Source organism: Myripristis murdjan, chromosome 4 (assembly GCF_902150065.1).
Source record: "Myripristis murdjan chromosome 4, fMyrMur1.1, whole genome shotgun sequence".
In the NCBI taxonomy this organism is placed as follows: Eukaryota; Metazoa; Chordata; class Actinopteri; order Holocentriformes; family Holocentridae; genus Myripristis; species Myripristis murdjan.
The window spans coordinates 9,366,773-9,438,861 of record NC_043983.1 but is presented as its reverse complement, the minus strand read 5'-3'; the positions used below and the strand labels follow the sequence as shown (position 1 = coordinate 9,438,861).

The 72,089-nt window shown below is 42.1% G+C and overlaps 2 protein-coding genes, 1 long non-coding RNA gene and 1 pseudogene across 3 annotated transcripts in view; all 4 read right to left on the bottom strand.

The window, feature by feature from the left end:
* The window catches only part of LOC115357937 (cytochrome P450 2J2-like), a 23,191-nt gene extending 1,121 nt beyond the window's left edge, over positions 1 to 22,070 (bottom strand). The window contains exons 1-6 of the mRNA XM_030049696.1: positions 21,864 to 22,070; positions 14,608 to 14,770; positions 3,598 to 3,747; positions 3,354 to 3,514; positions 2,964 to 3,140; positions 346 to 487 (exon numbers count right to left, since the gene is read on the bottom strand). Coding sequence (XP_029905556.1) covers positions 346 to 487; positions 2,964 to 3,140; positions 3,354 to 3,514; positions 3,598 to 3,747; positions 14,608 to 14,770; positions 21,864 to 22,070 — 1,000 coding nt within the window. The remainder of the gene's footprint in view (positions 1 to 345; positions 488 to 2,963; positions 3,141 to 3,353; positions 3,515 to 3,597; positions 3,748 to 14,607; positions 14,771 to 21,863) is intronic.
* Positions 22,071 to 26,615: 4,545 nt separating this feature from the next.
* On the bottom strand, positions 26,616 to 47,037 carry LOC115357935 (cytochrome P450 2J2-like; annotated as a pseudogene).
* A 10,332-nt stretch (positions 47,038 to 57,369) lies between these two features.
* LOC115357641 (uncharacterized) lies at positions 57,370 to 58,284 on the bottom strand. Its single transcript, XR_003928127.1, has 3 exons — positions 58,212 to 58,284; positions 58,049 to 58,141; positions 57,370 to 57,963 (listed from the first exon to the last, which is right to left on the bottom strand). It is a non-coding gene; the product is annotated as an uncharacterized LOC115357641 (long non-coding RNA).
* Positions 58,285 to 62,029: 3,745 nt separating this feature from the next.
* Positions 62,030 to 71,106, bottom strand: LOC115357934 (cytochrome P450 2J2-like). Its single transcript, XM_030049694.1, has 9 exons — positions 70,900 to 71,106; positions 70,464 to 70,626; positions 64,452 to 64,601; positions 64,208 to 64,368; positions 63,817 to 63,993; positions 63,427 to 63,568; positions 62,725 to 62,912; positions 62,472 to 62,613; positions 62,030 to 62,211 (listed from the first exon to the last, which is right to left on the bottom strand). Exons 1-9 carry the CDS (start codon positions 71,104 to 71,106, stop codon positions 62,030 to 62,032), a joined length of 1,512 nt encoding a protein of 503 aa, XP_029905554.1.
* Positions 71,107 to 72,089: the final 983 nt, after the last annotated feature.

Sequence of the window (72,089 nt, the reverse complement as noted above, 5' to 3'; positions counted from 1 at the left end):
AGCACAGAATCCAAAAACTTTATATGATCTGTTGAAGTTTGTTTTTTCAGCCCGTCGCCAGAGTTCAATGCCTCAGTAATCCAAACACAGACTTTAAACACAAAAGAACTGAAGAAAGATTTTATCCTGTCCCAGTGCTGATCATCGGCTGAAGAATTTCTGAATAATTGCTCAATGATGCTGGACTGACATGGTTGTAGGGTGACTGACCAAAACTATCAACAATATTTAAACAAATGTGATGGGTGTAGATTTAAACACTGCAAACACTTGTTTTTGTTAATTAAATCAACAAAGACAAGTTTGCAATGCATGCCATCAAACAGGCCTGTTCAGTCTTCCCACCCTGAATCTCGGGGTACTTTGCCATGTAGAGGAAGGCCCAGCGCAGGGTCGTAGATGTGGTTTCGGAGCCAGCAACAAACAGATCCAAGGTACACATCACCAGGTTCTCCTCACTGAAAGTGGACTCAGCATCTCCCTTTTTCTGAGAATACACACAAATATATAAATCATCATAACATACTGGAAAAATACTTATGTGAGGACTGGCCTCTGTGCAGGGAGCACCGCTCCTAGTAGGCAGGGTTACAATGCCCATATAAGCCCAGGTGGAGACAATCAGGGCCTCTTTGTTTGAGGCCTGGTAGCTGCAGGGAGGATTGTTTGTGCAGGTAAGCTTGTGGGTGATTGTATGTTGGCAGTCATTTGTGGCTGTGGTGTAAATTTGTATCTTTGTATGTAGAGTTGTGGTGCAGCTGAAATCGCAGTGATCCGGTTGAGGCGTGCCGGTTAGGCACGAAAAGGTACTGAAAAGGTAGGCCGCAGCCCCTAAATTTGTTTTTTTGCACTCATAAGTAGTAGTGAGTGATCTGATTTTTTTCCTAGGAGCTGACACAGTGTGCTGTCCCCAGTGTGAGGTACAGGGCAGCCATTTATCTGTATTGGTGAAGGGTCCCCAAGGTGGAAAGGTACTAAAATTTAAGAGGTAAAGTAGGAGGGTTAGTCCCTCTGAGGTATTTTGGCCCATTATCACATATAACTGTCATTTTTCCCTTTAGCCTGGTTGCCAGACTGCTGCTTTGCTGAGGTTAAATCCAACAATGCTGCCTGGCCCATGTTGGAGGGTCTTCTCTTGGGTTTTCAGCAAGATTGTATGGAACTGTAAAACTGTGTACCTGCGACCCTCAAGTTTATACCAGGGCTGTGAATGTTGGGTCTTATATTGTATTGAATTTTAAGATGCCTTTTTAACCATATTGTACTACCAACTGACTCTTATTGCATAGTTTTGTTTTGTTGTGTTTTTCTAGGCAGTGTGGAGACCTGCGGAGAGTAGCTACTTGGGCCTCTCTCTCTTGCTTGCTGTGTGGTTTTGGTCTATGACTTGATCATAGTGGTCACTTGTGCTGTGTCTCAAATCGCGCACTTCCGCACTTCAGTGCACTGTCTGTAAGTACACTTAGCTGACAGTACACTTACCGGAACAGTGCGCGAATTTTGACAGAGAAGGGTGTCTCAATTGCCGCACTTCCCGTTGTGCACTTACCGGAAATTACGATCGCCACAGTCGGCATCAGGCGAGCCCCGCGGCACCGGCCGCTCACCTGTCAGATCCGGCAGACCTGACCGGGTGGGCGCGGTACCAGCCGGAGCTGCAGCCGGCCCGCCTGATGCCGACCGGAGCCGCGGCTGGTCCGCCTGATGCCGACCGGAGCTGCGGCCGGCTTTGGTTTTCGGTGGTAAAGTTATCCAGAAGTAGACGTGTATACATCCTATCTTCAAAATAAAAGCATCACCACTGCTTCTAATGTATTAGTTTTTTATTTTTGTAAACAACCGGAAGTGACTGTACTTTGCACAATCGCTAGCTTGAGAGTTATCCGAAAACGTCGAAGCAATTTTCAAAACAGACGTTATTTGGGCAAACTGACCACATATTTGGAATCTACGTAGTTACTTTCTCGCCTGAAAAAAAATTAAAACTTAATAAAGTGACATATTAACAGTCGTAAAACGAAAAGTAAACTCAGCTTTTTTAGCTAGCTACTTCTGGTCAGTGGTGCCGTTAGGGTGAGAAGTGTCCATCGTTCCACACTCAACTTTTTGACCGTTTTGAGTGTACATCCGGGTAATTTGCAGTGCACTGCATTTTGTTAGTATTTTCAGTGTGAACGCACTTATGCACTCAAAATACTAAGTGTAAGTGCAGAAGTGTGCGATTTGAGACACAGCATTGGTGTTGTCTGTTTTTTTTTTTTTTTTTTTTTTTCATTATTAGGACCGTGTGGCTTGCAGTGTGGTCATATGTGCATGGGTTGTTTCCTGGGCCGCAATCGAAACCTCCCTGCAGGAGATCCACTGCCCCTTTTCTTTCTCCTTTAGCTTCTAGGGCAGATACTTATACCTGACAGATTAATATTTGTTAAATAAACTTCCTTGACTGTTGCTTGTCCTTTTTATTTCACAGGCCCATTCAATCGAAGTTGTTTTTTTTTTTTTTTTTATAATAAACTTTTAATTGTGAACTGAATACACGTCTCTCCGCTCTCTCTGAACCCTAATTTGTTTGTGTCCACCCTCTGGGTGGGGTTACACTTAGATGTCAATACTACCCCAAATATATAGTCCAGCCAAGGCAGTAACAACATTGTTGATGGTAACTGTGGATTTACCTTTCAAATCAGTGTGAAAAACCTATTGATCATTACTTGAAAACTTTTTCATTAGTCCCCCCTGTGCCGCCCACCTGAAAATAATTTGGATCCGGCCCTGCATTGTTGATGGTAACTGTATTTGTTTTCAAGTCAGCGTTTTTAGAAAGTTTTTTAAATATGTTAATATTTTGCTTCAGTAAAAGATGGTGGGCAGAAACCCACTCAACAAAAGTTTATTTTCACTCATGCTGCATAAAAAGTTGAATTTTACATTGAGACAGTAACTTTCTTTCTGCTGTCACTCACCATTTGAATCTCTGTCAGGTAGCAGTCGATGTAGTCTCTCGGCTCTGCAGGGTTCCAGTCCTTTTTGTGTTCTTCAATCTCTGACCGTATCATGTCCTTCACTTCACTCCAAAACTGCTGGACTGTCTGATGTGGCCCTGGCAAACATCTCATCAGCAAAGGGAATGCGTTGTAGAGCTACAAAATTAGGTATTAAAAACATGATGATGAGAAATTTTAGCAAAAAAAAAAAAAAAGGATCAGTGTTCCTCATTTATTTGTGGTAACCTGCTTAACTGTCATTGACAATTGGTGGTGTAGGTCTATCCATCACTTCTCATGTATCGTGCACATTTCCAAATGTCAACACTGTCCAGTCATCTTGAGCTGGTTAAAGTGTGTTTTACTTGCCCGCGCCCAAAGAGAAGCTGCAATCTGAAGAGCGCTGTCAAATCTCTTTATAAGTTTTATGAACCTCTCGTCCTCATACTCAAAGCGATGACCAAAAACAAGGGAGCAGATGATGTTGGACACAGCATTGTTGATGATTACGTGGGGATTAAAGGGTTTGCCTGGACAGGTAAAACAAACAATTTTATGTAAATGGTGTATCTGTTAATTATTAAATGTGTCACTGTTTTTCCCCTTTATTTACCTTTCAGGTCACTGATGTTTTTACCAGAATATGTAAATTCATCCAGAATGGCATGTTCCAGGGATTTCCTGCCAACTCCAAAGTATTTGAGGGTCGAAAGTGCAAAGCGCCTTTGCTGCTTCCATAAATGTCCATTACTAGAAATTAAACCTGATGGGAAACATACAGGGATTGAACAAATTTGTCAAAAGTATAAAAAGAACTTCAGTATGGGAAAGATATAGGATAATTATTATGCATTTATTTGTCCCCTTGGGGAAATTTGATTTGCAGCAGAGAAATTCTCACGACATTACATAAAACAACAATTTAACACATCCACAGTCATACAAGCACAAGAGGTATACATAAGGAAAAGAAAAAATGAATAGTGTTTGTAAACACAAGTATCCTCAAATAGAAACACTTGGGCCAGACCAGCTGGACACCCTGTTACTTGGTTGTGTTTAAGAATCTGATGGCTTGTGGAATAAACGAGTGTTTGGACCGGTTTTTCGTGAACAGGGGGGCGCAGTAGCGTCGTGCAGATGGCAGAAGATTGAAACAGTTTGCAGGTGGATGTCTGTCATCACTCATGATTGAATTTGCCTTCCTCAAAACACGGTCTTTATAAGTGCCATCAAGGCTTGGAAGAGATGTACCTAAAAGTTTACTGGCTGTTGTTACAATCTTCCTTGTAGCATTTTTCTGGGCCTCAGAAGCATTTCCAAACCAGCAAATAATACAGAAGCACAGGACACTTTCAATAAAAGCACAATAAAACATGTGGAGTATTTTGGAGTTCACATTAAATGATAAAAGTTTCTTTAAGAAGTACATTCTTTGTTGCACTTTTGCACACAGGCAGTCAGACCAGCAGTCCCACTTGAGTTTGTGGTCAAGCACAACCCCAAGGTATTTGTACTCCGTAACGGACTGGATCGGTTCTCCATTTATGAGGGTGGGCTGAGATGAGCTGCACTTCCTGAAATCGACAGCCATCTTCGTTTTTGAGGTGTTGAGGATGAGGTTCGCACCCTCACACCATTTAAAGAAAAAGTCCAAGACGGGGCCATGCTCCTCCTCTCCATCCTGGAGGAGGTTTACCAATGCTGTGTCATCAGCATACTTTATAAAGTGCCTATTTGGGAAAGTGCTTGTGCATGAGTTTGTGTACAAAATAAATAACAGTGGAGATAAAACACAACCCTGTGGAGAGCCTGTGGAAGTGATGAGTTTATGTGAGAGTGATTTTCCTATTCTGACCTGCTGTGTTCTACTGCTAAGAAAATCCACAATCCATAAAATCAGGTTAGATGGGAGTGAAAATTCTTTTACCAATTTATCTGCTAAAATACTGGGTAGAATTGTGTTGAATGCAGAAGAAAAATCAACAAACAGAATCTTTGCATGTGTCTTTGGCTTCTCAAGATGTGAGTGTAACATGTGCAACAGAGTCAGTACAGCATCTTCCACCCCCCTAGAGGCTTGATAGGCGAATTGCAGGGGGTCAATAAGATGCTGTGTTTGGGAGATAATGTATCTCTTCACAAGGCGTTCGAAACACTTCATAACCAGTGATGTAAGAGCAACAGGTCTAAAATCTTTAGGGCCAGAAGGTCTCAGAGATTTGGGGACGGGTACAATTATGGATGCCTTCCAAATGTTTGGTATCCTATGACTGTTAAAAGAAGATCTAAAAATGTCAGTAAAAATTGGTGCCAGCTGTTCCGCACAGTGCTTGAGTACTCTCCCACAAACGTTGTCAGGGCCGGGGCTCTTCCTGGGATTGCGGTCTCTAAACAGCTGTTGGACTTCTGAGACTTTAATAAAGTCCGAGGGAAGATCAGGAGAGGTCAATGCCAGTTTGGAGAAGTCATTTCCTCTTCCGCTGTCAAAGCGACAGAAAAAGCTGTTGAACTGGTTGGCCATTTCCAAACCCTCAGTTCCATGACAGTCAAGGGAGACCTTGCCCCTGCCTTTATGCGGGACGTTTGTCATAGTTTTAATGCTTTGCCACGCCTCCCTAGGATTGCCCGATGTCAGGGTGCCCTCTAGCTTTTGTCCATAGTTGTACTTGTCCACCGTAATCTGTCTTTTAATTTGTCTCTGGAGATCCCTTCTGGCTGTTTCATCATGGTTCCTGTAAGTGTGTTTTTTCTGTCTGATAAGGTGTTTTAGTTTACTTGACACCCAGGGTTTGTCATTTGCGTAAACTTTGACCCTTTTGGTTGGGACCACCATGTCCACACAGAAATTTATATAATCAGACATATGCATGGTGTGTTTGTCAATATCATCGTTGTCAAAGACCTCCCACATAGTGCAGTCAAAGCACCCCTGCAAGGTTTTAGTACTGTCCTCAGACCACACCTTAACATGTCTTTGCAGATAAGTGTAATGTATGTGTGACAGGGCCGGAAATATTGCATGTGGTGTTTTATTGCATGTTGTTTTTTGATGTTTTACCTGAGTGCTGTGTTTTTTACTATGCATGTTGTGGGTGTGTCATTTTACTTAGTTTGCTGTGTTTTTTTCGTATTTATTTTAATTATTGGTTTGTTGAGTGTATTTATTTGTTTTTAAGTATGCTTGCTGCTTTTATTGTGAATGACCCCTGGGAAGCCCCACTCCCAATCAGAACTAATCACCAGACAAGCGACAGGTGTGGGACGCTGGAGACAAAGGAATGGACACGCTTTTATTGACAGAGTGAGCTGCGGGAAGGAGAGTTGACCACGGAGTGGTTCAGCTGAGGCAGGCCACCAGTGAGTGGATCGACAGCCAGTCCACAACGTGACGGAGCAGTTCCCCAACACGAAGGATGACCAAGCAGTGCCGTGGAAGGCGTGCAGTAGCCAAAGTCCGCCACTGCTAATTCACTCAGGCCTGGGCCGACAGTTAGCTAGCTGTTGCTCGGGATAACCATGAGTACAGCCGACATATTTTGTGGCGGACACGGGGGCTATAAGTGGGTCGTGTGTTTAGGAGTAGCCTAATTAGAGTCATTAGAGTCATTAGAGCACCACACTCGTCCAGTGTTCCTCTGTTTGGCAGGGAGTGATGGAGTGAGGGGGACCCGGCAGCTGGTGTGGGAGAGCTACGAGGACGTGGAGGAGCTGCAAGCACACAAGACAAGAGTTGTGGACTGGACTGGTCGTGGACTTAACTATCCCTAAGTGACGTTGTCGGTTTTTAGTATTTTTTTTCCTATTTATTTAGTTGTACTTTAAAGTGCGGCCTTTTGGCCCAGCCACATATGCACATCCCTTAGTGGGTGCTGGATTGAGGTAGGGATGGCGAAAATGGAAAATTTTCTTGGTCGACCACCGGGGCTCATTAATCGGTTTATTTCGGTTAACCGAGGATATTATTTGACTGTCTGTAAAGTTTACAGACAGTAAAGAACGCGACTGTGTCCGTTCTGTACCACGGATGTCCCCTCAGCAGGCCCAAAACCAATTCAGACATAAGATAATATGGAACACTATTCATCCCGAAGTCAAATATTGTACATAACCTACATGATATCCTACAAACATTATGTAATTTACGCATGCTGCTTACCATGCTGTAGAAGGAATCTCTGTCTCTCCTCGGGAAAAATATTGTCTCCAGATTCCTCGATGAGTCTGCTTGGTGGTTTTATGACTCTTGCAGACTTGCATGACATACTTTGTTCAAAACTATACGTGATCACCATGAGCTTGGCTCGTTTCTCCGGTCTGTCTCTACCGAGCTGAGCTCTGTGCGTGATGATGTAATCCAAGCCCGACAGAGTGTCCCGTCGCCATGTTTACCGTATTAAACTGTATGTGGGTTCATGAGCAACTTCTTAGCTTTCAGGAACAGTTGGATTTTTTTCGATAGAGCAAACTTTACGGAAGTTACGGTATTTACAATATGACATGCGCATTTGTGTCGGCAACGACACGTTCGGCCTTAAAATTAACCGACAAGATTATTCGGTTAAAGTTCAAACGGTCAACAACCGGTCAAACGGCCACCGGTTAGCATCCCTAGATTGAGGCAGAAAAAAGTTATGGAGGGAAGTCTGCATCATGTATTTTATTCACATTGTATTCACATACATTTCGATCCCAGCTTGGGATCTATGATAGTTTGCATTCTATGAAAGGGGAAAACACTCATTTATACTCTTGTTTTCTGTTTGAACACACCTGATCCATCACAGCAACAGCATAAACTGGCATTGTGGTAGCTATGGTTTGTTATCAGGTCGATGATTGAGGTGCACCACTGGCTTGGTGCATGTCAGGAGAATGCAAGTAGTAAGTAAGTGAATAAAATTTATTTAGTATAAGACCTTTCACAGATCAGATCGTGTCTCTGAAGGGGGGGTGTTCCACATTGTTGATGCCACAACGTCAAACGCCCAGTGATCTTTTGTTTTAAGTCATGAGTGAGGGACAACCAGTAAGCCCTGGTCACAAGACCTAAGTGACCTGCTAGTGATATCAGGATAGAGTAGGCAGGTGCTTGACAGCGCAGGGCTTTGTATGTGAAAACAAGGATTTTAAAATGAATCCTAAACTTGATAGGAAGCCAACGGGACAAACTTAAAATGTGTGTGATGTGACTCATTTGGACCTTGTCAACAGCTTTGCAGCTGCATCATCTGAAGACAGCCCACTGACGACTCACTGAGGCAGGTGAAAAGGGAATTACAGTAGTCTAGTCGGGATGATAAAAGGTGTAAATAATCATCTCTAACTCGTGTTGTGATACAAAAGATCTGAGTTTTGAAATGTTTCCTCATGTATTGGCCCACAATTTAATAGATCAAAGGGCATAGCATAATCAAAAATAATGCTAAGATTTCTAAGATTAAACTGTACAGCTGATGAAAGGGATTCAATACACTGAGATACCTTGGGAGTTGTACTGTCTGAAGCAACAATGAGACCTTCAGTCTTGTCTGTGTTTGGCTGTAAAAGGTTGTTAGACATCCAATCAGACAGTTGTGCAAGACAGTTTGTTGGTTTTATCAGGCTTGAATGAAACATACAGCTGAATGTCGTCAGCGCAATAGTGATAGGAATTACCTTTAAACTTGCCTATGATATGACCTAAGGTTGCCATATACAAAGCAAATAATCTAGGACCCAAGACTGAACCATGGGGTACACCACAAGAAAGACTGACAGTTTCAGACATGTAGGGGCCAAGAGACACAGAAAAAACTGAAACATAGGAATAGCAGTCCAGGGTGCTCCCAGAGACACCTACCCAATGCCTAAGCCTTTCAATCACGAGTATGTGATCTACAGTACCAATAATTGTGCTAACTTCCAGTGGCACTAAAACAGAGCATTCACCCACCTCAAAAGACATCATTATGGCTGTTATAAAAATTACATTTTAATCTTATAAAATTACATTATATTACCATTATTTCCATGACACTATATAGAAGTGTGTAGACAGTAGTTTTCCACTCTTCACCCAAGTGAGAGTGTAATATGACCTTGTATCCTTGTATTGTAGCTGGATTGTTGAATATTACCATATAAGGATTCATTTCCTGTTAGAATAGAATAGATAACTGTTGATGTGTGAACAAGTGCCTCAGTGAGAGGTCGCTGCCCAACGTGGTAAGCTACTCACTCCTTGCAAGTAAAAATTTACTACTCAACTGGGCGTTGTCTGTCTCCTTTGTCAGTAGGTGATCTCAGAATTTTAGTAACAATGGCAATTAGGGGTGGGTAAAAATATCGATTCATCAATGCATTGCAATATCTTTTTTCACAATTCAATATCGATTCACAAAAGCCTCTGAATCGATTCAACTCCTAACCAGTAGGGGGCGCGGTGAGCAACACCTCCGTGTGATTCACGTTGTACGGACGGAAGCCACACTGTACACAACAACAACATGAAAACAAGTAGCTGTAGCGTTAAGTCGGCACCTGTGACTTTAAAACCTGACGTTGGGCTCACTTTGGATTTAAATGTAACCCCGGAACACAGGTGACAGACGAGAGTCAAGTCGTGTGTAAACTGTGCCAGGCAGTATTAAGGTAGTGTAATAATACCGCGAACCTGCGCAGCCACCTTAGCTGACACCACGCGGATGTTATGCAGCAACCTGTGGCTAAACCAAACAGATGCAACTCGACACATCCTTTATCCTTTTAAGCATTATTACACGAGAGGGTGTGCTTGATGCTGACGGGCGCATCACTGAAGTGACAATAATGACGGTCAGGCACACCCTCTCGTGTAATAATGCGATTATACAACTATTACCAACAAAATTAAATGTATAATCAAGATGTATTCATACTGTGAGCATTTCACTCTCAAAATATCAATGTTTTTTGCCGGTATTCTCTCCGTTTCTGCGGAAATACATGTGATCTGACGTTAACTAGTCCTTGTCAGCCAGCCAGCTGCTCTGCTAGCTCAGTCATGTTGTAACTAGAATATCCACTGGAAAAAATATTTTTGTCATAGATAGATAGATAGATAGATAGAGTTTTATTGTCATTGCACAATCATATACGTATAATAATGCAACGAAATTAGGGCTCAGTCCTTTCGGTGCAGGGGAGAATAAAAAGCATCGTGCATTTTGCTAGTTGAATAGCCAAGTCCAGTAATAGATGGCTGCAGCCATGTCTCTGATATCAGAAAAAATTCAACAGTCATGGACTGATAGTTATACTTCTGCCGACTTCTCAGTCATTTTTAATCTAGCAGGTGCCGTGACAGCAACTCACCAACACAGCTGATTTTTTTTTTTTATCTACAACTAACTTATATTAACAGTTATATTTAAATATAGGCTACTGCTTTCCAGTGCCGGCGCCATAAAAACATCTGTCTTTTAATAAACTCACTGGCAGATGTTTTATTTCAGCTGGGGGTGTGTCACTCCAAGTTAACGTCAGCAGCAAAAATTATTTAAGCATTTCGACTTATTACAGAATCGATATCGAAGTGTTTAAATCAATATCGAATCGAAGTCGAATCGAATTGTTACCCAAAGAATCGAAATCGAAATCGAATCGAATCGTGAGGTTCTTAACAATACCCAGCCCTAATGGCAATGGAAACTCTGAAAAGAACTGTTTCAGTGGAATGCTTCTAACAAAAACATGGTTGGAATTTAGCTAAAATAATGCGTGCAGTTAAGACACAGTGAGCTGTTTGGCAACAAGTCTCTCTAAAACGTTTGAAATAAATGGCAGCTTAGAAATTGGCCTGAAATTTTTGGGCAAAAATAAGTGTGTACAAGGGAGTGAGGGAAAGGATAAGGAGAATGGAATTGGGAAGAAGGGTTTCATAAATTTGTGCATGTGGGTGTCACTATGGTTATGAGGTCATTAAAGTTCAAAGGGTTCATTGTCTGGGGAGAATGAGTGCACTCTCCAGATTTAACGGCAGTCTGCCCAAAAACATTTTGAGAAACCGAGAAACCTTGGCCTCAGGATGGTGCTACAAGAAAAGTTGTAGTCTCATCAAAATCAACAGTAATCTTACTTTGGGGAGTATGAATGCGCTTACCAAATATCATGGCAATCCACTGATTAGATTTAAGGCCCATTTCCACTGCAGGAACTTCGGGGTAATTTTACAGGGCTGGGGCTGTTGTTGCGTGTCTCCACCGCCGGATCCACCCCCGAAGGACAGAGTTCTGGAACTTTTACAGGGGCTAAACAAGCCCCTGCCTCGGGGTAGGTACTCTGAACGGCCCGAAAAACTCCTGGGTGGGGCTTGGGGTTTACTTGGTGCTAATTGGACATACTCACGGCGCGATATGGTGTCAACAGAAAGCGACAAAATAACCGGCATTTTTAGGGACACTAGCGTTACCTTGAGCTAACGTTAGCTAACGTTGGCGTCCCTAGCAACACGGCCAACACTACCAAGCTAACGCTAACATGCTAGCTAACATTAGCTAACAACACGCTTTTTAGCCAGCATTTTTAGGGACGCTAACGTTCACTTTCGGGAATGTCAAAATGGTCGCGCAATGATTACGTCACATCCAGAGCCCGGTAACTTTACAGGAACCTTCCTCCTCCCACAAAGTTAGCAAGTTGGGATCAAAATATTGTTCTTATGGAGCCTCTAAAAAGGGTGTAAATGGAACAGGTTGTGCTTTACTATGGGCATATTATTTTATATACCATTTTGTTTTTTTGTTTATCTTTTTCAGACAAACTGAAAAACTTTAATCATGTATATCAGTGTTTCTCAACCAGGGGTCCGCGGACCCCTAGTGGTCCGTGGTGTAATTGCAAGGGGTCCGTGAAAATAAAATCTTTTTAAAAAGATTCTATGACATTTATAGAAATAAGATTATTTTACTCAAATGTGACTGAGACCTTCATCTACCTAAACTAGAGAGGGTAAAAGGACTTTTTTTTTCTCTAATTCCATCTGTTTCACAAGTGTAAGGAGCGCCCAGGCACGTTTGCCCCTAAAATCCGGATTATTTGACTAGTGTGAGCGCTCCGTTCTGTGCTTGAATACAGTACACTTCCCCTCTGGCATGGTTGGAAGGGGTGTGCTTCAGCACGGTACGGGTGCATACACGAGCACATGCACGGTCACGCACGCAGCGCGCGAATGTTGATACGACGTAAATCATGCAACTTTCCTCCTACCGCTGCAAAATTGTTTAATGCGCGCGGTGCGATTACCGGCGAATGGCTGCGTTGCGCAATCAATAATCAACCATGTTGTCTGTGTCACTGTCTGTTGTGCTGCTGCAACCGCATATAAACAAAAGTCGGTTTATAATGAAAGTACAGCAGTCTGTGTGCGTGGAGATCCGGCAGACCTGATGCCGGACGGCACCGGCCGTGGCACCCAGTCAGGTTCTGCCGGTTCTGCCAGGTGCCGCTCCGGCTGTCAGTTGGACCTTTCTGAAGAAGGAGGAAGTTACCTCCGAAACTGTCAAGGTAAATAAACATCCCATGTTTTATTAAAAGGAACAAAAATGTCTTTTAGTTAAAAGGAAGACGTGGTAAATGTATTTGAACTATACTGATTTATGATGACGTCGGACCATACCTGTTGTCGTATTTCAACGTGATCATGTACGTACCGGGGGCAATCGCGCTTGGGCGCGTTTGGGCTTTAGGTAATGTGAGTGCAGGCCAGCCAGGGACTGGGGAGGGGGGCATTTTTGCTTTAGCAGGATACAGAACAAACGGCCCTAATGTGAGCAGGCCCTAATTAATTTTATTTTAATCAGAGATGCTAAAGTAACTGCATGACACTGTTAATATAAACTTAACATGATCTGCATCCTTTTCAAATTAAGAGCCCCCTAGCGTTTCAGTGGGCATACACCATTCATTTCTTAATAATGCTTTTATTGTGAAACATCTGCAGGAAAGTGTTGTGGGAAAAGAAAACTGGAAACACTGCAGTACTGCATAAGTTGTTTTGTTCTGGAAGTTACAACTGAAAGCTCTTATTTTCCTCAAAGAATAATTAAATGCCATAATGCAATTCTGCTGTTTCTAACAAATTGCACCTCTACCCCCCCCCCCCGATCGGGTTCCTCAGGGTCGATCAAAAATATGCAGGGGGTCCAGGACCCCAAAAAGGTTGAGAACCACTGATGTATATCATGGACATTCATGGACAACTTTTAGGCAGGGTGCGAAATAAGGGGGAGCTAAGGGGAGCACAGCTCCCCTAGTGGTGACATGAGCTCCCCTGGCTGGAAACATTGTGAAATTTTGGGGGAGCAGTGCCTGCTCGGTGCCAGCCAGCACCGCACAGAGTGCGTGGCCACCCGGTTAGGTCTGCTGGATCTGGTTGATTATTTTTATCAGCTGATTATTGATTGTGCAATGGCGCGATTCGCAGTTAATCGCGCTGCGCGCATTAAACAATTTTGTGGAAGCAGGAGGATGGCATGATTTACGTCGTATCCACGTTCGCGTGCTGTGTGCGTGACCATGCATGTGCTCGTGCTTGAGCGCCCATACCGTTCTGGAGCACACCTCGTCCAACTGTGCCAGAGTAATTTTAAGTTGATTTAATTAAACAGTCAAACGTTACTTTGGTGGTCTGTGGATTAATTTTTATCATATGGATTTAAGTTTGCGTTGCCTATATAAATGCTTGGGAAATCTGTTGTTCAAGTGAAATTAACCTGATCCATTGGGATAAATTTTGTCTTTATAGTAATCCTATGTCTCTTCTGTTGTAGGATATTAATGCAACGACCAGCAGTTATACAGCGTTAGTAAGAGGTGTAGGCTATTAATTCATGCATAGGACTGTGTGCAGTACTATTGTTAAGGTGTGCATATGAAGTGGTTCAAACTCCCTTGACCCCAGTAATTTAAACTCCCAGAAAATGGTTATATTTTATTTAAAAAACAATTATTACCCAAGTTTATGTGTCAAGTACTTGATGTGTCTTTTTGACAACCTAAATAGCCATTTAAACAAAACATAACCTCCTCCACTCACCTCCCTTTATACATCAAAGTTCTTGTGGGAATCATGATTCTCCCGCCCATATGTCACATTAACTATCAGTGGATCTCACACTACTACAATGTGGTTCTGTTAGGTGAGGACCCTAAAGCAGAGGGAAGTTTTTGCAAGATTATAAATACCATGTTTTTGTTCCTCAGTGTCACCCAAAACAACTAAAGCAAATGTGTGTAAAATGTTGATATTTTTTATGTTTTAAACAGATAAAAAAAGCCTGAGGTCAAACACACTCCAAAGAAACCCTGATGACTAAAACATGTGTCCAGGACATAGAAAACACATCATCGTGTTCATTTTATGTTTATCCACTTGTCCCCATTAAATTAGGAAAAGTCGTTACATATTAAGCAAAAAGTGATGTTAGTTAGGTATTTCCAGGCAGGAGGGTAACAGGACGGTTAGAAATTAAAACAACCACAAACTGTCATGCTGATTAGGAGACAGATCAGTGTAACATAGATTCACTCCTCAGTTTTCCTATAAATTGTATATTCAGTGTTAACCAACTGCAACAGCTACAAAATGATAAGCCTGTCTCACCCAGGTTGTGGAACATATCCATCTGAAGAGGAAGTACTGGACGGTCTGCCAGGCTGTCTCCCTGCGTTACCAGAGCCTCCTTCAGCATCTGGAAACCATTCAACACCACCATCCATGTCTGTCCCATTCTCAGGCTGTACACATCTCCATATGTTTCTGCCAACTGCAAAGAGGTTTGAGACAGGAGCAACAGCATGAGTCTCACCTGCTGAAGATGTGGGCATGTGAATGGAGAGGAAGCAAAAGTTCATGGTTAAAGTAGCTCAAAAGTAGATCAGACTTTAAGGTGCTTCTGTTAACTTACAAAATCTTAAATGGGTTTGCCCCATCATATCTTTAAGATCTCCTTAAACCTTACCTTCCATCTCAGGCTCTCCGCTCTCAAAATGCAGGGCTCCTATGCCTACCAAAAGTTAACAAGAAGTCAGCAGGTGGCCGGGCCATTTCCTATCGTGCCCCACTGCTATGGAATAACCTCCCTGTTGTCGTCAGGCAATCAGAATCTGTTGATTCCTTTAAATCTAGACTCAAAACTCATCTCTTAAGCTTAACTTATGGTGAGACAATCAGTGGTACGGTGGGCTGGTTCTCGGTCTCGATGAAGTAACCCAAGAACTTGCCTGCCGACGAGATGATTGATTACTCAGATCCAATTATCGATCATTCTTGTTCTCTCTTATGACTAACGTCCCCCTTGTCTCTCTGTGTGTGTGAATGGTCAATGTGAGTCTTCCAAGTGCTTGTTAAGCACTCGGAAGATGTGCTCCAGTACATCTGGCAGCGCTCGGCATCCTCGTCTCATACGTCATACGCCAACCATTTACATTACTTCTTTTACATTATAATTTTTGATATACTGCTTCTGTGCGTGCACTGTGTTATCTGTGTTTTGTTTTCTGTGCTTACAATATCCATTGCACATCTGTCCGTCCTAGGGAGGGATCCCTCCTCTGTTGCTCCCCTGAGGTTTCTTCCTATTTTTCTCCCTGTTAAAGGGGTTTTTTAGGGAGTTGTTTCTCATCTGATGTGAGGGTCTAAGGACAGAGGATGTTGTATCTCCTGTAAAGCCCTTTGGGACAAATTTGTAATTTGTGATTCTGGGCTATATAAATAAATAAAATTGAATTGAATTGAATAGCTTCAGGTATACATGGTATAGCCAAAAAAAAAAAAAAAAAAGATTATCAAGAGACGGTCTAAGATGTATTATCTGTCTAAGATGGAACTATGTTCACATACAGTGCATTCAGAAAATATTCAGACCCCTTCACTTTTTTCACTTATGTTGCAACCTGATGCTACAATCATTTAAATTCATGTTTTCTCTCATTCATCTACACTCAGTATCCAATAATTACAAAGTGAAAACAGAATTGTAGAAATTTTTGCAACTTCATTAAAAAGGAAAATCTGAAATACCATAAGTGACATATTCAGACCAACCTGATCTCACAGAAATCCGTGAAATGAGCACAACCTCTTAACAACGCATTGCGTGCTCCTGGCACATAACCTGTTATAATTATGTGTGGCCACCACAGAAACAGCGTCCACTGAAAGTCAATTAGGATCCGTGTCGTATGGCCACCACGCAAACTCTGTCCACTGAAAGTCAATTTCATGTGGGTGGTAGTTCATAGATCCCGGAAGTGCAAATTTAATCAAAATAAAATAATAAAATAAAAAATAAAAAATCGCCAGTTTCCTAGACTAGGCCTACCATATTGACCCGCATAAAAGACGACCCTGATTTTAAGATGACCCCTCTTTTTCAAGACCATTTTTGGAAAATAGGCTACTTTTTATATGGACAAAATCTTGTTTGAATAAAAAAGCCACCGGCCTGCATCAGGCGGGTCGGCCGCGGCACCGGCTGGTACCGCGCCCACCCGGTCAGGTCTGCGGGATCTGACAGGTGAGCGGTCAGTGCCGCGGTCGGCCCGCCTGGTGCCATGGCCGGTAGGAGTAGTATCTAACATGGAAGGGCGCAAGCCAGTAATTTCGCCTAGGGCGGCACATAGGCAGAACCGCCACTGTATAGTTTATACTGTCATCATTTTCATATTTTTCTAGTCCACAAAAATCACATTTTAAGCCATTTTGAAATCAATGAACGAAATTTTATTTTAATCTGAAAAACACCGGCGTTACCAAGGCAACGCGCTTCATGCTACCTGGTGACTCCCGGCTTCTCGGCTTCAAAGACGTCACGCCGTGGGTGGTGGTTCATAGATCCCGGAAGTGCAAATTTAATCGGTATTCTGAAAAAAAAGGTCTGATTATTAGCCATAACGTTGTAACCACCCAAGGCAGACTTACCACGAGCTATGAGGATGTGTAACGATGGCATGTGTCCACAAGTCCCGTATAATATCAACTTTATTTTAAGAAAACACGTTTTATTTGCGATATCATATCACGGAGAAGCACTACATTACCCATAATCCTAGTGTTTATCAGCGACGTGTCTGAATTGACAGCTTTCATCAATAAAGTCAATAAAATCTAATAAAGTGCATGAAAGTTGATAATGTGCTGATATGTTACGCCATTGAACACAACCCTTTCAGTCAGCGAAACAGAGCGGGTGGACAAACCGTGGAAACACGTCAAAAATAGCACTAAAGATTTATATAGTCTATATAGCCTATATATTTTTTTTCATAACACATCTTTATTCGTGGTATAAACATAGGCTACATGTTACGGTTATGCTTTTGCTGTTGAAAAACTACCGTATGTATGGTTTTTAAACCTAAATTCACAATGTTTATCCTAACCCGGAAGAGGGGTACCAGAACTACAATTCGTGCAGAGTTGCAACACACAGAGCTGTCCGGCGCCATAGCTTTTGTAGTTCTAACATGTTATGTCTATTATATGAAGTGGTGATCACTAATTTTGCAATCTTAATCATAGTTTTTGGGTGTGGGGAGAACGCCTGAATGGTCAGATTTTAATTTTTTTTTTTCTTAAGATAGTGAAATCATGTTTTTTCCATGTTTTGACACTAGTCGGTGGCGCCCCCTATTGGTTTGCCATCGGACATGATAGTAGAGGTCAAGAGCTTTCCAAAAATGTTGACCCCATGTCTCTACCATATTTTGTTGCTGCACTGTAAGCCTTTAAAAGTGTCTCAGGTGCAAGGTTCAAAGGGCACTTGTGGGGAGCAGGAACTGCCCACTGGTCTCACACTGAGATATGTTACTCCATAGGTCAAGACCTTTCAAACGATGTCTTCATTGTTGTTCTGTGACAAAGTTTGATTTTCATCTTGCTCCAAGCCAAGGCTGTCTCAGGTGTACATCTGCAGACCTCTTTTAGGGCCAAGCTTGATAGAATCAGTCAAACTTCTTTAAGGGGGTATTTAATGGCCAAATTTATTTAGAATATTGATGTTAGTCATATACACAGTCATACTTTTCAATTTGGACCATTTCAAAGCTTTTTTTCCCCATAAAATACTCAATGTTTCATATTTCAGATTTTCCCATTAACTTAATATGGCCACCTGAGACACTTTTAAAGGCTTACAGTGCAGCAACAAAATATGGTAGAGACATGGGGTCAACATTTTTGGAAAGCTCTTGACCTCTACTATCATGTCCGATGGCAAACCAATAGGGGGCGCCACCGACTACTGTCAAAACATGGAAAAAACATGATTTCACTATCTTAAGAAAAAAAAATTTAAATCTGACCATTCAGGCGTTCTTCCCACACCCAAAAACTTTGATTAAGATTGCAAAATTAGTGATCACCACTTCATATAATAGACATAACATGTTAGAACTACAAAAGCTATGGCGCAGGACAGCTCTCTGTGTTGCAACTCTGCACGAATTGTAGTTCTGGTACCCCTCTTCCGGGTTAGGATAAACATTGTGAATTTAGGTTTAAAAACCATACATACGGTAGTTTTTCAACAGCAAAAGCATAACCTTAACATGTAGCCTATGTTTATACCACGAATAAAGATGTGTTATGAAAAAAAAAATATATATAGACTATATAAATCTTTAGTGCTATTTTTGACGTGTTTCCACGGTTTGTCCACCCGCTCTGTTTCGCTGACTGAAAGGGTTGTGTTCAATGGCGTAACATATCAGCACATTATCAACTTTCATGCACTTTATTAGATTTTATTGACTTTATTGATGAAAGCTGTCAATTCAGACACGTCGCTGATAAACACTAGGATTATGGGTAATGTGCTTCTCCGTGATATGACATCGCAAATAAAACGTGTTTTCTTAAAATAAAGTTGATATTATACGGGACTTGTGGACACATGCCATCGTTACACATCCTCATAGCTCGTGGTAAGTCTGCCTTGGGTGGTTACAACGTTATGGCTAATAATCAGACCTTTATTTCAGAATACCGATTAAATTTGCACTTCCGGGATCTATGAACCACCACCCACGGCGTGACGTCTTTGAAGCCGAGAAGCCGGGAGTCACCAGGTTGCATGAAGCGCGTTGCCTTGGTAACGCCGGTGTTTTTCAGATTAAAATAAAATTTCGTTCATTGATTTCAAAATGGCTTAAAATGTGATTTTTGTGGACTAGAAAAATATGAAAATGATGACATTATAAACTATACAGTGGCGGTTCTGCCTATGTGCCGCCCTAGGCGAAATTACTGGCTTGCGCCCTTCCATGTTAGATACTACTCCTACCGGCCATGGCACCAGGCGGGCCGACCGCGGCACTGACCGCTCACCTGTCAGATCCCGCAGACCTGACCGGGTGGGCGCGGTACCAGCCGGTGCCGCGGCCGACCCGCCTGATGCAGGCCGGTGGCTTTTTTATTCAAACAAGATTTTGTCCATATAAAAAGTAGCCTATTTTCCAAAAATGGTCTTGAAAAAGAGGGGTCATCTTAAAATCAGGGTCGTCTTTTATGCGGGTCAATATGGTAGGCCTAGTCTAGAAAACTGGCGATTTTTTATTTTTTATTTTATTATTTTATTTTGATTAAATTTGCACTTCCGGGATCTATGAACTACCACCCACATGAAATTGACTTTCAGTGGACAGCGTTTGCGTGGTGGCCATACGACACGGATCCTAATTGACTTTCAGTGGACGCTGTTTCTGTGGTGGCCACACATAATTATAACAGGTTATGTGCCAGGAGCACGCAATGCGTTGTTAAGAGGTTGTGCTCATTTCACGGATTTCTGTGAGATCAGGTTGATTCAGACCCTTTGCAACAACACTTGAAATTTAGCTCAGGTGTCTCCCATTTCTCTTGATCATTGCCGAGATGTTTCTACACCTTGATTAGTCCCACTTGTGGTAAATTAAATTGATTGGTCATGATTTGGAAAGGCACACACCTTTCTATAGATGGCCTCACAGCTAACAAGGCAGATCAGAGCAAAAACCAAGCCAAGATGTCAAAGGAACTGCCTGCAGAACTCAGAGACAGGATAGTTTCAAGGCACAGATCTGGAGAAGGCTACAATAAAATGTCTGCTGCACTGAAGGTTCCCAAGAGCACAGAGGCCTCCATAATTGTCAAATTGAAGAAGTTTGGCACAACCAGGACTCTTCCAAGAGCTGGTCGCCCGGCCAATTTCAGCAATGGTGAAAGAAGGGCCTTAGTAAGAAAGGTTACGAAGAACTTGATGGTCACTCTGACTGAACTCCAGAGATCCTGTGTGGAGATGGGACAAAGTTCCAGAAGGACAACCATCACTGCGGCTCTCCACCGATCTGGACTTTATGGCAGAGTGGCTAGACGGAAGCCTCTCCTCAGTGCAAAACACATGAAAGCCCGCTTGGAGTTTGCAAAAAAGCACCTGAAGGACACTCAGACTGTGAAGAACAAGATTCTATGGTCGACTGAAACTGAGATTGAACTGTTTGGGCTCAATTCCAAACGTTATGTCTGGAGGAAACCAGGCACCGCTCATCACCTGCCCAATGCCATCCCAACAGTGAAGTATGGTGGTGGCAGCATCATGCTGTGGGGGTGTTTTTCAGCAGCACTGACTGGGAGACTGGTCAGGGCTGAGGGAAAGCTGAATGGAGCAAACCACAGAGATAACCTCAATGAAAATATGCTCCACAGCGCTCAGGACCTCAGACTGGGCCGAAGGTTCACCTTCCAACAAGAAAGGGACCCTAAGCACACAGCCAAGACAACACAGGGGTGGCTTAGGGACAACTCTGTGAATGTCCTAGAGTGGCCCAGCCAGAGCCCTGACTTGAACCCTGTCCAACAGCTCTGGAGAGACCTGAAAATTGCTGTCTACCAACAGTCCCAGCCCAACCTGACAGAGCTTGAGAGAATTTGCAAAGAAGAATGGCAGAAAATCCCACAATCGAGGTTTGCAAAGCTTGTTGAGTCATACCCAAAAAGACTGGAGGCTGTAATTGCTGCCAAAGGTGCTTCAACTAAGTACTGAGTAAAGGGTCTGAATACTTAATCTACTGAGGTACTAGCTAGCACAGTACCTAACATTTACCCTGGGTCTTCCCTTTCCCTGCGTGATGCGAAAGACGTGAGGGTGTGACCTGGCCGTTCCTGGGTGAGTGTATCTTACCTAACCAGAAAAGGGGGTTGGTGGGCTTTGATGGATTCCTCACCCCAGCCAGGTTGCTAACTCTCAAAGGTCCGCATGTGGCATGTCCAGCTCAGTCTGCCGGCGTCCTTTTGCTGCCCGGCTATCTGCCTTGCCAGCCCGCGCTGCTTCCTTTTGGCATTCAGTTTTTAAAAGGTGTTAAAAATAAAGGTGCACCGTTTGTGGTGGTGTGGAAAAGGGGTGAAGAGTGGGTAGCGTCCGCCAACACTTCTGTCCTCCAGCGTCGGCGTTTCGTGGCGTCTCTTACTGTTTGGCGTCTGGCGTGTGCCCTCACTGCATGGCCCCCTGCACACCTGTGGCTCATCCGCTAATCAAGCCCGGCTGAGGCTACGTGCCAACCAAAACCACGCCCCTTAAATGTCTCAATCAGTGATCTCCCTAAGCACCTACTACCACACATTCCACCCCCAAAAGCCTATCTTAACAGTAGATTAATGATAGAAAAAATGAATTTAAACGATTGTACCATTAGGCTGCAATATGACAATAGTGAAAAAAGTGAAGGGGGTCTGAATACTTTCTGAATACACTGTATATAAGAGGATAGGATGGTTAACAAACAAAATCATGTGTCACATCAATCATTCAATCAATCAATCAATCAACAATCAACAGTTGCGACACAATTTGACAACTTTACATCTAGCCTGTGATGTTCTACCTGAGTCAGAGCCTCGTGGGCCCTGTTGAAGTCCACAGTAAATATGTTCCCCACAAACGGCAATGCCCAGGGTCCAGGAGGGAAGCTGCTGGGCCGACGGGTCTTGAGATAATCTGCTATGAGGAGGAAGAGCACAGTGAAGAGGAGCAGACTCTGGACGTCCACCCAGTGAGCAATGGATCCAAAGACAGAGGACACCAAATCCATTTTGTAAACAAGTTTTTGTAGCTCAGCTCCGTTGAATGAGAACTGTTTTTCAATCGTGTGTGACTTTTGATGTTGTCACTGTTCTTTTGGTATAACATTAACTGGACTTTGACCTCTTCAGTCATGGAAATCACATGCCTAAGACTTTGTTAATCAGTTGCCATTATTATAACGCAACAATTCAAGCTTAATTTTAGGGTATGTGGACATATTGTCCAAAGTCATCAGCAAAGAAAACAACTGAAATGTGTAGTGATTCAGGGCGCATCGGTTAAGAGCACGTACCATGTACCAGGGCTTAGTCCTAATCACAGAGACCGGGGTTCGAATCCGACCTCACGTCCTTTGCTGCATGTCATCCTGTCTCTAAAGCAGAAAATGCCCCCCCCCCAAAAAATCTTTAAAAAAAAAAAAAAAAAATTTTTTTAAAGATTTTTTTTTGATGATTCCAAAATGCAACTGTCCATTATGTCCTGACTGTCCTGACTGAATCAGACATAATAAAAAAATCCAAATAAGCTATTCTGCCACCTATCGCAGACTGTGTATTTTACTGTAGTCTTTCAGTCTGTCTGTCTATATCAGCTCCATGTATCAGTGCAACTGTAGACACAAAATGATGCATACATGAGTGCAGTCCTGTGACTGACCCCTCCCATTGTTCTGATCCTGGTGGTCATCACTTTGCTTTAGTGGCTTGTTACCCTGTGTCTCATCCAGTTCCTTCCTCATTTGTCTCAGACTACAGCCAATCTCAGCCTCAGTTGCCCTCTTCCTTGAAGCTTGCCCTCGCCTCGTCCCCAGTGGGCTACAGGTTACTGCTGGTCCTCCAGCAGCAGACTCTGGTCTTCAACAGGCGGTAGCCTACTGTAGCTACGTTTGATCAGATTCTGTCCATGAGTCCATGAGTCTGTTTTTCTTGCCACGAGACGGAGGCTTCACCCTCAGCCTGTTTGCTGTCTTAATTGGCAGAATTCTCAGTCTGCTTCTTGTATTAAGTCTTTCTCTCCTATTCTCTCCTCCACTATTCCTAATGAATATCTAAAAGAAATTCATGCTGAAATGTTTGAGGATATACACTCCTGATCAAAATCTTAAGACCAGTTGAGAAATTGCAAGAATTTACATTTTGCACTGTTGGATCTTAAGGTTCTAACTTGTGTTACATCCTCTTTTAAAGGCAACAACACAACAACCAATAATTTAATGAGTCAAAGCAGGAGTGAAGAGTATTAAAGTTATTTATTTACACTAGGTTTTGTTTATACAAAAAACAAACAAACAAACCAAAAAAAAAACACAAGGTTCTTTAAGTGGGGGGAGGATGGATGGGAAAGGTTGTGCCAAAGAAATGAAATTAAGATAACAAAACCAGGCCTGTCTAGACTAACTCATAAAAATCATAAGAAAGAAAAAGGCCTGACTGACATACCTATAAAACAAGAATGTCTCAAAACATACAAAAGTGGCACCAGCCGCTAATCCTGGTGTATATAGACAATTTTTCCTACGTGCATGAACAGTGTACAGGGTACCCTGACTTACCGGTACCTATGAACCAACCTCCCCACCAAATACTTATTCAACCTAGTTAACCCCACAAACAGTATGGTTGACAGCAGGACCACAATAGACAAAGAGAAAAAGAGAGCAACTCTTCTTCTTCTTGTAATTTCCGGCACGCTAGATGCCTCGCAGCACATTGCTGCCTCCCACAGGCCGAATCTAGAATGCACTCAGTCCATTATCACAAGTATAGTCTTGTGGCAGTGATGAACTCAAGGACTGCTTTCACAGCCCTTGGCTGGTCTTCAGTGGGGTTTAAAAGGCTTTTCAACGAGACAACACTTGTAGGCTGGTCTGCCACTGCTCCATACATCCTCTTTCTCTCTTCTGTGTACTGGCTGCACTCCATCAGGACATGCCTCACAGTTTGTTGTTTCTTACACTCTCCACAGAGTCCGTCTTGGTGTTTTCCAATCTTGAACAAATCCCAGGCCAGCCCACAGTGCCCCAGTCTCAGCCTCGTCACTATATGTGACGTCACTATATGTCTCCTCCCTGACCCCAGGTAAGAGAGCAACTCCTGCTGGAAGGCTCCTTTTATAGAGAGCTCCGGAGTTGTGGATTGGCCACAGCAGTCTAGATACCCAATGGGCTGCAAGGGCAGGGCATCACAGGTGGAAACCAATTCCCTCGTTGACACCTGGAGAAAGAGAACAGGGGAGGGAGAGAGCAACAAGAGGGGAAAAAAAACAGCAGGGGGAGCAAAAACCACACCAACTCTCCATGTGCCCAAACCTGGCACATAACAGTAGAGCTTCAAAAGGCAAAAAGAAGAAATGTGAGGGGAAAAATGAGTAAGCAATTCATTGCAAACAACCATTTAACTGAAATAGGCTGTTCTTCAGCTGATCAAAGTTTAAGACCACTGCCTTTAAAAGCCCAAATCTTCGAAAAAATGTGGATTCAGTGTCATTTTCTGTCAGGTATCCACACTGTCATGACCTCCTGATGGCAAAGGCAAAACAGCTTTCTTGGTAATCACCTCAAAATTTGTTTCGGCATGCTTGATGCTAGTGTTTCCAGGAGGCTAGAGGGAATGTTGCTCCAAGTGGTGAAGATGGCCTCACGGAGGGCATCCACTGTCTGGAACTGGTGTCCATTTCTGTAAACTTCCCTTGCCATCCAATCCTAAATGTTCTCAACTGGATTTAGATCAGGGGAACATGCAGGATGGTTCAAAAGAGTGATGCTATTTCTCAGGAAGAAGTCCTTTGTCAGGCGGGCATTGTGAACTGCAGCGCTGTCCTGTTGAAAAACCCAGTCATTACCACACAGACGATGGCCTTCAGTCATGAGGGATGCCCCCTGCAACATCTCCACATAGCCAGCTGCCGTTTGACGCCTCTGCACAACCTGAAGCTCCATTGTTCCATTGAAGGAAAAAGCCCCCCAGATCATGATGCTGCCCCCTCCACTGTGCCGTGTAGAAAACATCTCAGGTGGGATCTCTTTGTAATGCCAGTAACATTGGAAGCCATCAGGACTGTCAAGATAAATTTTTTTCTCATCAGAGAAATAAAACTTTCTTCCCCCTTTCAATGTCTCATGTTTGGTGCTCTCGTGCAAACTCCAAACGGGCAATTTTGTGCCGTTGAAGGAGACGAGGCCTTTGAAGACGTTTTTTGTTCTTAAAACCCTTCTCTCACAGATGCAGACTGATGGTTATGGGACTGCAGTTGGCACTAGTGACAAGCTTAATTTGGGCCAAGGATCGTTCCGTGTCTTGACGGACGGCCAATTGGATCCTCCGGCTCAGGGCTGGTGAAATTTTTTTGGGTCTACCACTTGACTTTTTTGTTCCATAACCCTCAGGATCTTTTAGGAAGTTAAAAATGACTGTCTTACTCTTACTTACTGCGTCCAACCTCAGCAGCAATGGTACGCTGTGAGGGCCTTGTTGTTGGGCCTTGCTTATGCAGCTCAACAATCTGACCGCGTTCAAAGAGAGAAAGCTTTTTTGCCTTTGCCATCAGGAGGTCATGACAGTGTGGATACCTGACAGAAAATGACACTGAATCCACATTTTTTCGAAGATTTGGGCTTTTAAAGGCAGTGGTCTTAAACTTTTGATCAGCTGATGAACAGCCTATTTCAGTTTAATGGTTATTTGCAATAAATTGCTTACTCAAATTTTTATGTCTTTTATGTCAAATTTTTATGTCTCGACTTGTCTAAGCTATGTTAACCATTTATATTTCAGATTCCACATGTTATTCTGAAATTGCAGAGAAAAGGAAATCTGCTTCAAAAATCTATTATTTCACATGGTACCACATTGCCATCCAGTCACAGTTTTGCTCTGAGACAGCAATGTACTGTTAGTACATTGCATATATTTAGGGTCATTTTCAGCTCTGAGACAGCAATGTACTGTTATTACATTGCATATATTTAGGGTCATTTTCAGCTGGCTTTAGACAGTATTTTCCCCCTCATTGCATTTTCATGTGTTTGTTTTGTTGACACCCAAATTCATTCATTCTGTTAGCAATCACTTCCTAACTTCCTTCATTTGTTCATTCAGTCATTCAACATTTATTCTAATTAATTTATACCATATTCATCATTTCAGCTTTTTGTAAGGTCAGGAAATATCCCACACCATCCAATACCCATTTAGAAATCAGTCTGACACAGACTGATTTCTTCTGAATTGTTTAAGGCAGGGAGACGATACATGTTTAATAGTAGGTGAACTCTGGGATGCATTACTGCTGTTACATAAAGATACTATTTACAAAATAATTACTGAGAAAATAGACAAAAGAATAAATGTGCAAAAAGAAACTGCATATATAAGAGCCCATTTCTTATAGCTGTGGTGAGCAATTGACTACATGACTAATATCTGATCTCACATTACAAAGCCAACCCAAGCCCAATTTATCAATTTAGCCCTAAACGTGATAGAGCCATGGGAAAGTTCTCTAAAACCCAACAAAAATCTGTATGGTCATTGCTTCTTGGATTCCTTTTCCACTACTCTCGACACAGGGTGGCACAGATTTCATAGGGAGCTCGTGCCAGAGTAAACCCAAAGCAGAAGTCAAGCACAAGCTTTGTGCCAGCAGGCACGGAGATGGTGAACCGCTGCATGAAGGAGGTGAAGAAGAGGAAAATCTCCATCCTAGCAAGGTTCTCCCCCAGACACACTCGTTTACCTGTGAAAGAAAAAAAATCTTTTTGAAATAAGAAATAAATCAAATGGTTCTTTGACACTATCACACTGATCAGTGATAAAACGGTGGTTGTAATTCTCATCAGGTGTGTACAGGATGAAAGAAACTGTTGTGGTAACTAGGGTTGGGTATCGGTTGGGTTTTATACCATACTGGTGCCTACTCGGTATTTTTTACGGTTCCGGTGGTTAAACGGTTCTCGAACCAGTACTTAAAAAAACGAAAACACACACACTTTGTCAAAAAACAATACCCTTTTATTTCCAGGGCCAAATTGAACACAATATTAACTTAAATATTTAAACAATATAAATACAAGTAACATATGGTACTAATAAACTCGTGCCATTTGTGCGCAACTGCGGGGGAGGGGGGGTTACATTCGGGCTGCACAACCTGGTCGGGAATGTCTCGCGGCCCCGTACCGGTCTGCAGACCGGTGGTTGGGGACCGCTGATGTAGATTATCAAACACGGTGCATTGTTCGGCTTTGAAATAAACTCCATGTGTGCCAGATATTTCATTAAATTCGACGTGTTACCTCCCTTGCATGACATTGCTTTAAGGCATCTGTTGCGTGGTGTTGAGTCTGCATCCTCCTTAGACGTGAAATGTAGCCAAACCTTGGAGCATTTTGCTTTCGGCATCTTTATTGATCCTCTCACTATCAGTTCTGATCAACAAGTGTGCGGAGTAGTGGCACTGACGTCATGTTCAACAACCGCAAGTTGACGCCGGAACACCAGCGTTACTACCGTTTACGTCGGAACCGGTGCCCTATTGGCACCGCGTTTTGGTACCAAACCCTAGTGATAACAAAAGCTGGCAAACCGCTGGCATCACCACTGTGCCAATTGCAATACCTTACACATGAACAATAAATAAAATGAATGAATGAGTGAATAATTTTGTTGCTCCTCACCAGCAGAGAAAGGGATGAAAGCAGCTCGCTTCACAAACTTGCCCTCCTCATTTAGAAAGTGTCCTGGGTTAAAGGTGTATGGTGTCTCCCATTCCCTCTTGTCGAACAGCACCGAGGTCAGATTGGGAATTATTACAACACCCTGATGATCAGATTTCAATCAACACTGATTCAAATACAAAATGGTATATGAAGTGTGGTATGCTAATCCTTAATCATGCATATGTCTATAGTACACTGCCTGAGTAGTGACCTTTGGGACGGTGTAGTCTCCCAGCTGGATGTCCCTGTTGGTGCTATGACGCAGGCTGAGGGGAACTATGTTGCCCATCCTCTGGATCTCATGGATGACAGCGTCAGTATAAGGAAGATTAGCACGGTCCATCATGGATGGCTTTCTGGACTGTCCAATCACTCTGTCTATCTCTGCCTGGACCTTTTCTATCAAACAGAACAAGAACAGATAAGACATGTTTCATCAAGAAGGTTTCAGGGTACATAACAGACTTGTAGAACAACTTTCTAGGACTGCATGAACTGTGTCTTGTTGGATTAACTGTTGATTTGTAGCATTCAAGTTGTTGTTGTTGTTTTTTTTAAATAAATGAAAAAAAAACTTTACATGATCTGTTGAAGTTTGTTTTGCCAGCCCATTGCTAGTGCTCAACGCCTCAGTAATCCAAACAGACTTTAAACACAACTAAGAGATTTTATCCTGTCCCAGTGCTCATCGTAGGCTGCAGAATTTGTGAACAATCGTTCAACGATGCTGGACTGACGTGGTGTAAAGTGACTGCCCAAAACTATCAACAAGATTTAAATTAATGTGATGAGTGTGGATTTAAACACTACAAAACTGTTTAGTTTTTCCATAGTGAGAATTAAATTAAGAAAAATTTGCTATGCATGCCATCAAACAGGCCTGTTCAGTCTCCCCACCCTGAATCTCAGGGTACTTTGCCATGTAGAGGAAGGCCCAGCGCAGGGTGGTGGATGTGGTTTCAGAGCCAGCAACAAACAGATCCAAGGCACAAATCACCAGGTTCTCCTCACTGAAAGTGGACTCAGCATCTCCCTTTCTCTGAGAATACACAAATATGTTCATCATAAAATACTGGAAAAATACTTACATATCAATACTGTCCCAAAAATGTAGTCAAGCCAATACAGTAACAGCATTGTTGATGGTACTGCGGATTTGTTTTCAGGTCAGCCTTTTTAGAAAGTTCTTTGAATATGTTAATATTGTGCTTCAGTAAAAGCTGGTGGGCAGAAGGTCTTACAAGTGCTGCCAGAGAGGACATTTCACATTTAAGCTTTGCACTTCGATCACCACCTATGGATGGCTACGTTTTAAAAAATAATAATAAATAATGAGAAAAAAAAAAAAAAACATGCCAGTGTAAAATTTTGGCAGCGTACAGTTCAGTCCTGCCTGTCAAAACAAGTACATTTTTTTAAAAAAAATTCTGATCATTGTAAGCAGATCAAACGCCACTCAACAAGTTTATTGTCACGGCTATGTACCGGACACAAAAGCAGCACGCAGACTCGTCTCTCAGTTTACATTTTATTATAAACAGTGATGGGAGTAACGGCGTTACCAAGTAACGGCGTTACTAACGGCGTTACTTTTATCAGTAACGAGTAATCAAAGAAATTACTGTTTCCCCCGTTGTAACGCCGTTACCGTTACTGACAATAAAATGCGCCGTTACTTGCCGTTAATTACTACTAATACTTATTATTATTATTTTACTATCCTGTTCGAAAAATGTGCGTCTTGTGGAGAAAAAGCGGTGTGTCAATTTTCAAACCGGTCGGACTTTGCAGTTTTTCGTAACTTATCAACATGCATGGAGAATGAGCACAAATTAGAAGAATCGTCTGTGTTCTCCGACAGCAGAGCGGATAGTTTCGCTGCCTGTTGTACAGAAGACCACGGGTTCAATTCCCCATCCAGACTAGCTGATATCACTACTTTAAACTATAATGTGTTACCTTTTCAAAGTAACATGGCCAACACTGACAGTAGCTGGGTTTCCATTAGAGTTCTCATATTCTGCCCGAACCCGACCCGACCCGACCCGACCCGACATTTTCGGGTCGGGTCGGGCCTAAAATTTACGTGAATTGGGCGGGTCGGGTCGGGCTTCGGGTTCTGTGGGGGATTTTTTTTTTTTTAATAAAAAAAATAGAATTATGTGTTGTGTTATTGATTATGACGTTTCATTTTTATGTGACTGGTGGAGAGAGTGAGAGACTGGATTGGATTTGGAGGCTAAACTTTCAGTGACAGACAGACAACCAGCTGTGCGAGCGCAACGCAAACAAGTGAGAGAGAGTTGCAGCAGTATCCCGCTGTGCTGGCAGACTCGGCAGCAGGGACGGTTTCTGCTATGGGCAGTGCAACTGCCCAGGGCGCAATCTACTTGGGGGCGCACGAGAAAAAAAAAATCTCCAGTTTTCTAGACTATAGTAGGCTATTGACCCGCACATGCCGCGGCACCATCAGTCGGCATCAGGCGGGCCGGCCGCGGCACCGTCCGATACCGCGCCCACCCGTCAGGTCTGCCGGATTTGACAGGTGAGCTGCCTGATGCTGGCCGGTGCCGCGGCCGGCCCGCCTGATACCGACTGATGGTGCCCCGGTGCCGCGGCCGACCGGCTCTGCTAAATAATGGCGAATTTGGCGATTTTTTTTTTTTTTTTTTTTTTTTTTTTTTCGGGCTTTATCGGGCTGTCGGGCCTAAAGTTCGGCTAATTAGTCAGGTCGGGTCGGGCCTCGGGCTGGCCCAGTCGCGCCTGGGTCGGGTCGGGTCTTAATTTTCAGGCCCGATGAGAACTCTAGTTTCCATCCACCTATATTTATTCGCATTTTCAGAAATTGCGAAAAAAAAAAAACTTGGATGGAAACGCCAGAAATTCGAAAAACGGCCGAAAATTCGCAAAAAAGTTTTTACGCTTGGAGGGGGTGGATTTCTCAGCGTATCGATAAAAGAAAATGTGACTTTTTGCTGTGGAAACAGGTTTTGCGAATAAACGATGACTGGACCGGATACCACGTCACACTTCTACGCTACAGTCTTATTATTAGTTATTGTTACTATTATTATTAGTCTCTTATTCCTTATTTAGGATGGTTCGGTACGAAGTTAGCGCTGCCAAAATAGTAAGCAGACTTCTCCCAAGAGCCGACAAGTTCAGCAGGAATCTGTCCCTGATCAGCTGTTGAGTGTCAGCTGTGTTTGTTGTTGTTCAGTCGACACACAGACGCTATCTTATAGCGTCATCTCACGGCGCACTCTCCTCTCAATAATCGCAAAACAAAACTAATGGAAACAGGCATAAATTCGCATTTTCTTTTGCGCATTTTGACAAAATTCGCTAAAAAATTTTGATATATTTGGATGGAAACCCAGCTAATGATAGATGAAATTTGACAGCAATGTCCACACTGCAACAGCAACGCAAAAATATGTGCATTAATAAAATGATTTAAGAAAAGAAAAAAGTAATTATAAAAATTACTTTCCCCAGTAATTGAATTACTCTTCTGCAGCAGTAATTGAGTAGTAATCAAAATTACTTTTTTACAGAAGTAATTAGTAATTGTAACTTATTAGTTTTGTGAGTAATTGGTCCCAACACTGATTATAAAGTTCTTGTTGTGAAGAGCAGGCACAGAGGAGGAGCTGATAATAGGAGGATCAGGAAGTAGGAGGACTTTTGAGGCAGTAGAGGTGATAAATTGCACTGAGCACAGGTGTGGGCCCTTTTCCCACTTTCTTGCAGCAGATCCCTGCAATCCACTGGCAGCAATTGTTTGTCTGCGTGACCATGCTTAAGTGAGTTAAATAGCTGGAATGTTTATGTTGCATTATAATGATAGAGGTATGCCTTGTATTGTTTATTCGGATAATGGATATTGATATTTGTGTTGCATATCGTTTCATGTAAGCTTATACATAGTTTCTGTTCTGTTTAGATAAACCAGCACGGATTGTTGTCAGCCTCCACTCCTCTGATGCGATTGTGATGAGTAGATTCTCCTCCCCAGTCTCTAGTTTAGCCACACCCTGCAATCACTGATTGTCTGCAGGTGAGCCCAATCACTCCGAGCTCTCAAAGGTGGCTGTGAGCAGCCAGCAGCAGGGTTTGCCTCACTGACTCCACAGTTGAGGGACACAGATTCCAACTGAGGTACACATTTGTGTGGCTTGTGTGATTGTGTTGTTGGGGGCTTGCCTTAATGCGTCCATCATCTATGCAGGTGGTTGCAGGAATGGGAGCTGCTTGAAAGCATAGGTGTGTGCCAGATCCCCCTTGGATAAATGGTTTGGTCATAAAACTTGCAGGCCCCAGGTATGTTTAAGTTATTTTTGTTATGTTTTGCTTAATACTTTTATTGATATTTTAACTATTACAGTTGTTTATTGGAACAGGGAAAGGATGCCGGCCATGATTTAGTTGTTGCTGTTTCAAAGGCGCGCTGGCCACTGCTGTTTTTGCCCCTCCACAGATTTTTGTGTATGGTTACTGTGTTTATTGTGGATTAATTTTTGATATTTGCTTCTGTCAATTTATTGATTTTGTTGTTTTTTTTGTTTTATAAAAAAAAACAACTCTGTGGGGTTTTGTTAGTGTCAGTACAGGTGGGCTGTTGTATGCTTGCAGTTAGTGGGTCACTGGGTGGAGGGTCTCTGTCTCCCTTTTTGGGGTCTTATTTGCATGTTTGAGTGTATTTTAATTCTTGTGTTCTTTTGTTTTGCAGTGAGTGTGTGATCTTCCCTCTCCCGTACCTGGTGGTGGTGGTGACTCCTCCTCTCCCTCACTCCCCACTCCTGTAGGCTCCTTGTTAATTCCCCCCCTTCCTGTACTGGTACTCCTTTACCTGTAGCTTTACCTTTTTAGCACAGTATAAATATATACATATATTTTTGATAATAAATTGTATATTTTTAAATAGGTTTAGTCTTGTGAATTCTTGAAATCTAAAAGTAGACTGGTGCATAAATAAAATTAAGGTCGAAACTGGAAACTCGTGTCTCTGCTTCCCTTTTTTTTCTTTGTACTATAAGAACCTGTGAAAGGGGGTATTCTCTAGGTGAAAGTCCTAGAGTGGCGTTGTCACCTTTGTCGTCAGGGCTTACAGTTGCCCTTGTTTACTTTGGTATTTATTACTTTGAGTTTGATGTTCACTTCGAGATTTCATATATTTGGATATTTATAACTTAGACTTAGCTGTTCAGTAAAGCAGTTGCTAATAAAGTCAAAGATTGCTCATTTCCAAAAGTGTTTCGTGTTTTTTCGTGGGGGGGGGGGGGGGGGGGCACCATCTGCACTCCTCCATGTTTAATCATTTTATTTCTTTATACAATCAATTAATCAATCAAGAGGGAACCACATTTTAATTTCATTATACAACCTGTTGTATAATGACCAATAAACTTCCTTGTATCCTTGTACCTCTCCACCTCCAGATCCTGTATGCTGAGAGCTGTGCAACCCTGACTGCAAGTGACCACTGCAGGCTAGCTGAACTGCTTCGGTCATACAGTGATGTCTTCTCTACAGGGCCCACCAACCTTGGCCGCACCAACCTCGTGCAACATGACATCCTAACTACTCCAGGGCCACCTGTGAAGCAGCAACCCCGCAGAATGGCCAAGGATAAGCAGATTGCAGCTGACCAGCAGGTACAACAGAGCCTGGAGGCAGGCATAGCCCAGCCCAGTAACAACAGCTGGGCTGCACTAATCGTCATGGTGCGTAAGAAAGATCGGAGCCCACGCCTCTGTGTGGATTACAGGCCCCTTAATGAGAGGATTGTTAAGGACCTCAGGGTACTGGCAGGTGGAAATGACCCCCAGGGCCAGCAAAGCTGCTGCTTTCTGCACCAGGAAGGGACTCTTTGAGTGGAACGTGATGCCGTTTGGGCTCTGTAATGTGCCAGCCACATTCCAAAGGCTCATGGATCGTGTCCTGATTGGGCTGCAGTGGGAGACGTGCTTAGTATACCTTGACGACATCATAATCCTGGGGTAGAACATCACTCAGATGTTGGAGCGGCTCGGCTCGGCCAACAGGCTGCGGGAAGCCAATTTAAAGTTGAAACCGTCCAAATGCTGCCTGTTTCGGGAGGAAGTCTCCTAACTGGGACACATCGTCTAAGCCAAAGGTGTTGCCACCGACCCCGAAGAGATCCAGAAGGTGAGCAAGTGGCCCACACCCTGCAACGTTTCTGAGGTGCGCCAGTTTGTCAGCCTGGCATCCTATTACCGACGTTTTGTGAGGGATTTCACCACCATTGCCAAGCCTCTTCACGAACAAAAAGTATGCACGCTTTAACTGGACAGCCGAGTGCCAGGAAGCATTAGAACAACTGAAACTCAGACTGACATCAGTGCCTGTTCTCGTTTACCCCCTCAACCATGGCGAACTCTTCCTGGACACTGATGCTAGTGACTGGGGGATTGGAGCCGTCCTCTGTCAGATACAGGGGGGCGAGGAAAGGGTCCCGGCCCTACAGGAGCAGGAGATTGTCGTGCACGGAGCAAAACTATTGCACCACCAGACGGGAGCTCCTGCAGGGTTTTCCCTGCCTTATAATTTCTTAGGCGCACCGCCTAGACGTTTTCACCGACCGCCTAGATCAAATAAACGAGGAAAGGGGGAAAAAACGCACATCGATATATTCAATCTGCGGCTCCTTTAGGAATCTGTTGTTGATGCTAGCTTGGATTGTCCGGGGGGAGTTAGGCGGGTACTGGGCCATACGTCATGAAATACTGACAACGGAATTAACCAGTCACTGCAGAGAATAGTTTCTGCTTGAACGCTGAGAGGATGGCTTTCAGCCGCAACACATCCGCTGTAGGCTAGGCGGTGGTGGAATGTATGAATCGCCTAGTGCGAAAAACACAAGCTCGCAAATACCAGTGATCCATTGGCCATTTGGGTGACTTGTGTGAAGCGTGCAGATTAGCCAAATAAAACGGAATCTATTTTTAACGCGGAATTTGGCATAACAGCTGCACCGGCACCGCACGAGCCAAAGGGCAGAGAAACTCTCCAGGCTACAGCAGCGCACTGACATAGATTGTGAAACAAAGTGAAGAGTTGCCACTCCGCTATATTTTCACTGGCTAACAGCAGCACACTGGCTTAGCTTGTCTATTCAGAAACAGAAACTGGCGGAGTATGATTTCCAGGTGCTCCACCGCCCATGAAAACACCACCAAAACGCCGATGCACTGTCCAAGAGACCCTGCCATAATTCCTGTCCTTGCACCGTGTTGGAGCCTGACCTTAGTGGTGACTGGTGTCAACATAAAGAAGTCCAGTGTAACCTGACCAACAGCCCAGCTGAAAAGATCCTTGTAATAACTCCCCTAGTGTGTCCTCCAGTGGGGGTAGTTAGGCGGGTCACCAGCTGTGAGCACAACCAAGCCACATCGTCTGAGCCATCTCCAGCTGCCGCCTGCAGCAACGCCAACTGCTACCATTCCCTGTCTCATCCGAGCATCAAAAGAGTGGATGAGTCATCACAGGTTGATCTCTTCAGTGGTTGGACACTGGACACTTAAAGCAGCGCAGATGACTGATCCAGACCTAGCACCTGTGTGTAAGTGGATTGAGGAGGGGAGCCAGCCAGCAGCCCCGCCACCAAAGCATATTGGGTGCAGTGGAAACGGCTGTATCAGAGAGATGGGATCATACTAAGAAGGTTTTACTGTGCTGAAGGAAGTGTGTTTTATCCCCAGATCCTGCTGCTGCGTGTGTACCGCACCTCTGTGATGGAACAGATGCATGATGGTCCACTCGTCGGCCATTTTGGAGTGGAAAGGACACTGACCCGCCTTAAGACCCGGTACTTTTGGCACAACATGAAAGATGATGTCACACTTTGGTGCCGCACCTGCACCAGTTATAGGGCCCGCCCTAAGAAGACTCCTCAGGTAGCCATGGGCACTGTGAAAGTGGGCGCTCGTATGGAAAAGATTGCTGTTGACATAGTGGGCCCTTTAAATGAGACTGAGAGACACAATCGCTTCATACTTGTGGTTCAAGACTACTTCATTAATAAGTGGGCTAAAGCAGTCCCCAATGAGCAAGCAACCACAGTGGCTGAGAAGATTGCCTCCGAGTGGGTGTGTAAATATGGAGCCCCAAACTCCCTGCATAGTGCTCAGGTCACAAATTTTGAGTCAGCTGTTTTCCAGGGAATGTGTGAACTGCTTGGAATTGAAAAGACACGTACCACTCCTTGGAGCAAGTCAAGTGGAGCGCTTTAACGCCACTCTCCAGAAAATCTTGGCGGCCACCGCTGAGCGTTGCCACTTGGATTGGGATGTGATGATTGATGATGATGGTTGGAGATGCAGTATGGCACTTGGTTAAGAATACCAAGAGAGTGAAAAACAAAGTACGGAAGTTTCTGCCTTCCTACAAGGGTCCTTTCTTCGTGGTTGGTGTGCTGGACAACCTGGTCTGCTGTATCCAGAAGAGCCAGAGAGCCAAGATCAAAGTAGTCCATCACAACAAGCTCAAGCCTTACCACTCCAGGACCCCGCTGGACAACGGCTGGGTTCTCCAGAGCGCTGACACCTGGGCACCAGTGGAAGTGCCACCCCCAGCATCGGACAAGAGCTCTGCCGACATCAGTCCCCTGAACTTATGGGACACTCCATCAGAGACTGAGGATGCTGCTGCAGGAGTCCCTCAGGTCCTCTCCTGTTAACCACCAGCTTCACCAAACATCGCCCAGCCTCCAGGCAGCTCCGCCTGGCCTCAACTGGATGAGGCTGGCAATCAAGATCCTGGAGGGGGACATGTTCAGCGTCCTCCTTTGTCATTCACGCCTCATCAGAGACCCCAGAAGGCCCGTAAGGCCCCAGACAGGTTTGGGTGACTGGCTTGGTCACTGAACTCTGTAAGAACACTACAAGACATTGACCTGAGATAGGATGTACACGATATTACCAAAAGTATTCGCTCACCCATTCAAATGATCAGAATCAGGTGTCCTAATCACTTGGCCTGGCCACAGGTGTATAAAATCAAGCACTCAGGCATGCAGACTGTGAAACAAGACATTTGTGAAAGAATGGGCCGCTCTCAGGAGCTCAGTGAATTCCAGCGTGGAACTGTCATAGGATGCCACCTGTGCAACAAATCCAGTCGTGAAATTTCCTCGCTCCTAAATATTCCACAGTCAACTGTCAGCTCTATTATAACAAAATGGAAGCGTTTGGGAACAACAGCAACTCAGCCACGAAGTGGTAGGCCACGTAAAGTGACGGAGAGGGGTCAGCGGATGCTGAAGCGCATAGTGCAAAGAGGTCGCCGACTTTCTGCACAGTCAATTGCTACAGAGCTACAAACTTCATGTGACCTTCAGATTAGCCCAAGTACAGTACGCAGAGAGCTTCATGGAATGGGTTTCCATGGCCGAGCAGCTGCAGCCAAGCCACACATCACCAAGTGCAATGCAAAGCGTCGGATGCAATGGTGTAAAGCACGCCGCCACTGGCCTCTAGAGCAGTGGAGACGCGTTCTCTGGAGTGATGAATCACGCTTTTCCATCTGGCAATCTGATGGACGAGTCTGGGTTTGGAGGTTTCCAGGAGAACGGTACATTTCAGACTGCATTGTGCCGACTGTGAAATTTGGTGGAGGAGGAATTATGGTGTGGGGTTGTTTTTCAGGAGCTGGGCTTGGCCCCTTAGTTCCAGTGAAAGGAACTTTGAATGCTTCAGGATACCAAAACATTTTGGACAATTCCATGCTCCCAACCTTGTGGGAACAGTTTGGAGCGGGCCCCTTCCTCTTCCAACATGACTGTGCACCAGTGCACAAAGCAAGGTCCATAAAGACATGGATGACAGACTCTGGTGTGGATGAACTTGACTGGCCTGCACAGAGTCCTGACCTGAACCCGATAGAACACCTTTGGGATGAATTAGAGTGGAGACTGAGAGCCAGGCCTTCTCGACCAACATCAGTGTGTGACCCACCAATGCGCTTTTGGAAGAATGGTCAAAAATTCCTATAAACACTCTCCTCAACCTTGTGGACAGTCTTCCCAGAAGAGTTGAAGCTGTAATAGCTGCAAAAGGTGGACCGACATCATATTGAACTCTATGGGTTAGGAATGGGATGGCACTTCAGTTCATAGTATGAGTAAAGGCAGGTGAGCGAATACTTTTGGTAATATAGTGTAGGTGGATCGCTGCCCTTCTCAGAGAGAAAATAAAAAAGGGAAACTGAACCAGGGTGTGGGCGGATCGCTATCCTGTTCAGTTAAGAAAAAAAAAAAGTTCAGAGTTGTATTGTTTATTGTTATATTGTTGTAAGTTATGACTTAACACTGTTTAGGTTTGTAAGTACACTGATAAATACACAGGCCTTGTCTTGATGCTGATGCGATATTGGGTAATGAGTAATGGTAAGCACTGTGGCTGCATTTTACCATTCCAACACCCTCCATATACATGTATTGTGATTATGGGAGTAAACAGGGAAAAAAAACATGAGGATTTAACTTGTTTCAAATGTCTAACACTAATATTTCTATTGCAGAATCAAATGTTGGAGAGTAAGTTGAGTCTGCATTCATGAACACTTTATAGACATTGCCCTTCTGTCTCTACTTGCCTTCCATTTGGGCGGGACCCATCCAGGGACTATGGTGAAAATGGTCTATATAAAATGTTCTGTGATTTCCTTCATTAATGTATGTGACATTGCTGGAGTGATGTTAAGGGTGTAATCATTATCCAGAGTGGGGGTAGTGTTATGAGCCAGGCTCTTATTTTGTATGTGCAACCTGTTTTGTGTGATGTGTCAGCATGGGGTGCTGGTCAGTCAGTGTGTGTGCATCCGAGGGGAATGGAGGTGTGTGATTTAGGAAGCCGCAGCCACAGTAAGAGTTAAGTTACACAGTGCCTTAAGTCTCTCAAGACTGTTTATTTTATGTTTTTTTCCGTGTACACAGTGGTTTTGGTGCCGAATAAAGTGTTGGTCGCCATGGCAGAGTTGACCCATTGTAGTTTTGTTGTTGCCACTGCGAGCCAGGCTAGTTTAAGTTATAGTTAGTTAACTAGCCATCCAGAGGATTCTTACTACGTTTCGGAACCGAGAAGCTGGAGAGGTAACACAGGGAAACAATCTGGCAATGAATGGAAGTGGGGCTGGAACTTATATAGCGGAGCTGATGAGGTGAGGAGCGTCAGGTGTATACCTAGGTGCGGCAGATCAGGCTGATGAGGAGGTGTGCTTGATGAGAAGGCAGCAGACCAGAGCTGGGACAGGGAGAAACCCCAGTGCAGACCATCCGGCCCGGCATGGACCCTGACATTTATTTTCACTCATGCTGCATAAAAAGTTTAATTTCACATTGAGACAGTAACTGAAGCTTTCTGTTATCACTCACCATTTGAATCTCCATCAGATAGCAGTCGATGTAGTCTCTCGGCTCTGCAGGGTTCCAGTCCTTTTTGTGTTGTTTAATCTCAGATCGTATCATGTCCTTCACTCCAAAACTGCTGGAGTGTCTGATGTGGCCCTGGCAAACGTTTCATCAGCAAAGGGAAGGCGTTGTAGAGCTACAAAATTAGGTATTAAAAACATGATGATGAGAAATTTCAGCAAAAAAAGGATCAAAGAGTTTCTCATTTATTTGTGGTAACCTGAACTGTCATTGACTATTGGTGGTGTTGGTCTACCCATCTATAAATCCCGTTTCATGCATCTTGCACATTTTCGAAATGTGTAATACTGTCCAGTCATCTTGAGCTGGTTAAAATGTATTTTACTTGCCTGTGCCCAAATAGAAGTTGCACTCTGAAGAGCGCTGTCAAATCTCTTAATGAGTTTTATGAACCTCTCGTCCTCATACTCAAAGCGATGACCAACAATAAGGGAGCAGATCATGTTGGACACAGCATTGTTGATGATTAAGTGGGGGTTAAAGGGTTTGCCTGGACAGGTAAAACAAACAATTTTATGTAAATGGTCTATCTGTTAATTATTAAATGTGTAACTGTTTATCCCCTTTATTTACCTTTCAAGTCAGCGATGCTTTTACCAGAATATGTAAATTCATCCAGAATGGCAAGTTCCAGGGATTTCCTGCCAACTCCAAAGTATTTGAGGGTCGAAAGTGAAAAGCGCCTTTGCTGCTTCCATAAATGTCCATTACTGAAAATTAAACCTAATGGGAAACATACAGGGATTGAACAAACTTGTTGAAAGTACATAAAAGCTTATAGGATAAGTGTAATGTATGCACATCCCTTAGTGGGTGCTGTATTGAGGCAGAAACAAAGTTATGGAGGAAAGTCTGCATAATATGTTTTATTCTTACATTTCGATCCCAGCTTGGGATCTATGACAGTTTACGTTATATGAAAGGAAAACACACTCATTTATACTCTTGTTTTCTGTTTGAACACACCTGATCCATCACAGCAACAGCATAAATTGGCTTTTTGGTAGCTATGGTTTGTTATCAGGTCGATGATTGAGGTGCACCACTGGCTTGGGGCATGTCAGGAGAATGCAAGTAGTAGGTAAGTAAGTCAATAAAAACTTTTTTTTGTATACAACCTTTCACTGAGCAAATGTCACCAAGTGCTTCACAAGAGTAAAATAAAAACTCAAAACACATACAATTACAAACCTGACACTTTGAGGCAATAGAAAAGCCTGTTTGAATAAGTGAGGTTTTTTTTTTTTTTTTTTTTTTTTTTTTTATTATTATTATTTTTAAAAGCTTCAACAGAGACAGCAGATTGTGTCTCTGAAGGAGGGGTGTCCCACATTGTTGGCACCACAACGTCAAATGCACAGTCATCTTTTGTTTTTAGTCATGAGTGAGGGACAACCAGTAAGCCCTGGTCACAAGACCTAAGTGACCTACTAGTGATATCAGGATGGAGCAGGCAGGTGCCTGACTGCAGGGCTTTTTATGTGATAACAAGGATATCTTAAAATGAATCCTAAACTTGATAGGAAGCCAAATGGACAAACATAAAATGTGTGTGATGTGACTCATCTGGACTTTGTCAACAGCCTTGCAGCGGCATCATCTGAAGACAGCCCACTGATGACTCACTGAGGCAGGTGAAAAGGGAATTACAGTAGTTGGGATGACAAAAGGTGTAAATAATCATCTCTAACTCATGTTGTGAAACAAAAGATCTGAGTTTTGAAATGTTTCCTCATGTACTGGCCAACAATTTAATAGATCCCTTTACGTACGAAAATGTATATGTCCGTTTCAAACGATGTTACCGTCACAGCCCACATACTTCCATGTGTCCTTTATGTTGGCATGGATGTTAACCAATATATCCACCAGGGGGCAGCCCAGAGTCAAAACTTTATGACAACATCAAACTCACATTTAATTCCCTTCCAATCTCCTCCCAGCTGTTCTGTATCATTTGTTTATTCCAGTGTCCAGGAGAAGTAGCATAATAGAGATGTTTATAGTTTCTAACCAACTCACACAGCCTTTCCTCAAAAAGTTCCGCCATTCTTATTTCTTGTGTCTCACTAGAGCTACATATCGGCAGTGTTGGGCAGTAGCGGCGTTACAAGTAGTGACGGTACAAGTTTAACTTCATTTCTCAGTAGCGTGTCCATAACGTCGCTGTTTTCTAAATCAAACAGCTTTTTAATAGCGAAACTTTTTTACTGATCAATTGGCAAAGTAGTGTCCACAGAAGCTACATTTTCCCAGGCATTTCTCAACCTTAAACACAGTGGAACTTTTGCTGCGGTTTGACATCTAACCGGGAGCAGCAGGTGACGTCACCGCCGCTCACGGACCTGCAAGTGTAGCCGACAGATGGTCTTCTTTGTGACGTCACATACCTGTGCTAACTGTCTGCTGCAGGTGATGACGATGACAGAGGAGAAGGAAGATGACGATGTTGTAAGACATCTCTCTCTCTCTCTCTCTCTCTCTCTCACTCACACACACACACACACACACACACACACACACACATCACATGCCATTTTTTTTTGCCAAACTGTTACTGTTGGTAGCAGGGTTTTTTCTTTTGCTCCTGTGGTTTGAATCAACTTATTGAGTTTTAAGGTCATTTACACTTTGTCCTCCAAATGGGCCCTAATTTTAGCAGACATGCAAACACAGGTGTGCACACATACATACAGACACACACACACACACACACACACACACACACACACTAACATATACAGTACAGGCCAAAAGTTTGGACACACCTTCTCATTCAATGTGTTTTCTTTATTTTCATTACTATTTACATTGTAAATTCTAACTGAAGGCATCAAAACTATGAATGAACACGTGGAGTTATGTACTTAACAAAAAAAGGTGAAATAACTGAAAACATGTTTTATATTCTAGTTTCTTCAAAATAGCCACCCTTTGCTCTGATTACTGCTTTGCACACTCTTGGCATTCTCTGGATGAGCTTCAAGAGGTAGTCACCTGAAATGGTTTTCCAACAGTCTTGAAGGAGTTCCCAGAGGTGTTTAGCAATTGTTGGCCCCTTTGCCTTCACTCTGCGGTCCAGCTCACCCCAAACCATCTCGATTGGGTTCAGGTCCGGTGACTGTGGAGGCCAGGTCATCTGCCGCAGCACTCCATCACTCTCCTTCTGGGTCAAATAGCCCTTACACAGCCTGGAGGTGTGTTTGGGGTCATTGTCCTGTTGAAAAATAAACGATCGTCCAACTAAACGCAAACCGGATGGGATGGCATGTCGCTGCAGGATGCTGTGGTAGCCATGCTGGTTCAGTGTGCCTTCAATTTTGAATAAATCCCCAACAGTGTCACCAGCAAAACACCCCCACACCATCACACCTCCTCCTCCATGCTTCACAGTGGGAACCAGGCATGTGGAATCCATCCGTTCACCTTTTCTGCGTCTCACAAAGACACGGCGGTTGGAACCAAAGATCTCAAATTTGGACTCATCAGACCAAAGCACAGATTTCCACTAGTCTAATGTCCATTCCTTGTGTTTCTTGGCCCAAACAAATCTCTTCTGCTTGTTGCCTCTCCTTAGCAGTGGTTTCCTAGCAGCTATTTGATCATGAAGGCCTGATTCGCGCAGTCTCCTCTTAACAGTTGTTCTAGAGATGGGTCTGCTGCTAGAACTCTGTGTGGCATTTATCTGGTCTCTGATCTGAGCTGCTGTTAACTTGCGATTTCTGAGGCTGGTGACTCGGATGAACTTGTCCTCAGAAGCAGAGGTGACTCTTGGTCTTCCTTTCCTGGGTCGGTCCTCATGTGTGCCAGTTTCGTTGTAGCGCTTGATGGTTTTTGCGACTCCACTTGGGGACACATTTAAAGTTTTTGCAATTTTCCGGACTGACTGACCTTCATTTCTTAAAGTAATGATGGCTACTCATTTTTCTTTAGTTAGCTGATTGGTTCTTGCCATAATATGAATTTTAACAGTTGTCCAATAGGGCTGTCGGCTGTGTAGTAACCTGACTTCTGCACAACACAACTGATGGTCCCAACCCCATTGATAAAGCAAGAAATTCCACTAATTAACCCTGATAAGGCACACCTGTGAAGTGAAAACCATTTCAGGTGACTACCTCTTGAAGCTCATTGAGAGAATGCCAAGAGTGTGCAAAGCAGTAATCAGAGCAAAGGGTGGCTATTTTGAAGAAACTAGAATATAAAACATGTTTTCAGTTATTTCACCTTTTTTTTTTTATTAAGTACATAACTCCACGTGTTCATTCATAGTTTTGATTCCTTCAGTGAGAATCTACACTGTAAATAGTAATGAAAATAAAGAAAACACATTGAATGAGAAGGTGTGTCCAAACTTTTGGCCTGTACTGTATGTACACTTTCCCCCACATTAGTATATCCACACCACCTGCTTTGTGTCATTATGTGAGGCATGTTATGTGTATTTGTTGCCAGGGTTTGTAGCACTAAAAGCAGAGAGAGCTCAGTTTCATCAGCTATTGAATTTGACATTTTTTTTGACTGACAGTTTTATTGATCACTAAGAGCAATGACTTGAAATGAAGTTAATTCAATGTTAAAAAAAAAAAAAAAAAGTAGCTTTGATGTAGTTCAGCTCCATGTTGTTATTGTATTGTAGCTTAGCTTGCTACATTTCTCTGGTGGGGAGCTTCAGTGTAGTGGACCTTCATTTAATGTACAGTAACTGGTAGCTTAGCTCACTACATTTTACAAGTAGCTTGCCCAACACTGCATATCGGGTAGTGACAGCAACACTGCCCCCACGGTTTCTCGTGGTACTGCTCCGTTTGGCCCATATCCATAAGCTTTATGGAAACGTGCAGAAATTGGACGAAATGAACGCGGAGCACAGACAGAAGGCTCCGTCCGTATCCGTATCCGCATTTAACGTTGAGCATAAATGAGCCTTAAGATTAGACTGTACAGCTGACGAAAGAGATTCAATACACTGACGCCTTGAGAGTTGTACTGTCTGAAGCAACAATGAGTCCTTCAGTCTTGTCTGTGTTTGGCTGTAAAAGGTTGTTAGACATCCAATCCAAAATGACAATCAGACAGTTGTGCAAGACAGACAGTTTGTTGGATTTATCAGGCTTGAATGAAACATACAGCTGAATGTCGTCAGCATAACAGGGATAGGAATTACCTTTAAACTTGCCTATGATATGACCTAAGGTTGCCATATGCAAAGCAAATAATCTAGAACCCATGACTGAGCCATGGGGCACACCACAGTTTCAGACATGTAGGGGCCAAGGGACACAGAAAAAAAACTGAAACATAGGGGAAAAAAGCACTCTAGGGTGCTCCCAGACACACCTACCCAATGCTGAAGCCGTTCAATCAGGATTATGTGATTTACAGGACCAATAACTGTGCGAAGATCCAGTGGCACTAAAACAGAGCATTCACCCACATCAGAAGACATCATTATGGCAATGGAGACTCTGAGAAGAGCTGTTTCAGTGAGATGTTTGGCAAAAGGTTTCTCCAAAATGTTTGAGATAAGTGGCAGCTTAGAAATTGGCTCAAAATTTTTGAGAGAAACACTGTTGGAGACTGATGTACAAGTTGGATAAGTGTGTACAAGGGAGTAAAAGAAGGGATCAGTTTAGCCCTAATGTCATTTACAAAGAAAGAGAGAGTAGGATTGAGAGAAAGGGTTTCATAAATTTGTGCCTGAGGGTGTCACTAAAGCATCACCAGAGTTATGAGCTCACCAAAGTTGAAATGGTTCATTGTCTGGGGAGAATGAGTGCACTCTCCAGATTTAACGGCAGTCTGCCCAAAACATTATGAGAAACCAAGAAACCTTGGCCTCAGGATGGTGCTACAGGAAAGGTTGTAGTTTCATCAGAATCAACAGGAATCTTACTTTGGAGAGTGTGAATGCACTTACCAAATATCATGGCAATCCACTGATTAGATTTAGAGGTATCTTGTAAGCAGACTTGACATTTGTCTGAGGGTGGTGCCTCAGGAAAAGACATGATGTCACCAGAGTTAACAAGCTTCATTTTCTAAGGACTATGAACATGTCATCCAAATTCCATGGTAATTGGCTCAATGTATTTTGGGATACTTTGTTTTGATATAAAGTACTGAACAGACCGATGGAAATGCCTGTCAGCAGGGCTTACATTTTTGACATAATCATAATGGTTTACCTTTATTGATGTGTATGCTGTTCATTACTGCTCTGGTTTAGATAACTTTGTTTTCTGTATTTTTCAAGAAGATGATTAAGACCACCAAGATTCCATGCCATTTTTTTTTTAAACTTGTTTTTTTATACTATTTTTTGTCATGTACCATGTTGTCTTATATTTTAATTGATATATGTATATTATTGTGATGGCCTATACCTTTAATGATGCGTCTGATGATTGGCCAATGATCAGTATTCTGTCTCTGCTGACTGTTGCTTTGATCGTTCAGTTGCATTCGGACAGAAAACATAGTATAGTATTTTTTACAGAATAAATGTATCTTTTATCCTTTCATATAATTTAACTTGACAAAGTTTGCAAATGATGTCGTCTGAAAAGGGTGTATGTGGAACAGGTTGTGCTTTACTGTGGGGATATTATTTTATGTAAAATTCATTTTGTTTTATCATTCATTGTTTTAAGCCAAACTGAAAAATAATTTTGCAATTCATGGACAACTTTAAGGTACTGAGTCAATAAAGGTTACTTGGAAGGTTTTGAAAATTGAAAATGCCCCCTGCTACCGTCACATTTACTAATATATTTAATCAACTGGGGTCTGTTTAACCCAGCAATTTAAACACCCGGAAAATGGTTATAATAATAATTATTACCCAAGTTTATGTGTCAAGTACTTGATGTGTCTTTTTGACAACCTAAATAGCCATAAAAAAAAAAAAAACATAACCTCCTCCACTCACCTCCCTTTATACATCAAAGTTCTTGTGGGAATCATGATTCTCCCTCCCAAATGTCACATTAACTATCAGTGGATATCACACTACTACATTGTGGTTCTGTTAGGTGAGGGCCCTAAAGCAGGGCCCTCAGTATTCCTATAGATTGTATATTCAGTGTTAAACAACCGCAACAGCTACAATATGATAAGCCTGTCTCACCCAGGTTGAGGAACATATCCACCTGAAAAGGAAGTATTGGGCGGTCTGCCAGGCTGTCTCCCTGCGTTACCAGAGCCTCCTTCACGATCTGGAAACCATTCAACACCACCATCCATGTCTGTCCCATTCTCAGGCTGTACACATCTCCATATGTCTCTGCTAACTGTAAAGAGGTGTGAGACAAGAGCAACAGCATGAGTCTCACCTGTTGAAGATGTGGGCATGTGAATGGAGAGGAAACAAAAGTTCATGGTTAAAGTAGCTTCAGGTATACATGGTACAGCCAGGAAAAAGAAAAAGATTATCAAGAGGTGGTCTAAGATGCATTATCTGTCTAAGATAGATCTATGTTAACATATATAAGAGGGATTGGATGGTTAATTAACAAAATCATGTGTCACATCAATCAATCAACAGTCAACAGCTGTGACACAATTTGATAACTTTACATCCAGCCTGTGATGTTGTACCTGAGTCAGAGTCTTGTGGGCCCTGTTGAAGTCCACAGTAAATATGTTCCCCACAAATGGCAATGCCCAGGGTCCAGGAGGGAAGCTGCTGGGCCGACGGGTCTTGAGATAATCTGCTATGAGGAGGAAGAGCACAGTGAAGAGGAGCAGACTCTGGATGTCCACCCAGTGAGCAATGGATCCAAAGACAGAGGACACCAAATCCATTTTGCAAACAAGAGTTTTTGTAGCTCAGCTCTGTTAAATGAAAATTGTTTTTTAATCTTGTGTGACTTTTGATGTTGTAACGCTCTACCACAGAACACAGGTCTGTTGGAATAACATTTACTGGACTTTGACCTTGTTGTTTGAGGACGTCACATATGCCTACCTTAAACGCTGTGAATCAGTTACCTTTATTATAACATAATAATAGAACCTTCAAGCTTAATTACAGGGTATGAGAACATATTGTCCAAAGTCAGCAGTTAACAAAGCTTCAATTTTGAGTCAACAGCAAAGAAAACAACTCAACCAAGTGTGTGGTGATTCCAAAATGCAACTGTCCATTATGTCCTGACATATTAAACAACTGAGCTATTCTTCCACCTATTACATAGTGTGTATACTGTAGTCTTTTGGTTTGTCTGTCCAAATCAGCTCCATGTATCAGTGTAACTGTAGACACAAAATGATACATACATGAGTGGAGCCCTGTGACTGACCCCTCCCATTGTTCTGATCCTGGTCAACCTCAGCCTCAGTTGCCCCCTTTCTTTGACTCCTGCCCTCGCCTCGTCCCCAGTGGGCTACAGGTTACTGTTGGTCCTCCAGCAACAGACTCTGGTCTTCAACAGGTGGTAGCTTACTGTAGTTACGTTTGATCAGGTTCTGTCCATGAGCCTGTATTTCTTGCCATGAGTCGGAGGCGTCCCCCTCAGCCTGTTTGCTGTCTTAATTAGCAGAATTGTCAGCCTTCTTCTTCTATTAAGTGTTTCTCTCTCTTCTTACTCTACTCCACTATTACTAATGAATATATAAAAGAAATTCATGCTAAAATGTTTAAGGATATATATCTTGACATGTCTAATCTACTGTATGTTTGCCATTGTTATTCCATGGGTGTGGTGAGGACAGGGCCTGCCTTCCCCACTTAACCTTTACAACTGCCTACATTTCCTTCAGTTACACATTGTATTCCTTTATTTCTGGTTAACATATACATTCATACATTTTTTCATCCATATTCACCCTTGTTTCTTCTGTTACAGTATATTCACCTTTAATTTCTCAACCATGTGGTCCAAACAACCTGTTTGCCACAATGCATGCTACGTGGTATTCAGGGAGTTTGCATCTTTACATTTTGACCAATAAAACATTCAACACATAAACCATATTACAAATGACATAACAAAGGTTTGGTTCAAACACACATTTATTAATTCAACAGAGGTTCAGATATATTATTGCTATCTATCTACAAACACACATACTTACCATATGCAGTTATTTGGTCTTACAGACAAAAGAAAAGTGACACAGGTCTGCAGACCTCCATTTATAGGGATGGTGATGTCATTAGGACATACCACTAGCCAGGGGAGTTGCAGTCACCTGTAAACTATTGTTTTCACAATATAAATAGATGTATGGTAATTAAGATGAAGGATAGGCCTACTTACCTTTTGTGACAGATTATTTTCTGTATGCTTTGGAAGTGTTTTCCTTGTTTTATTTCACTTGAATTGTAGGTGAAGTTTTTACATTTACCCTGTGCTTCAGACAGATAAGGGGCGGCCATGTTCAGGTAATATGAGATCAGTCTGCCTTGAGTGAGAGGAGAGAGTTTGGAAACAACAGCCGTGGAATAATCAACAAGAAACAAACTTTATTTACAGCTTGATATTTTCACTCCAGGCTTTACCTGTGGAAATCCACCTGCTCGAGTTTTTTTTTTTTTTTCTTCTTCTCCAAACTGGTTTGACCAGGACACATGGTCGTCATGCTGAATTTAAGTTTATCATTAAATTCAATGATAGACGTGACAAGGCCTTGAACCCTCTCAGGCTTTTGGATGAGCTAAAAAATAAAATGGGAAAAGGTTTGCTGAATGTGAAAATGCTGTTGAATAGTAACATACTTGTGGTTTGTAAAAGTGATGCTCTGAGGCAAAATGCCATGAAGGTTCACCAGCTGCTAGAAAGGCTTATTGAGTGTTTCATACCTGGCCAGGCTCAAAAAGCCAAAGGAGTGATTTATGTAAGCCCTGGGGTATCAGAGAGTGCCTTACTAAAAGTGTGGAAAGGAGCTGAGGTTGAAGAAGTTCATCAGTTCAAGGAATCTGGCACAGCAGTGTTGATAACCTTTAGGGGAGACACTGAGCCAGCTAAAATGAGTTTGAGGTACATGAGTTATCCAGTAAGGCAATATGTGCACAGTGCACCCCGCTCTGTGCTGCTTCAAATGCCAGCGCTTTGGGCATGTGGCAGCAGCCTGCAGAGGAAGCCAAAGATGGGAAAGTGTGGATATTAAATGTTGTAACTGTGGGGGAGACCATATGTCCTCCTTCAGAGGGTGCAAACACCATTTAAGGGCTGTTGAAATAGAGAAAGTGAAAATTGAAGGCAAACTTTCATATGCAGAAGCAGTGAAGAAGGTGGGGGGAGCAGGGGAACTTGGTAGACGTGTGATGCCGCCTGGCAGGGAGGTAAGAGAACAAATGGTGGGAACCCAGTCATTTTTTGCTTTCATGGTTGATGTGTTGTGGGCTGTTAGGGGTCAAACAAGGAGATCTGATATCATCAGGGTGGTGGTGGAAGCTGGAGAGAGATTCCTGGAGGAGAAATATCTAGGCCCAGAAGAGCTGCACAACTACATGAGGAAGAGGGCAGAGCAGTATCAGAGGGGAAGGAGAGAAAGAAGGTGTGTGGATAGAAATGAGGAAGGTATGGAAGACGCTTTTGAAGATGATTGTTGAATTATTAATGTTTTTTTTATCATACAATGGAATGCACGGAGTCTACTAGCAAATGGCCAAGAATTTAAAAAGATTTGTAGATGAGTTTAAGAGTCTCCCAGACGTAATCTGTGTCCAGGAAACCTGGCTTAAACCACAGCTAGATTTTGTGATTCCAGGGTACGAAAGTGTCAGATTTGACAGACATGAGAAATCGGGAGGGGGATGTGCAACATTTATTAGATCTAATCTGCAATATCAGAAGGTTGCATTAAAGTCTACCTTAGAAAGTGTGGCAGTCAGGGTATGGGGCAACACAGCTGGGTATACATTGTTAATTTCTATAACCCTTGTAAACAGCTAAATATTACTGAGTTAGAGAGCAATATGGAGCAGGTATGGACCCCAGTTATCTGGGTAGGGGATTTTAATGCACACAATCCTTTATGGGGCAGTTCAACCAAAGATTATAATGGCTACACAGTGGAAGAATTCATGGACAGGTGGGAGTTAATATGTTTAAATGATAATAGACCCACAAGATTTGATGTTAGGACAGGAAACCTATCACACATAGATCTAGCATTAGCAACTGAAGATTTGGCAAGGATTGGGAAATGGGATTCCTTGGACTGCTATACAATAGGCAGTGATCATTTTCCTATTCTGTTGAGATTCGGGAAGTCCTTACAAGTAGAGAAGCAGAAAAGTTCAAGATTTTTTAAGTATCATAAAGCAGATTGGGAATTGTTCAGGGACAATTGCAATGAAGCCATTGTAAGGGTGAATGGTGAAGGATCACTTGATGAGTGGAATAACAGTCTGTGTGAAATGATTATGGACAGTGCAAGTAAAAGTATTCCAATAAGGAAAATGTCAAAAAGGAGAATCAGTGTACCATGGTGGAATAGTGAGTGTACCAAAGAAATTGTGCGTATCGAGCGCTAAGGAAATATTCGACAGAAAATAGAGCTATTGAATATAAAAGATTAAGGGCAAAAGCACAAAAGGTGATTAAATCAGCTAAAAAGGAATGTTGGAGAAAATATTGTGGAGGACTGAGTGTGGTAACATCAGTAACTGAAATATGACCGGCAGTACACCATATGTCTCGGGTGTATAGGAAATCTGAAATTCTGGTTTTAGAGAATGTTTGCAATGAGTGATACTGAAAAAGCAAAAGTGTTTGAGAACAAGTTTAAAGCAGTTCATGGTGGTGAAAACATAGGTGAAGAGGGCATAAACAAAAGGAATGAAACATTAAAAAATTACAAATTTGTGATGGAGATGAATGAGGAAAACACAGATGTCTGTAACTTGTATTTTTCTCAAGATGAACTACGTAGAGCAATCGAAAGAGGAAAATCATCAGCTCCTGGAAAGGATGGTATAAGCTATGAGATTGTTGATGACTTGGTGTTGGATGAAATATTATCATTAATTAACTGTGTATGGAAAGAGGGGGCTCTCCCTAGCTTGGGTAAACAAGCAGTGGTGGTTCCAATTCTAAAACCTGGGAAAGATGCTTCCAGAGCTGAATTTTATAGACCTATTGCATTAACTCCAGTGCTTTGTAAAATCATGGAAAGGATGGTCACAGATTAGTGTACAAATTAGAGAAAGCAGGATGGTTCACTTGCACACAAAGCAGCTTTTGGAGAGGAAGAAGTACAATGGATTCTGTGATCTCCCTTGATACTGATGTAAAGAAAGCACTGACTAACAAGGAAGTACTAATGGCAGTTTTTCTAGAAAATGAAAAGGCATATGATATGCAGTGGAAAGAGGGTTTGGTTATTAAACTCTATGAGGCTGGAATAAGAGGACGTATGTTAAATTGGATAAAGAACTTTCTGCAAAACAGGAGACTTCAAGTGAGAATTGGAAACTCTTTCTTTGAGGGAGCAAACATTGAAAATGGCACCGGCCCCCAGGGGAGCGTAATAAGTCCAGTTTTATTTAATATAATGATATATGATATATTTCAAGATATTGATTCTGGCTTTAGGCTTTCTCTGTCTGTGGATGACAGTGCCATCTGGAAAAGAGGAAGAAATGTAAAAATGATTACTCAGCAGATTCAGGGGTCTCTGAATAAAATAGTTGCTTGGGGTGAGAAGTGGGGATTTAAGATGTCTGTGGGAAAGTCAAAATATATGGTCTTTGGTAACAAGAAAGTGGAATGTGGTGGATTTAGAATATTTAGAAATGGACAAACATTGGAAAGAGTTCAAATTTTTAGGAGTTTATTTTGATGAAAAACTTACTTGGAAAAACCAGATAGATCATGTTGTTAACAAGTATGAAAAAGTGATCAATGTTATGCGATCTCTGTCAAGCTGCTCTTGGGGTGTGGACAGAGACACTCAAATTTTGATTTATAGAGCAATGATAAGGTCAAGACTGGACTATGGTTGTTTATGTTTTGTATCTGCAGCTAAATCGTTGTTAAAGAAACTGGATATGGGGGCGCCCCGGTGTCTCACCGGTTAAGAGCGTACACCATGTATCAGGGCTTAGTCCCAATCGCAGCAACGGGGGTTCAAATCCGACCTCAGGTCCTTTGCTGCATGACGTTCCCTCTCTCTCCCCTGCCTTTTCTGTCTATCTCTCCTGTGACTGTCAAATAAAGCAGAAATGCCCAAAAAATTATCTTTTTTAAATAAAAAAAAAAAAAAAAAAAAAAGAACCTGGATGTAATTCAAGCAAAAGCGCTGAGAGTATGCTGTGTATGATGTGCTCCGTACTACCCCAATCCCAGCTTTACTTGTTGAGATAGGAGAAACACCATTATCATTGAGAAGAGAGACACTTGGAATGCAGTACATAGTGAAATTGAAAGGATATCAAGGTGAACATCCAACAAAATCTGTGATGAATAATGTTTGGGAGTGGGGAGCGGCAAAAGTTAAAAAGGAAAGCTTTGTGTTTAATATGTGCAGAAAATTGGAGAAGCTGAGATTGGGAGAAGGAGTGGTCCCTCGTATCCTCTGGACAGCTGTACCACCATGGCTCTTGCCCACTCCAGAGGTGGATCTTAGCATTTTGAATCATATGAAATCTGTTCAGAGCATTGCCTATAAAAGTACAATGAAACAAAGGTTGGAAACTAATTGGGGAGGTTTTCTTCAAATCTATACGGATGGGGCTAAAGATCCTAAGAGCGACAGAGCTGGTTTCGTTTTTTTCATTCCAGAATGTGACATTGTAAAGCTCATCCGAATGTCTGAGGAGGCGTCAGTCTATACAACAGAGCCGACTGCTATTATCTGGGCATTAAAGTGGGTGGAGGAGGTCAGATCAGAGCGGGCTGTTATCTGCTCTGATTCAGCATCAGTCTTAGAAACTTTGGAAAAGTGTCAGTGGGGTTTCTCTGTAGAACGTTGAGCCAGTACTCCAAGTTGATTAACAGGAGGTAAAGCAATGATGACGAGTTTGACGATCCATTTACGCTGGCAGAAATGATAAGAGCAAATAAAAAGTCAAGACCTACACTATATTACCAAAAGTATTCGCTCACCTGCCTTTACTCATACTATGAACTGAAGTGCCATCCCATTCCTAACCCATAGAGTTCAATATGATGTCGGTCCACCTTTTGCAGCTATTACAGCTTCAACTCTTCTGGGAAGACTGTCCACAAGGTTGAGGAGAGTGTTTATAGGAATTTTTGACCATTCTTCCAAAAGCGCATTGGTGAGGTCACACACTGATGTTGGTCGAGAAGGCCTGGCTCTCAGTCTCCGCTCTAATTCATCCCAAAGGTGTTCTATCGGGTTCAGGTCAGGACTCTGTGCAGGCCAGTCAAGTTCATCCACACCAGACTCTGTCATCCATGTCTTTATGGACCTTGCTTTGTGCACTGGTGCACAGTCATGTTGGAAGAGGAAGGGGCCCGCTCCAAACTGTTCCCACAAGGTTGGGAGCATGGAATTGTCCAAAATGTTTTGGTATCCTGAAGCATTCAAAGTTCCTTTCACTGGAACTAAGGGGCCAAGCCCAGCTCCTGAAAAACAACCCCACACCATAATTCCTCCTCCACCAAATTTCACAGTCAGCACAATGCAGTCTGAAATGTACCGTTCTCCAGGCAACCTCCAAACCCAGACTCGTCCATCAGATTGCCAGATGGAAAAGCGTGATTCATCACTCCAGAGAACGCGTCTCCACTGCTCTAGAGGCCAGTGGCGGCGTGCTTTACACCATTGCATCCGACGCTTTGCATTGCACTTGGTGATGTGTGGCTTGGCTGCAGCTGCTCGGCCATGGAAACCCATTCCATGAAGCTCTCTGCGTACTGTACTTGGGCTAATCTGAAGGTCACATGAAGTTTGTAGCTCTGTAGCAATTGACTGTGCAGAAAGTCGGCGACCTCTTTGCACTATGCGCTTCAGCATCCGCTGACCCCTCTCCGTCACTTTACGTGGCCTACCACTTCGTGGCTGAGTTGCTGTTGTTCCCAAACGCTTCCATTTTGTTATAATAGAGCTGACAGTTGACTGTGGAATATTTAGGAGCGAGGAAATTTCACGACTGGATTTGTTGCACAGGTGGCATCCTATGACAGTTCCACGCTGGAATTCACTGAGCTCCTGAGAGCGGCCCATTCTTTCACAAATGTCTTGTTTCACAGTCTGCATGCCTGAGTGCTTGATTTTATACACCCGTGGCCAGGCCAAGTGATTAGGACACCTGATTCTGATCATTTGAATGGGTGAGCGAATACTTTTGGTAATATAGTGTACCTCTCCAGGGAAAGATCAAGTAGGATATGTTATGTTGAAGCATTTAGGGGAGAGAGCCTTGAATAAACTTTTGGGTTTGTACAACAAAGTGTGGGAGGAGGGCAAACTACCAGATGCCTGGAAAGAAGCAGTGGTAATGCCAATAAGGAAACCGGGCAAGGATCCGTCAAAACCAACAAGCTACAGGCCTATAGCCTTGACATCAAATCTGTGTAAAATAATGGAGAGAATGATAACTGATAGACTGTCCTACCATCTAAAGAAGTCTGGGAAAATAGCAAATTGCCACAATGGCTTTTAGAAGGGGAGAAACACAATGGATGCAGTAATACAGCTTGAGACAAAAATAAGGAAAGCGCAAGTAAACAAAGAATCTGTAATTGCAGTATTCTTTGATATTGAAAAGGCATATGATATGATGTGGAAAGAGGGGCTACTGATCAAGCTGGCTAAAATGGGTATAACTGGGAACGTTTTTAACTGGGTTAGAGACTTTCTTTTTGGTAGGAAAATAGAAGTGAGGATTGGTGCAGATGTATCAAGCCAGTATATTGTGGGAAATGGTACGCCTCAGGGCAGTGTGATAAGTCCTCTATTATTCACAATAAGTATAAATGATATGTTCTCAAATATCCCAACAGATATAGGAAGAACGCTCTTTGCAGATGACGGGGCCCTATGGAAAAGGGGGAAGAACATTGGGCATATTGTAGGGAAAATGCAAAGAGCAATAGATAAAGTGACAGAATGGGGCTTCAACTGCGGTTACAAGTTCTCCCCAGAAAAAACAAAAATAATGTCCTTCACTAGGAAAAGAACGTGTCATGAAATTAAGTTAAGTATGTACAGGGAAGAACTGGAAAGAACTGGAACTCTTAAATACTTAGGGGTTGTATTTGACCCGGGGCTAACATGGGGAGACCATGTCAAAAGAATAGAAGAAAAGAGTAAAAAAGTAATCAATGTGATGCAATTCTTAGCAGGGCAAGCATGGGGAGCGAGCTGTTTTTCATTAAAAAGAATGTATACAGCATTGATAAGATCAGCACTAGATTATGGTAGTGTAGCATATGGCTCAGCAGCAAGAAGCCATCTAAAAAAACTTGATGTATTACAGGCACAGTCTTTAAGGGTTTGCTGTGAAGCATTTAAATCAACATCTGTGTCAGCTCTGCAGGTGCAGACAGGAGAAATGCCATTGGAAAAGAAAGCAGCTGATAATGAATTATTGGATAAACTTGCAAGGACAGGCGAATGATCATCCAGTAAAACAAACACTGCTGGATGTATGGGGAAATAGAGTCCCACTGACCATTTTGCTAAGTCGGGGAACAAAATAGCAAAAGAACTTTCTGCAGATAAATATAAAGTCAGTCAAGCAGTCCCATTTCCAGCAATAGCGCCATGGAAACTTCAATGCCCTACAGTAGACTGGTTCCTCCTCGAGATTGGGAAGGGAAAACGAAGGACAGTAGATTTAGTGAGTGCATTCAGTTCCCGGATAACAGAAGAGTACAGTGGTTTTATTCAGATCTATACAGATGGTGCAAAAAAGCCTGAGACAGGAGTGACAGGGTTTGGGGTAGCTGTCCCAACCAGAGGTATAGGGATAAACAGAAGAACAACTGACGGGTTGGGGGTATACACAGTGGAAATGGTGGCTATATTGGTAACGCTTTTATCTCAGATAAAAACAGTGATATGCTCTGACTCAGCATCACTTCTACAAAGTACACTCCTGATCAAATCTTAAGACCAGTTGAGAAATTGCAAGAATTTACATTTTGCACTGTTGGATCTTAAGGTTCTAAGTAGAGCTTCAAAATGCAAAAAGAAGAAATGGGAGTGAGAAAAAAATGAGTAAGCAATTTATTGCAAACAACCCTTAAACTGAAATAGGCTGTTCATCAGCTGATCAAAAGTTTAAGACCACTGCCTTTAAAAGCCCAAATCTTGGCAAAAATGTGGATTCAGTGTCATTTTCTGTCATGTATCCACATGGGGTCTGTCTCAATCGAAGGGCTAATCATAGATATCTATGGGCTAGATGACTACTAGGTCGCAGCCTACGGTGCCCATGTAGGAGGCGTCCAACGTAGGCGCCGATATCAAGTTTACCAGAACTAAAAGTTTAGTGAATTGGGACAATGTAGCCTGCGGAGGATTCCTACGCCATTATTATCGAGGCTTCCCGAAGTGCATTCGAGTGATGCAGCGTAAAATGCCGAAGTAGGTTTCGGAGGTGTGTCAGTGAACACCTGTGTATGAAACAAAACGATAAGCAGCTTCAACGTTCTCAAGATGGACAACATTGATTCTGTAGTTTTATGTATTTTATTTTATCTTCGTGAAGATGCAGAAAATTAAGATAATTGCTACACCTCACAAATTGCAACAGACTACCCCAATTAAAGTAATTGTACACATGGCTACATTGTAATGTACCTGATGCACTGATGGTTGCTATGGAAACATCATGCAAAATGCCTATCTAACTCATCAAACTAAACTTGCATTTACAGGCGTTGTTCGGATATAGTTAAAAGCTAAACCAAATCTATGGTGGTAATTATAGGCATGAAAACGTCATGATATAAACATTAAGACGGTCTAAAACATGCTTAATAATTCTAGGCATGTTCCTTTTTTCAGCAGCACTATTTCTTCTTTCATTTTGCTTATTTCTTCTTTGTTTTCTCTCACTGCTTGTGTGACAAGGGCAACTGTAAGCCCTGACGACAAAGGTGACAACGCCACTCTAGGACTTTCACCTAGAGAATACCCTCTTTCACAGGTTCTTATAGTACAGAGAAAAAAAAGGGAAGCAGAGACGTGAGTTTCCAGTTTTGACCCTTAATTTTATTTATGTACCAGTCTACTTTTAAATTTCAAGAATTCACAAGACTAAACCTATTTAAAAATATACAATTTATTATCAAAAATATATGTATATATTTATACTGTGCTAAAAAGGTAAAGCTACAGGTAAAGGAGTACCAGTACAGGAAGGGGGGAATTAACAAGGAGCCTACAGGAGTGGGGAGTGAGGGAGAGGAGGAGTCACCACCACCACCAGGTACGGGCGAGGGAAGGAGATCACACACTCACTGCAAAGCAAAAGAACACAAGAATTAACATACACAGCACTCAAACATGCAAATAAGACCCAAAAAAACCCCAAAAGGAGACAGAGACCCTCCACCCAGTGACCCACTACCTGCAAGCATACGACAGCCCCCCTGTACTGATACTAACAAAACCCCACAAAGTTGGTTTTTTATAAAACAAAAACAACAACAACAAAACCAATAAATTGACAGAAGCAAATATCAAAAATTAATCCACAATAAACACAGTAACCATACACAAAAATCTGTGGAGGGGCAAAAACAGCAGTGGCCAGCGCTCCTTTGAAACAGCAACAACTAAATCATGGCCGGCATCCTTTCCCTGTTCCAATAAACACAATTGCAATAGTTAAAATATCAAATGTAAAAGTATTAAACAAAACATAACAAAAATAGCTTAAACATACCTGGGGCCTGCAAGTTTTATGACCAAACCATTTATCCAAGGGGGATCTGGCACACACCTATGCTTTTCAAGCAGCTCCCATTCCTGCAACCACCTGCATAAATGATGCACGCATTGAGGCAAGCCCCCAACAACACAATCACACAAGCCACACAAATGTGTACCTCAGTTGGAATCTGTGTCCCTCAAGTGTGGAGTCAGTGAGGCAAACCCTGCTGCTGGCTGCTCACAGCCACCTTTGAGAGCTCGGAGTGATTGGGCTCACCTGCAGACAATCATTGATTGCAGGGTGTGGCTAAACTAGAGACTGGGGATGAGAATCTACTCATCACAATCGCATAGTGGCTTCCATCCGACTTTCAAATTTTTGAGCCTGTCATCTTGCTCATCGAATCTCTTAATCAGGGCTTGAATTGCGTTGAAGATGGTTTCATTAGAAATCTCACCTGACTGCTTGCTTTTGTCTTTGGTCTTTGATTTCACTTTTTTGGGATTTGGGCTGGGCAGTGGTGTGGGATCATGAAGCATTTTCACGTTTTCTTCCTCCATCACCTCAATCTCCTCAATTTCTTCTTCATCACATGCCTCCTGCAGGGCCGCCAGGTTGTAATCATGGTCTGTTAGCCCTGTAGCGTTAGCCGTTTTTCTTGCATTGGCCATCTCACTCTCATTCAAAGGCAGAGGACAATTCTAACTCAAAAAAAACAAACTTTCGTGGGTTTGGTGAGTTCTCTGTGCAGTTGGTTAGTTTTTTTTTTTTTTTGGCAAAGATGACTGTTCTAGTGTTAGCTCCCGATTCTTTTGTTGAAAGCCCAAGAACAGACCGGACTCAGTCTTCAATTTTCTGATGAAATATTTATTATGGTCACATATAAAGCAAGGCAGCGCTGGTCTCAGTGGGACAGAGCTCCCGCAGGATCTCAGTCAGAAAAGACTCCGATATCAGGAAATGATACACATTTATGTTCTTGGGCTTGGGCCTGCCCCGTACATAGGTTGGACTTAAACGCAACCGAGAATAATTGGCCAGTTACCCGGACATGGACAGGCCAACCACTGTCCATGCCTTGTTTCTCGAATGTGCTATGCTATGTGTGTGAATGTTGACTGGGCGTGTATCTAATGCAACAGACCTAACTAACAAGATAGAGAAAGTACATCTGGCTCCTGCTGTGTCTATCCTCTGCTTAGCAGCCAAGCTGCCCTGAACTATGTAATACATTGGATAATGCAAGAAACATTAAACTATATGGCCAATTGTAACACTAGGATGGTTTGAAACTAATTTTTATCAGAGCCTGCAAGAACGCTACCGCTCATTCCGCCATCTTCTGTCCTCCCCCATCGGCCGCGAAGCATTGTGGAGGTGTATCCTGCAAATTAGTCAAAAATAGGCTGGATCTGTCAGCTGCATTTGCAGGACCCCGTGCGGTAAAATTGAATTGGGATAGCACTTGTCGCGCCGCCGTGGCGTAAGTAGCCTACAAATACGACCTAGGTAGCGTACAACCTTTGAATTGGGACAGAGCCACGGTCTTGTTTGTGACGTTACATACCTGTCCGGACCTGCGCGTGTCGCCGACAGATGATCTTCTTTGTGACGTCACATACTTGTGCTAACTGTCTGCTGCAGCAGGAAACAAGCACCCAGGTGATGAAGATGACAGAGGAGGAGGAAGATGACGATGTTGTAAGACATCACAGACCTCTCTCTCTCTCTCTCTCTCTCACACACACACACACACACACACACACACATCATATGTCATTTTTTGCCAAGCTGTTACTGTTGGGAGCAGGTTTCTTCTTTTGCTCCTGTGGTTTGAACCAACTTATTGAGTTTTAAGGTCATTTACACTTTGTCCTCCAAATGGGCTCTAATTTTAGCAGATATGCAAACGCAGGTGTGCACACATACATACAGACACACACACGCACACACACACACACACTAACATATATACACACTTCCCCCACATTAGTATATCCACACCACTTGCTTTTTGATATTATGTGAGGCATGTTGTGTGTTTTTGTTGCCATGGTTTGTAGCAGTAAAAGCAGAGAGAGCACAGTTTCATCAACTATTGAACTGGACAGTTTCATTGATCACTAAGAGCAATGACTTGAAATGAAGTTCATTGAATGTTTTTTTTTTTTTTTTTTTTTTTTTTTAAGTAGCTTTGATGTAGTTAAGCACCATGTTGTCATTGTATTGTAGTTTAGCTTGCTACATTTCTCTGGTGGGGAGCTTCAGTGTAGTGAAGCTTCATTTAATGTACAGTAACTGGTAGCTTAGCTCAACACATTTTACAAGTAGCTTGCCCAACACTGGGGTTAGAACACAGGGAAAGATACTGGTGCAGTATCTAAGGGAAACTCTACAACAGGATCTAGGTTTTTGTTGTTGTTGTTGTTTTAATCTTTACCGGGAATCAGCAGCGTCACCTTTTTTTTTTTTTTTTTGAGCCACTCCAGAACCAGAGGAGGCAATAATGCACCAAAAGACAGATGCCAACCGCCATTAAACAAGAAGAAGAAGAAGTGAGAGGAGAATGAAGATGGTGTGAGGCACAATGCTCCTGTTTGCTTGAGATTAAGCATGCCATGTAAGTTTGTTGATTTGCCTTTTTCCATTTTTGAGCTTACCTTTTTGAGGCATTATTTGACATATTTTTTTTTTTATTATATCTTGCAAGAAGAAAATAAAAGTTGTTTTTTTTTTTTTTTTTTTTTTCAATTGAAATTCTTGTCACCTCTGTACACCGAGACCTCATCCAGAACGAACTCTTTTACAATGGGATATTCAGATATTGTAGGGAAAATGAAATCTGATTTAAAAATCTGACATTTTACATGGTACCACATTGCCATCCAGTGACAGTTTTGTTCTGAGACAGAGATGTACCATTATTGCACTGCTTGTATTTAGTTATTTTTGAATACTAATCATATAGCAAATCAAGTATTGGTTTTATTCTGTATTTGTATGATTTGTAGTTATTCTTGTGAATTGAAAAGAGTTTTGCACTTGTTTTCATAGTTTTCTTTTTTCGTTTTTTTGGTCTTTGTAAGAGTAGTATAGCTCTAGCATCAGAGTTTGAAGTGTGAAATTGAATGTTACCCTGTGGCCTATCCAGCATTTCATTCCCCAAGTTGCACATCTGAACTAACACCTCAAAAGACCTGCAGTGGTTTTCCTCTGTCACCTCAGAAACCTGAAATCCACTGAGTCTGCCCCTCCAAGCTTGGCGCTCCTCTGAAAACCTGCTCCACCATCAGCCATCATTCACCACCACATAACCAGCAGGCAAAACCCATTTAAGTAAGAGTTCATGTAAAAAATTACATCCCATGTTATTCCCCATTTTCAGCTGGCTTTAGACAATAGTTTCCCCCTCATTGCATTTTCATGTGTTTGTTTCGTTGACCCCCAAATTCATTCATTCACTCATTCTGTTAGCAATAATTTCTTAACTTCCTTCATTCGTTCATGCATTCATCCAACATTTATTCTAATTCATTTATAACATATTTGTCATATTAGTTTTTTTTTTTTTTTTTTTTTTTTTTTTTTTTTGGTAGTTCAGGAAATATTCCACACCATCCAATACCCATTTAGAAATCAGTCTGACACAGACTGATTTCTTCTGATTTCTTTAAGGCAGGGAGATGATACCTGTTTTATAGTAGGTGAACTCTGGGATGCATTACTGCTGTTACATGAAAAAAATATTTACAAAATAATTACTGAGAAAACAGACAAAAGATTAAATGTGCAAAAAGAAATTACAAATATGAGTCAATTTCTTATAGCTGTGGTGAGCAATTGACCACATGACTAATATCTGATCTCACATTACAAAGCCAACACCAGCCCACTTTATCAGTTTAACCCTAAACATGATGATAGAACCATGGAAAAGTTCTCTAAAACCCCCCAAAAATGTGTATGGTCGTTGCTTCGTGGATTCCTTTTCCACTACTCTCGACGCAGGGTGGCACAGATTTCATAGGGAGTTGGTGCCAGAGTGACCCCAAAGCAGTAGTCAAGTACAGGCTTCATGCCAGCAGGCATGGAGAAGGTGAACCACTGCATGAAGGAGGTGAAGAAGAGGAAAATCTCCATCCTGGCCAGGTTCTCCCCCAGACACACTCGTTTACCTGTGAAAGAAAAACATTCTCTCTTGTTGAAATGAGAAATAAATCAAATGGTTCTTTCACACTATCACACTGATCAGTGATTAAACTGTGATTGTAATTCTCATCAGGTGTTTACAGGATGTAGAAATGGTTGTTATGGCAAGTGCTGTGATGACAAAAGCTGGCAAACCGCTGGCATCACTGCTGTGCCAACTGCAATACCTTACACATGAACAATAAATACAGTGAATGAATGAGTGAATCATTTTGTTGCTCCTCACCAGCAGAGAAAGGGATGAAAGCAGCTCGCTTCACAAACTTGCCCTCCTCATTTAGAAAGCGTCCTGGGTTAAAGGTGTATGGTGTCTCCCACTCCCTCTTGTCGAACAGCACCGAGGTCAGATTGGGAATTATTACAACACCCTGATGATCAGATTGCAATCAACACTGATTCAAATACAAAATGGTATATGAAGTGTGGTATACTAATCCTTAATCATGCATATGTCTATAGAACACTGCCTGAGTAGTGACCTTTGGGATGGTGTAGTCTCCCAGCTGGATGTTCCTGGTGGTGCTATGACGCAGGCTGAGAGGAACTACGTTGCCAATCCTCTGGATCTCATGGATGACAGCGTCAGTATAAGGAAGATTAGCACGGTCCATCATGGATGGCTGTCTGGACTGTCCAATCACTCTGTCTATCTCTGCCTGGACCTTTTCTATCAAACAGAACAAGAACAGATAAGACATGTTTCATCAAGAAGGCTTCAGGGTACATAACAGACTTGTAGAGCAACTTTCTGGGACTGTATGAACCGTGTCTTGTTGGATTAACTTTTGATTTGCAGCATTCAAGTTGTTGTTGTTGTTGTTTTTAAATTAAAAAAAAAAAAACTTTACATGATCTGTTGAAGTTTGTTTTGCCAGCCCGTCGCTAGTGCTCAATGCCTCAGTAATCCAAACAGACTTTAAACACAGAGAACTAAGAACTAAGAGATTTTATCCTGTCCCAGTGCTGATCGTAGGCTGAAGAATTTCTGAACAATCGTTCAACGATGCTGGACTGACATGGTTGTAGGGTGACTGCCCAAAACTATCAACAAGATTTAAATGGATGTGATAGATGTGGATTTAAACACTGCAAAACTGTTTAGTTTTTACATACTCAGAATTAAATTAACAAAGACAAGTTTGCGATGCATGCCATCAAACAGGCCTTTTCAGTCTCCCCACCCTGAATCTCGGGGTACTTTGCCATGTAGAGGAAGGCCCAGCGCAGGGTGGTAGATGTCGTTTCGGAGCCAGCAACAAACAGATGCAAGGTACACATCACCAGGTTCTCCTCATCGAAAGTGGACTCAGCATCTCCCTTTCTCTGGGGATACATACAAATATGTACATCTTCATAACGCACTGGAAAAATTGTTGTATGTCAATACTATGGCAAATATATAGTCAAGCCAATGCAGTAACAGCTTTGTTGATGGTAACTGTGGATTTACCTTTCAAATCAGTGTGAAAAACCTCTTGATCCTTACCTGAAAACTTTATTTTCACTCATGCTGCATAAAAAATTTAAATTTCACACTGAGACAGTAACTGAGGCTTTCTGCTGTCACTCACCGTTTGAATCTCCGTCAGATAGCAGTCGATGTAGTCTCTCGGCTCTGCAGGGTTCCAGTCCTTTTTGTGTTCTATAAGCTCAGATCGTATCATGTCCCTCAGTTCACCCCAAAACTGCTGGACAGTATGATGTGGTCCCGGCAAACGTCTCATCAGCAAAGGGAAGGAGTTGTAGAGCTGCAATGTTGAGTATTAACAACATAATGATGAGAAATTTCAGAAAAGAAGGATCAAAAAGTTTCTCATTTATTTGTGGTAACCAACTCAACAGTCACTGACTAACGGTGGTGTTGGTCTATCCATTTATAAATCACCTCTCATGCATCTTGCACATTTCCAAATGTCAACACTGTCCAGTCATCTTGAGCTGAGTAAAGTGTGTTTTACTTGCCTGTGCCCAAATAGAAGCTTCAATCTGAAGAGCGCTGTCAAATCGCTTAATGAGTTCTATGAACCACTCATCCTCATACTCAAAGCGATGACCAAAAACAAGGGAGCAGATGATGTTGGACACAGTTTTGCTGATGATTAAGTTGGGGTTAAAGGGTTTGCCTGGACAGGTAAAACAAACAATTTTATGTAAATGGTGTATCTGTTAATTATTAAATGTGTCACTGTTATTCCCCTTTATTTACCTTTCAGGTCAGCGATGTTTTTACCAGAATATGTAAATTCATCCAGAATGGCATGTTCCAGGGATTTCCTGCCAGCTCCAAAGTATCTGAGGGTCGAAAGTGAAAAGCGCCTTTGCTGCTTCCATAAATGTCCATTACTGAAAACTAAACCTGATGGGAAACATACAGGGATTGAACAAACTTGTCAAAAGTACATAAAAGCTTATAGGATAAGTGTAATGTATGCACATCCCTTAGTGGGTGCTGTATTGAGGCAGAAACAAAGTTATGGAGGAAAGTCTGCATAAAATGTTTTATTCTTACATTTCAATCCCAGCTTGGGACCTATGACAGTTTACATTCTATGAAAGGAAAACACACTCATTTATACTCTTGTTTTCTGTTTGTAAACCTAATTCATCACAGCAACAGCATAAATTGGCTTTTTGGTAGCTATGGTTTGTTTTCAGGTCATTGATTGAGGTGCACCACTGGCTTGGTGCATGTCAGGAGAATGCAAGTAGTAGGTAAGTAAGTCAGTATAACTTTTTTTGTATACAACCTTACAACCTGAGCAAATGTCACCGATTGTTTACAAGAGTAAAATAAAAACTCAAAACACATAAAATTACAAACCTGACACTTTATGAGGCAATAAAAAGCTTGTTTGAATAAGTGATTTTTTTTTTTTTTAAAAGCTTCAACAGAGACAGTAGATTGTGTCTCTGAAGGAGGAGTGTTCCACATACAACGTCAAATGCACAGTCATCTTTTGTTTCTAGTCATGAGTGAGGGACAACCAGTAAGCCCTGGTCACAAGACCTAAGTGACCTGCTAGTGATATCAGGATGGAGCAGGCAGGTGCCTGACTGTGCAGGGCTTTGTATGTGAAAACAAGGATTTTAAAATAAATCCAAAATTGATAGGAAGCCAAAGGGACAAACATAAAATGTGTGTGATGTGACTCATCTGGACTTTGTCAACAGCCTTGCAGTTGCATCATCTGAAGACCCACTGATGACTCGCTGAGGCAGGTAAAAAGGTAATTACAGTAGTCTAGTCGGGAGGATAAAAGGTGTAAATAATCATCTCTAACTCATGTTGTGATACCAAAGATCTGAGTTTATATATAGAGTATATGTAGAGAGTATATATATATATATATATATATATATATATATATGTGTGTGTGTGTGTGTGTGTGTGTGTGTGTGTGTGTGTGTGTGTGTGTGTGTGTATATATATAACAGCATCAAATATATATATATATATATATATTTAAAAGTTAAAAATCCCCACTGACCGTGAAGTAAACATCGCCTCCCATCTGCATGAAATGGTTTGTTCCTGCAGCTGCGCTAGCTTTTTAAACCGATCGGACTTTGCTGTTTTTCGTAAGTTATCAACATGCATGGAGAATCCGCCCAACTGCTACCTACATAAACAAGCCCTGATGGCAGAACAGATAGTGTTACCACCTGCTATGCAGGAGCCGAGGGGTTCAGTTCCCCTCCCGGACAAGAGGGCATTGTTATTATTACCTCACTTTGTTGTTACCCATGACAATGAAGTGATTCTTATTATTCTGCCTGTCATTGGCTAGATGAAACACACAGTGGCATTTAGGGTTTCTGTAATTTTTATTTCTGTACTCTTTGTGAATTAGTATTGTAACCCAGGTGCTAAATTATATTAATATTAATATTAATATTAATAACAGTAACAATAATAACAACACCAACACCAATAATAATAATAATAATAATAATAATAATAATAATAATAATAATAATAATAATAATAATGATAATAATAATAATAATAATAATAATTATTATTATTATTGTTGTTGTTGTTATTATTATTGTTATTATTATGGAAGGGCGCAAGGGAGTAATTTTGTCTAGAGCGCCAACACAGGTCAAGCCGGCAATGTTTATATATATATACATTATATATATATATATATATATATATATATATGTACATATCAATTCATTCATATATCAATTCAAACTCAGATTAAAACAAGGATTTGTGTGGTATACTTTGTATACATATGTATATGTATTTGTATATATAATATAGTTCAAATTCAGCTATCACTGAAATAGAATGTTTGGTCAGTAGTTTGGGACTCTCACCCCCCTGCTTTGCAGTAGGAACAGAGGAGAAAATTTCTGGTGCATACAGAGTGACTGCTCTCAATACAATCAGAGATTAAACTGCAACGGCCATATAGCCTCATATTTGACCCCAAATCACCCCAAATCCAATGCCACCACTTGTGAGTGTACAGTTTTGGAGATAAATTAGACCTGCATGCGGGACTACAAGGGAGACAGTGAGCAGTAACCAAGTAACTGTCATGCTGTTCCTTTCACAAATATGGGAATGATAGTCAGAAATATCATTAAAATGCATAGTTTTATATAAAACAGCATCAAATTTATTTATATACAAGGGCCCAATAAGATTTTTTTTTTCAAGGGGCCCAAAATCCCTGGTGGTGCCCCTGATCTCCTTTAAGACATAAATGTATAGATGAGTACTATGTTTTATTTTGAACCCAAACTGATTATCAGTTGTTAAAATGTACATTTCCATCCTAGCTAGGAGGATGCTTTCCAGCACCTTTGACAGGGTACTGGCCAAGGCAAAGGCCTATAACTGTCCATGCTGTTTAATTTGCCTGCCTTCTCTTTAAGGACAGGAACAAGCAAGACAGACAGGATAGAATCAGGGAGCACACCATGCACCATAAGACCAGTGAAGCACATGGCCAGCAGCGGAGAAAGCCTATAGCTGGTGTACTTAAGATGCCCAGCAGTGATACCATCTGTACCACATGCTTTGTTCTTATCAAGCTTCTCAATAGCATCTGACACCTCACCTGGCCTTACAACCACATTTGCAGCTAAATCAACATTATCAACAGTTAAAGCATTACTCTTGACACAGTTGAAAAGCTTGATATAATGTTCACGCCATAGTTTTATCTGGCTTGAAGGAAACATACAGCTGAATGTCGTCAGTGTAACCGTGGTAGGAATTACTTTTAAACTTGCCTATGATATGACCTAAGGTTGCCATATACAAAGCAAATAATCTAGGACCCAAGATTGAACCATGGGGCACACCACAAGAAAGACTGACAGTTTCAGACATGTAGGGGCCAAGAGACACACAAAATTGGAACATAGGAGAAGAAGCAGTCCAGGGTGCTCCCAGAGACACCTACCCAATGCCTAAGCCTTTCAATCAGGATTATGTGATCTACAGTACCAATAACTGTGCAAAAATCCAGTGGCACTTGTATTAAGTTGTACCTGGGCTAGTACACTTAATCAGCCGAGACAGCGGTACTCTTTAGTGTGTGTCTTTATTCACCAAGTTAGTCAGCCGTTACATATCCGTTCCGTCCCCTTCTAGTGTTCCCATGGCAACACGCACTATATGGCCTATATGTTCCCACACATATCCTATCAGGACAGCATTAAAACAGAGCATTCACCCACATCAGAAGACATCATTATGGCAATGGAGACTCTGAGAAGAGCTGTTTCAGTGGAATGCTTCCGACAAAAACATGGCTGGAATTTAGCTAAAATACTGCATGCAGTCAAGACACAGTGAGCTGTTTGGCAACAGATTTCTCCAAAATGTTTGAGATAAATGGAATGTTAGAAATTGGCCTGAAATTTTTGAGAGAAACACTGTTGGAGACTGATGTACAAGTTGGATAAGTGTGTACAAGGGAGTAAAGGAAAGGATCATTTTAGCCCTAACATCTTATCTACAAAGAAAGAGGGAGTAGGATTGAGAGAAAGGGCTTCATAAATTTGTGCCTGAGGGTGTCACGAAGGCATCACTAGAGTTATGAGCTCACCAAAGTTGAAATGGTTCATTGTCTGGGGAGTGCACTCTCCAGATTTAACGGCAGTCTGCCCAAAACATTATGAGAAACCAAGAAACCTTGGCCTCAGGATGGTGCTAAAGGAAAGGTTGTAGTTTCATCAGAATCAACAGGAATCTTACTTTGGAGAGTGTGAATGCACTTACCAAATATCATGGCAATCCACTGATTAGATTTAGAGGTATCCTGTAAGCAGCCTCGACATTTGTCTGAGGGGGATGCCTCAGGAAAAGACATGATGTCACCAGAGTTAACGAGCTTCATTTTCTAAGGACTATGAATGTGCCATCCAAATTCCATGGTAATTGGCTCAATATATTTTGGGATACCTTGTCTTGATGTAAAGTACTGAATAGACCAATGGAAATGCCTGTCAGCAGGGCGTACATTTTTGACATAATCATAATGGTTTACCTTTATTGATGTGTATGCTGTTCATTACTGCTCTGGTTTAGATAACTTTGTTCTCTGTATTTTTCAAGAAAATGATTAAGACCACCAAGATTCCATGCCAATTTTTTTAAACTTGTTTTTTATACTATTTTTTGTCATGTACCATGTTGTCTTATATTTTGATTGATATATGTATATTATTGTGATGGCCTATACCTTTAATGATGCGTCTCATGATTGGCCAGTGATCAGTATTCTGTCTCTGCCAATAGACTGTTGCTTTGATCATTCAGTTGCGTTCGAGCAGAAAACATAGTATAGTATTTTTTACAGTATAAATTTATCTTTTATCCTTTCATTTAATTTAACTTGACAAAGTTTGCAAGTTGAGATCAAAATGATGTCCTCTGAAAAGGGTGTATGCAGAACAGGTTGTGCTTTACTGTGGGGATATTATGTTATGTAACATTCATTTTGTTTTATTATTTATTGTTTTAAGACAAATTGAAAAATAACTTCTAAATCACTACTGAGTAGTAAATCAATGTGTTGCCTCCAAGGCATTTCTGTTACTCATCTGTAATGTGTGTTTGAAAAATAATTCATTTATATGTGTTGTAGTTAAAAGGTTAAAAAATGTCTATTGAGGGGATTTTATTTTGACAGTAGACATCACCTCCTGATAGGTCACCTGTGTTTGTTACTTCCTGTTTATTATCTCTTTCTTCTTGGACTGATAGTGAGGCAGACATGCAGAACATGTTCTGAAGCTATCCGTAGTCATCCGCTGAGAAACATTGTACAGGCAACGCCTTTTCACCAAATGTCAATGAAGACTTCTGAGTAAACGGTCAACTCCACTACGACTCATGTTTTCACTAGACACGGTTTAACTCGGTGTTGAAACAGAGTTGCTACACTCTGAGTGAGAACACTACAGTCAATAAAGATTACTTGGAAGGTTTTGAAAATTGAAAATTCCCCTGCTACCATCACATTTACTAATATATTTAATCAACTGGGGTCTGTTTGACCTAGCAATTTAAACCCCCAGAAAATGATTGTAATAATAATTATTACCCAAGTTTATGTGTCAAGTAACTGATGTGTCTTTTTGACAACCTAAATAGCCATAAAAAAAAAAAAAAAAAACATAACCTCCTCCACTCACCTCCCTTTATACATTAACGTTCTTGTGGGAATCATGATTCTCCCTCCCAAATGTCATATTAACTATCACACTACTACAGTGTGGTTCTGTTAGGTGAGGGCCCTAAAGCAGAGGGAGGTTTATGGAAGATTATAAATGCAATGTTTTTGTTCCTCAGTGTCATCCAAAACAACTAAAGCAAATGTGTGTAAAATGATGATATTTCTTATATGTTTTAAACAGCTAAATCAGCCTGTGGTCAAACACACTCCAAAGAAACACTGATGACTAAAAAATGTGTCCAGGACAAACACATCATCGTGTTCATTTTATGTTTATCCACTTGTCCCCGTTAAATTAGGAAAAGTCGTTACATATTAAGCAAAAAGTGATGTTAGTTAGGTATTTCCAGGCAAGAGGGTAACAGGAGGGTTAGAAATTAAAACAGCCACAAACTGTCATGTTGATTAGGAGACAGATCAGTGTAACATAGATTCACTCCTCAGTTTTCCTATAGATTGTATATTCAGTGTTAAACAACCGCAACAGCTACAAAATGATAAGCCTGTCTCACCCAGGTTGCGGAACATATCCACCTGAAGAGGAAGTATTGGACGGTCTGCCAGGCTGTCTCCCTGCGTTACCAGAGCCTCCTTCACGATCTGGAAACCATTCAACACCACCATCCATGTCTGTCCCATTCTCAGGCTGTACACGTCTCCATATGTCTCTGCCAACTGCAAAGAGGTTTGAGACAAGAGCAACAGCATGAGTCTCACCTGTTGAGATATGCTTCAGATAGCTTCAGGTATACATGGTACAGCCAGGAAAAAGAAAAAGATTATCAAGAGGTGGTCTAAGATGCATTATCCGTCTAAGATAGATCTATGTTAACATATATAAGAGGGATTGGATGGTTAACTAACAAAATCATGTGTCGCATCAATGAATCAACAGTCAACAGCTGTGACACAATTTCATAACTTTACATCTAGCCTGTGATGTTGTACCTGAGTCAGAGTCTCGTGGGTCCTGTTGAAGTCCACAGTAAATATGTTCCCCACAAACGGCAATGCCCAGGGTCCAGGAGGGAAGCTGCTGGGCCGACGGGTCTTGACATAATCTGCTATGAGGAGGAAGAGCACAGTGAAGAAGAGCAGACTCTGGATGTTCACCCAGTGAGCAATGGATCCAAAGACAGAGGACACCAAATCCATTTTGCAAACAAGAGTTTTTGTAGCTCAGCTCCGTTGAATGTGAACTGTTTTTCAATCGTGTGTGACTTTTAATGTTCTCACTGTTCTGTTGGTGTAACATTTACTGGAATTTGACCTTGTTCTTTGGTGGAAGTTGCATACCTCAAACACTGTTAATCAGTTGCCATTATTATAATGCAACAATGGAACCTTCAAGCGTAATTTTAGGGTATGAGGACATATTGTCCAAAGTCAGCAGTGAACAAAGGTTCAATTTTGAGTCAACAGCCAAGAAAACAACTGAACTGAGTGTGTGGTGATTCCAAAATGCAACTGTCCATAATGTCCTGACATATCAAACAACTAAGCTATACTGCAGTGTAGGGTTGGGTACCGAAACGCGGTGCCTCATTTCGGTGCCGGCCGCTGGTGTTCCGGCATCAATTTGCGGTTGTTGAACGTGACGTCAGTGCCGCTACTCCGCACACTTGTTGATCAGAACTAATAGTGAGAGGATCAATAAAGATGCCAAAGGCAAAACGCTCCAAGGTTTGGCTACATTTCATGTCTAAGGAGGATGCAGACTCTGCGACATGCAACAGATAACTTAAAGCAACGCCATGCAAGGGAGGTAACACGTCGAATTTAATGAAACATCTGGCACACATGGAGTTTATTTCAAAGCCAAACAATGCACCGTGTTTGATAATCTACGTCAGCAGTCCCCAACCACCGGTCTGCAGACCGGTACCAGGCCGTGAGACATTCCCGACCGGGCCGTGCAGTCTGACTGTAACCCCCCCTCCCCCGCAGTTGCGCACAAATGGCACGAGTTTATTAGTACCATATGTTACTTGTATTTATATTGTTTAAATATTTAAGTTAATATTGTGTTCATTATTAACCCTACTGCAGAGACCCTATTTTAGATTTGGATGGTGAGGTGGAAAATAAGTCAAATAAGCTGTTATATATGTAGTTGGGGTTTGGTCTTCTTGTTTCAT

Excerpts from the sequence above, each read along its gene's own strand:
- LOC115357934 (XM_030049694.1), bottom strand. The coding sequence starts at position 71,106 with ATGGATTTGGTGTCCTCTGTCTTTGGATCCATTGCTCACTGGGTGAAC. Across the intron at positions 70,627-70,899 it reads CCCACGAGACTCTGACTCAG|TTGGCAGAGACATATGGAGA; the intron begins GTACAACATCAC and ends ACCTCTTTGCAG. Across the intron at positions 64,602-70,463 it reads GGATATGTTCCGCAACCTGG|GTTTAGTTTTCAGTAATGGA; the intron begins GTGAGACAGGCT and ends GTTTCCCATCAG.